Source organism: Melitaea cinxia, chromosome 9 (genome assembly GCF_905220565.1).
Source record: "Melitaea cinxia chromosome 9, ilMelCinx1.1, whole genome shotgun sequence".
Taxonomy (NCBI): domain Eukaryota; kingdom Metazoa; phylum Arthropoda; class Insecta; order Lepidoptera; family Nymphalidae; genus Melitaea; species Melitaea cinxia.
The window spans coordinates 17,199,380-17,271,468 of NC_059402.1; the positions used below are offsets into that span (position 1 = coordinate 17,199,380).

Here is a 72,089-nt window from a genome sequence, read left to right on the forward strand (position 1 = left end):
GGCTCCACGAGCACTTTTGAATCGTCATTTTACAAATTAAAACTTGTGTAAAAGTGATTTTTTTTTGTAACAGTAAAGCTACCGCCGATTAGGCATGTAGATTTTGCAACGAAGATCCGGCAAGAAATCCCCCAGTTACTCTTTTAAAAATAATATAGAAACTGTGTTTTAGTACAGAATTAATAATATCTTGCTTGAATCTTTATCAACTATTTAATCCTGCACCGAATAATACGCTTTATCTATAATTTTTTAAAATAAAAACCTTTAAATTTATCTTGAGACAATTCCGAAATTGTTTGTGGGATTTTTTTTATACATGCGAATACCATAACCCAGAAAAGAAGTCAGGCTCAACCAGATCATGTATCTGGACCGGATCAGGATAGAATAAGGCATGCCAGATCCGGCAAGCTCTATCAGGACCAGGTCTGGTACAGGCAAGGATAGCCTGATGTAAACTATAATCAAGTATAGTAATACTGGATCAGGACCCGGTCCGGTCCAGATAAGGACAGCCTGATGTTAAAATATAATTAAGTATGGTAAGGCATACTGGATCAGGACCCGGTCCTGTCCAGATCAGGATAGTCTGATGTAAAATATTATCAAGTATGGTAAGGCATACTGGATCAGGACCCGGTCCGGTCCAGATCAGGATAGCCTGAAAGAATTTACGTGAAATGAACCTGAATCGAGCTATCAATGTTTTTAAGCACACTTAGCATATATACAGTTATCAGGACACTCTAGCAGGAAGTCCATTTCGACACAGTGGAGCAGTCGTAAGTAGTAAGAAGTAGTTAATTAGTAGTTAATTATTAGAAGTTAATAAATAAAATTTAATTAATAACAATAGTTAATTAATAATATAAAAATAAATAAAAATAATTGATATTTAAAGTAAAAACATAAATAAATAGTACATTGGCAAAAATAAACGGAAATAAATAATGTTAAGTAACATATTTTTATAATATCAATTAGCTTTTTTACGAAACAATTTTTTCAAGAATATACATTCAGATTTCCTGATCTGGACCCGATCAGAAAATCTCATCTTATCCTGATCAGGTCCAAACATATCTTCTGCGTTACATACCTTATCCGGACCAGATCAGGCATGCCCGGTCCGGTCCTTCTAAGGAAGACGAAAAAAATTCTACTCGAGTTACAATTATGTTATTCCTTCTCGTATTTACAATGCGATTATTACTATAATATTTATTTCAAAAAAATGAATATTCTGGTGAATATACATAATATTGTTCCAAATATATTTCGATGCAATTGTTACCTTTTGAAAAATATCCCGGTTGGAGATTCGTGCCCCAAGATCGTAAATCCTGCGAATATCCCTTTTTTGCAAAATAAATAGAGTCTCGATATCTGTAGCGTTACCCCACAGTAACAAACCGTAAGACACAACATAACGGAAATATCTAAAATATATTAAACGTGAAATAGCAACGTCGGTTAGCTGTCGTACTTTTATAACTGCGAATGCCGCGGTGCTGAGTCTACCATTAAAGGATGAAAAATGGAAATTCCACTGAAGTTTTAAGTCCAAATTTATTCCTAAGAAAACTGTAGTATCATTGACAATAAGCCTCTCGTTATCTATTTCAAAATTATAATTTGGACGCTTAACATAAGGCAAGGCAAACACAACGCACTTGGTTTTTTTGGCGTTCGAAACCAAGGTGTTTGTTTAAAACCAATCTTGAATTCGTGACAAAGAACTGTTCACGTCATCATAATTTACTTTTTTTCTGTTACCCTTAAATATAAGCAATGTGTTATCTGCAAATCTATATCTATATCACAAATGTCCTTAACATAAAATGACAGATCATTTACACACACACACACACACACACACACACACACACATACACACACACATATATATATATATATATATATATATATATATATATGTGTGTGTGTGTGTGTGTAAATGGATACCTGTGGAACGCCCATTTTTAGCACAGATCCAGAAGACTTCGTTCTGTTTATTGATACGTGTTTAATTCTATTTGATAGATATGAAGCAATGAAATCAAGAGCTTTACCATTAGCACCCTAATATTATTATTATTATTTACGTGGGGAAAATCCATCATGGATACCCTCCAGTGCGGGGGCGCCAGAGGGTTATGTCAGACTCCTACTGACTAAAAACCACCACGTGTTAGCAGTCATCCGCCTGGGTGGGGCGAGAGGGGTCGCGCTAGCATTCGCCACCTCGCCTCAGCGGTAGGCCCGGACAAAGCTTCTATTTATTTTGCAAAAAAGGGATATTCGCAGGATTAATGATCTTGAGGCACGATTCTCCAACCGAGATGTTTTTCAAAAGGTAACAATTGCGTCGAAATATATTTGGAACAATATTATGTATATTCACCAGAATATTCATTTTTTTGAAATAAATATACTTTTTGATAATTATATGGGATCAATCAATTGGAGTGCTATGAATGATGGGGTGAATATTAATGAAACAGCTAAATATATCTCCTCTAATTTGCTTAGAGTTTTTGACTGTCTTGTCCCCAAAAAAAAGGTTACCATTAAGGAAAAGAGCTACCCTTGGATAACTTATAATATTCGTATAATGATGAAACATCGCGATAAGGCCCATCGGGAAGCACGTTCATCTAAGAGTTCGTCCAAGCTAAACTACTACAAGGAACTTAAGAATCTCGTAGCGCAGGCCATCAACGCCGAAAAAGAAGCCTATTTAAAAAAATATATTTGCTCCAACATACAAAACCCTAGAACCATGTGGAAACACATTAAAGAAAATGTAAACTTTAAAAATACTGATGTGCCCCTTCCTATAAATTTGCGTGATGCGGAGAAGTTAAATAAACATTTTATGAACGTTCCAGGTGATAATGTAGTAGATTCATCATATATAGACTACTATCTTAAAAACAAATATGATTCGTCAAGGACTTTTAGTTTGCATGTTGTGACGGAGGGAGAGGTCGCCACCATTGTTCGGGAATTGCGTTCTAACGCCGTCGGCGTGGATGGCATTTCACTGGATATGCTACTTTTATCTATTCCGTACACACTAAACTCTTTTACCAACTTAGTAAATAGAAGCATCTTATCTTCAACTTTCCCCGAGATGTGGCGTGATGCTGTGGTGCGTCCTATTCCTAAAACTTCCCACCCTTCGGAATTTAAAGATCTACGTCCAATAAGCATATTGTCGTGTCCCTCAAAAATCTTGGAAAAAATTGTCTGCAAGCAACTCACTGAATACGTAGAAAGTAGAAGCATCCTACCCGTAATGCAGTCTGGTTTTAGGAAGCACCACAGCACTACGACCGCTCTTGTGAGTGTGATCGATGACATGCTTCATGCCCAAGATAGCGGAAATGTTACTATTGTTGTATTTCTTGATTTTTCTCGGGCGTTTGATGCTATTAATATTGACTTACTTTTAGCAAAACTCCGATTTTACGGATTGGATGAGTCCACTGTTCTGTGGTTTGCCAGTTATCTACAAGATAGGTACCAAGTTGTAGAAATAAAAACAGAGGAGGGAAATGTGATTTCCTCGCGACGTAGCCCAGTTAAAAGAGGAGTGCCTCAGGGTTCCATACTGGGGCCAATCTTGTTTAGCATTTACTCCGCCGACGTCACTAAGTGCATACAAAATTGTAAATTTCATATTTATGCTGACGACATTCAGATATATTTTTCTTTTCGATCCCATGACGTTGCATCCTCTTTAGGTAAAATTAACGGTGATCTGGATAGGATATTTGACTGGGCCAAGTCAAATGCTTTGGTTTTGAACCCCAATAAAACGAAGTATATGATAATCGGTACGAGAAAGCAGGTACAGAAAGTCCAGGACTTTGATCCACTGATTGCTGTTAATGGCTGCAAAATCGACAGAGTATCAGAAGCTCGTAATTTGGGGCTTCTGATGCATGAAAATCTGCGATTCGAAAAACATGTTTCAAAGTTAGTACGTAATTGTTTTTTCCGTTTGAAAGTTATGTATCGAATTAGGAAGTCACTGAGTGAAGAACTACGCATTAGACTATGTGAAGTTTTGGTCCTCTCTCAGTTTAACTACGTCGATGCCGTTATAGGTCCAAGGCTATTAGAGCGCACGAAAAGATCGATACAACGGGTTCAGAACGCCTGTGCACGTTATTGTTTTCAGATACCGCGGCGGGATCACGTTACTCCTTTTATAAATCGGGCATCTATATTAAAAATGGAAAGTCGTAGGCAGTTACATCTTGCCACAATGCTGTTTGGCATAATTAAACACGGTGTACCTGTCTATTTATTCGAGAGGTTGGAGTGGGCGAGAGACATTAACACCACACATTTTACACGGTCTACTCGCTGCGCACTGTCTATGCCGGTTCACCGCACGGCAGCATTTAGGGGTTGCTTTAAATACGCAGCAACCAAGTGCTGGAACAACCTCCCTCCTCCTCTGCGGGACCTTTGTACTAAAGCAAGCTTCAAGCGTCAATATAAAAAGTATTTATTGGAGGTACAAAAGAAAGATTAGTTCTTTTTTTCTCTGTAGCTGTGAATTTTTTTTTTCTCTCTTTTCTTTTAAATGTTTATGCGAGTATATGTTTATTTAAGTATCTATCTCATTTCTATAATAAGTATTTTATTCTGGAAGCGTTTTCCTTGTGGTGCCAGTATTTCTATAGAACCTAGTAAATCCTATATGTATTCATTTATAATTATGTGTTTATATAATAAGCAAGTATGTTTATGAGTATATATTTATATTTCAATTTTTCAATATAATTATGTAATAGATCGAATAAACGTATTATGCGGTATACTTTTTTGTGTTGTTCATATCGGTTTTTTTTTCCTTTATTAGTATGTATTGTTTTACAATATTTTATATAATCTATAGATTTCTATGTTTATGTATGTATCCATGTGTATGTGTATTTCTATCAGAGTGCCGCCAAAATGAAAATTAATTACAAAACTTAGGGTGGTCCTGAGAACCAGTGTTAGGACTAACAGTCCTAACGTAAACTGAGGTCACACCTTTTTGTGAGGCATGCTGCAAACTTATATAAAAAATGTATTTAGTTAAATACTTTAAATCGATAAGCTTATGTTGTATCTCTTTTTTTTTGTTTTGTTTTACGTTTTACTCTTTGTATTTAGTCCTTGTTGTAAATTATGTACTATTTGTTTTCTTTTTATATAATTTTAACCTGATGCAGTGTGTTTTCACAAATAAATTTATTATTATTATTAAATTTATTATTATTATTAAATATTATAGTAATAATCGCATTGTAAATACGAGAAGGAATAACAAAATTGTAACTCCAACTCGAGTAGAATTTTTTTCGTTTTCCTTAGAAGGACCGGACCGAGCATGCCTGATCTGGTCCGGATAAGGTATGTAACGCAGAAGATATGTTTGGACCTGATCAGGATAAGATGAGATTTTCTGATCGGGTCCAGATCAGGAAATCTCATCTCACCCTGATCAGCTGGTTCTGTCCGGTCCTTTTAAAAAACACGAATGTATATTCTTGAAAAAATTGTCTCATAAAAAAAGCGAATTGATATTATAAAAAATATGTTACTTAACATTATTTATTTCCGTTTATTTTTGCCAATGTACTATTTATTTATGTTTTTACTTTAAATATCAATTATTTTTATTTATTTTTATATTATTAATTAACTATTGTTATTAATTAAATTTTATTTATTAACTTCTAATAATTAAGTACTAATTAACTACTTCTTACTACTTACGACTGCTCCACTGTGTCGAAATGGACTCCCTGCTAGAGTGTCCTGATAACTGTATATATGCTAAGTGCGCTTAAAAACATTGATAGCTCGATTCAGGTTCATTTCACGTAAATTCTTTCAGGCTATCCTGATCTGGACCGGACCGGGTCCTGATCCAGTATGCCTTACCATACTTGATAATATTTTACATCAGACTATCCTGATCTGGACAGGACCGGGTCCTGATCCAGTATGCCTTACCATACTTAATTATATTTTAACATCAGGCTGTCCTTATCTGGAGCGGACCGGGTCCTGATCCAGTATGCCTTACTATACTTGATTATATTTTACATCAAGCTATCCTTGCCTGGACCAGACCTGGTCCTGATAGAGCTTGCCGGATCTGGCATGCCTTATTCTATCCTGATCCGGTCCAGATCCGACATGATCTGGTTGAGGCTGACCTCTTTTCTGGGTTATGGTATTCGCATGTATAAAAAAATCCCACAAGATAAATTTAAAGGTTTTTATTTTAAAAAATTATAGATAAAGCGTATTATTCGGTGCAGGATTAAATAGTTGATAAAGATTCATGCAAGATATTACTAATTCTGTACTAAAACACAGTTTCTATATTATTTTTAAAAGAGTAACTGGGGAATTTCTTGCCGGATCTTCTTTGCAAAATCTACATGCCTAATCGGCGGTAGCTTTACTGTTACAAAAAAAAATCACTTTTACACAAGTTTTAATTTGTAAAATGACGATTCAAAAGTGCTCGTGGAGCCTATTTGTATTAAGTTGTTTTTGATTTTGATTTTTGATTTTAAATAAAAAATAAAAAAAGGTTAAAAACTAAGCGGACTGGAAAAATATGGACTCGAACCGGTCTTCTAGTTTCATGACCGTTAGTGGCGAAATTTAAATTCGTATTTTAATGATATTGTGTTGCTGTAATGTGATAACTTCTAGCAAACCTAAATATATACACAAATAAATAAAGATAAATAACTATTCCTAAAAACTAGGAATTACAATCCTGTGTCGTTTTCAATTCCACCGGACCCTGACGGTACCGCATTCGATTGATCAAACCATAATAACATGTCTCGTGTCACAGAATTAGGTAAGGAAAACTTTTAGTATACTTTTTTTAGCCTTCTTTTTTAAAGACTATTAATTCATAATACAAGGTTCCATATTTTAACTGAGGTAGGGCACAGCAGGAATTTCCTGCTCAAAATCTGGAGCAACCCGACTGGGGTAGTACCTTGACCTTACAGAAGATCACAGCAAAATAATACTGTTTTCAAGCAGTATTGTGTTCCTGTTGGTAAGGTGACCAGAGCTCCTGGAGGGGATTGGGAATTGGGTCGGCAACGCGCTTGCGATGCTTCTGGTGTTGCTGGCTTCAATAAGCTACGGTAATCTATTACCATCAGGTGAGCCTTACGCTTGTTTGCCGACCTACTGACTTAAAAAAAATGTTTATCCTAAAAAATTAATTTTAAAATATCGGGTGCCAGTTTGGTGTAAGGGTTCTATTACTTTTTATCCTCGACTTTTGCATGTGGTGGTTACTTTTGGGGTACTTATTTTGCAAATGATACACTTACTTTTTTGCGAGTACAAAATTTTGTGTTTTTATGAAACAGCAAACTTTGATAGAGTCTTTTAACCTTTAAGATTTTTTACGTTGTACTGTACGTTATGTTCTTTCGCAAGATCGAGTAAGATCAAATTTCGTCCAAATCGGTTCTGTTGTTTAACCATGAAAGCGTAATAAAGCTTATATTCTTAACTTACTCGTGTTACATTGTCGTTATCTTATCAACTTGATTTATCGTAGTATTAATCAAATATAAAACGTCATACGATTATATTGTTTCAATATTTGATTCGCTTGATAAATAATTAAATAAAATAGTAATGTAATAATTATATTATTATTATACTAAAATTGTTGATGGATAACTTTCTAATTTGATACTTAATTTACTAAAAAGGATTGATAAGAATTTATCAAAACAAGGGCTTTTCTTATGACATAAATACTAATCAACCAGGACATTAAAATAACTTTCAATAATAACACGTTAAGATAATTTTAAATTCCAATATTTTGGTAGGAAAATACTTTGAAATAGCACAATGAAATTAACCCTCTTCAGTTTTTTTCGAAACTCATATTGTACAAAAGTATTAGACCCTCTTAAATATCCTAGAAAAACTAATAATCTTACCCTCTATCCTCTTTTTCGAAGATCGGTTTTAGGCACTAACTCGCTGGTTTCATGGCTAAGTAAGATATACAATCACTACAGCAAATAGATCGATATATTTGGCACAACATTTCCACATTTTAGGAGCCAAATCCATAATCTTGCTATCGATTAACCATCTGCTAGTCGCTGTGCCGTATCCGCCGTGTGGTGTCGGCGGAGTAAAATAGCACTTCCCCCTTTCTTACCGTGGGGATCGTAAAAGGCGACCGACGGATAAACCTGGTTCAATATCATCACTGTCCCGGAGAAGGAAAACTTCATTTGAAACCCGGATTGGGGTGTCTGTCAAGCATTCGTGGCATAGCTCTAAAATGCGAAAGACTCCTGCAGCCAAATTGGCTCCACAAGTATCGACTCGTCGTTCCTGTGGGCCAAGCCAGTGAGGTCGAGAGGGTGGCACAAAGCTTAGGCAACTCTGCGTTTTCCTGAAGATTGTACTAGGTGACACAGTGTCTGTCTGACAATGTCTAAATCGTCTGCAATAGACGGACTAACCACCCACCCCACCGTGCCTCGGAGAGCACGTTAAGCCGTCGGTCCCGGTTGTTATCATGTACACCTGATAGCGATCGTTACTCATAGTAGGGAATATATCCGTCAACCCGCATTGGAGCAGCATGGTGGATTAAGCTCTGATCCTTCTCCTACATGGGTAGCTATGGTTCAGCTATTGCTTTTCCACTAACCCTTATTTTTAATCGATCGTTAAGGGAGGGAGTTTTCCCTGAAGAGTGGAAAAAGTGAGAATTGTTTCCGTACACAAAAAAGGTGATAGCATTGATATACAGAATTATCGTCCAATATCGATTCTCTCGTTCTTTGCAAAGCTGTTCGAGAATATATTATATCCGGTAATATCGAACCATTTTTAACGTTTTCTTACAGGTGCACAGCATGGTTTTAGAAGGGGTCTTTCTGTTCAAACCAATTTATCAGTATTTATCTCTGATTTGTCGCGCGCGATTGATGGTGGACAGGAGGTTGATGCAATTTATACTGACTTCAGCAGTGCTTTTGACAAAGTCGATCATGTTTTCCTAATCCAAAATCTGGGTCAGTATGGGATTGAGAGTGCTTTATTAAAATTGTTTGAGTCGTATTTAAACAAGCGGCCCCAAAGTGTTGCTATCAATGGCTTTGAGTCTAGTACATATTTGGCAAATTCCAGTGTACCACAAGGATCACATTTGGGACCACTCTTATTTCTGGTGTTTAAACGATATTACGAGTAAAATAAAACATTGCAAAATTTCTTTGTTCGCTGACGATTTAAAAATTTATAAAACAATAAATAATAAAGTAGATGCAAGTTTAGTTCAGGAAGATCTTAATGCTATTTCCACATGGTGCTATACCAATAACATGACTCTTAATGTTAACAAATGTTTCTTTATCAAATACACAAGAAATAAAAATCGCTTGTTTCAAGCTACTTAATTGGTAATAAATCACTTCAGGAAGTGGCGGAAATTAGAGATTTGGGAGTCATTATTGATAAGAAATTGACATTTAGATCCCACATTAACAAAGTGGTTACGAAAGCGGCTCATTTGCTAGGGTTTATTAGACGTAATACCAACGGTTTCTCTTGGTCTACAAAAATTGTTTTGTACAATGCCTTGGTTTGCAGCCTTCTCGAATATGCTAGTGTTGTTTGGAACCCCACCTATATTGTGCACTCACAGCGCGTAGAAAGTATACAACGTACTTTTACGAGGTATCTTGCTTTTTCTGCCAGTGGCATCTTACACAGACAGCCATACAATCAACGATTGGCTTGGTTTGGGATGATGAGCCTTCGGGATAGGCGCGCACTTCTCGAGCTATGCTTTTTATATAAAATTCTGCATCATGATGTACATTATAGCAACTTGGCTGAGCGCATATCTCTTTCAGTCCCACGTAGGTACCCAAGAAATAAAATCCATAACATCTTTTATATTCCAAAATCAAAAACTCATATGGGAATCCGGCGTCCGTGGTTAAACTGTGTTTGAATTATAATAAAATTGCAAAAGATTTACCAAGCATTGACATATTTGGTGATCATTATAATGCATTTAAAAAGAAACTTATTGCTCATTTTCACAAATAATATAGTTTTTTTTTTCTTCTTTAATATTCTCTTTTGTAAATCTTTTTTATATTCTAGTTTGTAATCCTTTTTTAACCGACTTCCAAAAAAGGAGGAGGTTCTCAATTCGACTGTATTTTTTTTTTTTTTTTTTTATGTATGTTACATCAGAACTTTTGACCAGGTAGACCGATTTCGACAAATTTTGTTTTAATCGAAAGGTGGTGTGTGCCGATTGGTCCCATTTAAATTTATTTGAGATCTAACAACTACTTTTCGAATTATATCTAATAATGCGTTTTTACTTGACGCTTTTTTCGTCGACCTACGTTGTATTATACCACATAACTTTCTACTGGGTGTACCGATTTTGATAATTCTTTTTTTCTTGGAAAGGGGATATCCCTAGTTTGGTACCATGATAAGGAAACCAGGATCTGATGATGGGATCCCAGAGAAATCGAGAGAAACTCTTGAAAATCCGCAATAACTTTTTACTGGGTGTATCGATTTTGATAATTTTTACTTTAATCGAAAGCTGATGTTTATCATGTGGTCACATATAAATTTTATCGAGATCTGATAACTACTTTTTGATTAATCTTTGATAACGCGTATTTACTTGACATTATTTTCGTCACCTTACGTTGTAGGTATTATACCTCATAACTTTTTGCTGGGTGCACCGATTTTGACGTTTCTTATATAAATTAAGCTACCATTCGTCACGTGGTCCCATTCAAATTTAATTGAGATTTGATTCGTAATTTGTGAGTTATATCTAATATTGCGTATTTACTTGACGGTTTTTTCGTCACCCTACGTTGTATTATACGTTATATCTTTTTACTGGGTGCACTGATTTTGATCTTTTTTGTATAAATCAAAAGCTAATACTTGTCATGTCGTCCGTTTTAAATATGATTGAGATATAATGAGCAATTTTTGAGTAATCTTTGATGACACGTATTTACATGACGATGTTAAGACGACTGTGGTAATGTTTAATACTTTGCCACAACGCCATCTATCAAAATGTAATGAAATTACTTCGTTCACTATCGATCAAATTACAATATTCCACTAGAGTAGAGAGTAGCAGTTTATTCGTTATAAATATATTTGAGCTTTTAATTTTTGAGTTATCGCTAATACTGGGTATTTACTTGGCTATTTTACGTCGACCAACGTTATATTAACCTCATTACTATTTTACTGGGTGGACCGATATCGATGATTCTTTTTTTAATCGATAGGTGGTGCTTGTCATGTGGTCCCATTTAAATATAATTGAGATTTGACTCGAACTTTTTGAGCTATATCTGATATGGCGTATTTACTTGACTGTTTTTGGAGTTTTCTCCTTAAGAATCGATTTTCATTTAAGGCCCCGGAATGAAAAAATTGAACAGTAAAATCTACTGAACGAATGACCTTGTTAGAGATGGCGTTCAGACGTTTTGTAATAACGCCATTAGGTTCCGATAGATGGCGTTATTGCATTCATTTATTTACAATTTGATATAGTAATAATATATTTCTTAGACTAGTAAGCCTTTTTGTGCCTATTTAGACAGTTGATCTGAAGGGGTAAACTCCAGTCGTGCATCGGAGCTGTGTGAAAACATGAACATTACATATTTTTAATAAAAAAGACATAAACCGTAATTCAATATAAATCCGCTTCAACTAAAAAACCCGCCGTAATAAGCGATGTCAGCGCTTCGCGCGAATCGACGACGGGCCTTTTATGAAATTTCTGCCTACAATCGCTAACAAAATGTTAGAAATAACAGTAGAACATTATATAATTCTACAATTTTATAATGTCGCGTTATATGGAATACGAACAAAGTATTACTATTTTTTCGTCGATCTACGTTGTATTACTCTTCGATGTAATTGAAGTCGGTTTTTTTTTCGTTTGCGAGCAAACACAATTATTTAAGTAATTAATAGTTTTATTTTGTGTTATGCAAGCAAAAAAAAAATTGAATGTTATGCATGCTAGTTATTGCTATATGTATTAAGGACCTTACTGTATACCTAATGTGCTTATTATAACAATATAAAAATATGTATATTGTTAGTATGCTTAAATAAATAAATAAATACATAGGGAAAGACGCCTATGTCCAGTAGTGGGATATTACAGGCTGAAGCGAGATGGACTAAGGCCAGTGATGAGTCGCTGTGCTTTTTAGATAGATATACGTGATGTAAGTTATGTAGCATTTGTTTAGGCACTGTTTTGGATAACTGATTTATGTTTCTCTACTGAATTGTGTTTAATTATATGCATGTGATGTTTACCTACAGGATTTGTTCACTTAGATTAAACATGATGTATTATCCGTTTTGTAATGAATGTTTTAATGTAATAAGTACTGGTAAACCAATAAACCAAGAAGCAAATAAATAAATACTCACACAACACAACGGTGACAGATAAATAATATCAATTAAAAATTACCAATTGCTGTAACTGACATGACAAGCAAAACATAGTTCGCCATACTTCGTAATAATATAGTTAATGATGAAGTTTATAGTGACCTGACTAGCCCGTTGGCGAAGTTTGTAGTGACCCTGCTTTCTGCTCCGAGGGTTGTGGGTTCAATTCCCACCCCGAGTCTGGGTGTAATATAAATATTTATATATTTATATATGTATTATTTATAAGTATGTTTATCGAAAAAAAAAATATGTAGCTATATACCAGTCGGCTGTTACCTATAACACAAGCATTAAGTTGCTTACTTTAGGAACAAACGACCGCGTGTGTATTGTGTAAATATTTATTATTATTATTATTATTATATATCAAAATGTGTTATTAGTTTTACATAATTCTGTTTGCTTCTGGCCATCTCACTCACCACAGAAACTTAAAGCTACTTGGGAGCAGTGATACGTAGCCGTGATCTTCTATAGGGTTGTGGTACTTACTCAGACGGTCTACTTTATATTTTGTGTTATGGTATTCGTATTTAATTCGCAAACAGTTTTCACTAATTTCCAAAAAGCTCTTAGTAGCAATTTTATACATGAGTAATTTATCGACTATTTTTTGAGTTTAAGGCCGTTAATGTAACTCTTTTATCTTGTTTTGTATTCTAATTTAGATAAAACACTATCACGATATATCCACATTTCGCGATAAGGTGGTATAGACCTACTTTAATCTAAGCTGATATATTTTTAAGCTTATTGTTTTTAAAGTATTTCTTTCAGAGCTAAATACCGATAGCAGCGCCACCTATCGGGTCCAATTAAGATAAAAACTACCCTATCTCCCAAGTTGGACCGAATTACAGATGCATTAAAAATTTGGTAAAAATTGATTCAGTATTTCGGAGTTAAATACATTAAAAATTTTCATTGTTAACGCCCACCCCCGTAACCCTTATTGGGCATGAGTTATCCTAAAATCCGCTCATCGATCATTTCTACATCACATATAGGAGATTCGTACCAAATTTGGAGTCGATAATTTAAAAACGGGAATTTTCCATTGTTCCCCGCAACAATATAATAAGTAATGTGAAATAGCTAGTTAATACCATTTTTACAGTATGTAAATTAAATTAAAATGCGGTCTACGAATAAGATCAATTTAATCATTAATAACTTATGTAAAATGCGCCCTAATATATTATTTTACATGAACTTTATTGAATAGCAATAAAGTTCAAATTGACTCTACATTTTAGTTAGAAAACGTTTGTATGAGAAAAAGAAAAGGGCTGTTTTTAGAGTTTTCCCGGAAATTATTCGAATTTTTCTCGCCTTAAGTTAAACCATCCTTGGACGAACATTTTTAAAAAAGAATTGTTAAAATTGGTCCAGGCGTTGTTGAGTAATGCGCTTACTAACACATTTTGCGATTCATTTTTATATATAAGATTAAAATACTAGCTGACCCCGCAAACGTTATTTTGCCATATATGCTATTAGCCGCCCTTAATCTCCCTCCCTTTTATAACTTAGGAGTATGAAAAATAGATGTTGGCCGATTCTCAGACCTACCCGATATGCACACAAAATTTCATAAAAATCGTTCCACCCGTTTCGGAGGAGTACTTTAACTAACATTGTGACACGAGATTTTTATATATAAGATAATACATTACAATTACGAATTTTAAAAAAAATTGCATCTATTAAAATTAAAAATAAATTCCAAAATAATTATCACAAATTATTTGACTGTTGTAAAATAATAATGCTAAACATGTTAAGATTAAGCTCACCTTATTAGGCGGAGAATTTTTAACGACTCCTTAAAAGTATTTAAGAATTTAGACCACAATTTATAGTATAGTCACCCGACAAAAAGCCTATTATATGTTACTGTTATCGAAAAACGATAACTTTGTACGGTAAAAGAAAATTAATCTCTATAATACCACATCATATAAAAGAACTTCTTTAGATTTACGTGAACCTTTAACAGCAAAAAACATAAAAAGCTACCTATAAAATACTTTAATAATAATACAATAACACCATTTCACAAATTTGAATAAAAATTCAACTGAATTAAATTAAACTGGTGTGCGGTTTGTCGGTATACAGCGTTTAAACCGATTGATGTGTGACGAATATTATGTAATTAATAAATGCTTTGAAATAAAATGATGTAATTCAACATTAAGTCGAATATATTATTTAACTAGTTACCCAGTGATAATGTCGACAATACTGATTGTCGACGATCGGTAAAACTCGAATGAGTTTATGTGGCATCTTATTATTAGTAATTTTATTTTATATTCTGAGATGTACTCGTATCTTAATAAAATAAATAATTCCTCCCAAAAGCTTCTGTGGTTCGGCGATGTCCATTTATAGCCATATATAGGCAGCGCCAGGCCGGTTGACAACGTGAGTGGTGTTCTTCATCTCAGAACGCAAATAATTCTCATTAATGTACTATTTACGTTGTTTTAGATTCGAAAAATGAAGATACAGACTCATATGGTTTAGGACATCGTCATATTCAAGCATTTCTAATATTTATATGTCTTACCGTCGGTTTTATTTCGGGTGGTCATATGGGAGTAACAATCGTTGTGATGTCAGTAGCTGAAAATAATACTGACGAAACACCAGACACAAGTCTATATTGGAAAAGGAGTGAAACGCATGATATCGTTAGATGTTTGGATATATATCAAGTAAGTTCAATCTAGTCACAAATGTTTTTGTTCTATTCAGTATGCTGTTAGGGCGGTGCAGATCTAACAGATCCATTTTGAGTTTTCTAGCTTTCTTTACCGTTGAGAGAATAATTATGAACGTAACAACCTTTCTCATTCCTAATAAATATAACAATTTTTTTTGAATTTTTTTATACCGACGTTTGAGTGTGATATATTTTTGCTAAGCGATTGCCACAGCTTATAGACGCCTGCAACACCAGAAGCATCGCAAACGCGTTGTCGACCCATTCCCCAATCCCCCCAGGAGCTCTGGTCACCTTACTCACCAACGGGAGCACAATACTGATTGATAGCAATAATAAGTTTTTTGCTGTGGTATTCTGTAAGCTCGAGGTACTACTACCCTAGCTGGGATGCTCTAGGGGTCCAGGAATTTCCTGCTGTGTCCTACCTCAGTCATATTTATCTACTTTCTATGACAAGGTGTCTCACTAGGGTAGATTCTTAGACCTAAATAAAATAAAAGGTGTGACATAATACGACTAATCTCGGTGCAGGAATGAAATGTGTTTCTTGCCATATAGAACTTACTTTACCACTTCATGTAAAGGGTCATATTATTAGACATTTTATTGTGGTTTTTCTATATAAACATTATTGTAGATTTTTTTGATCGTTATAACTGTTTATCATATTATTTTTTTTCAGATTTATGATTGACCCAAATCAATACACGAGATTATTCTTGCATAATCTTTCCTTGGATCTGCTCTCATAATGTTTCCTGTCGGTCTCTTGGGACACCGATCTGGTGGAAAGGTTTTGCTTAAATTATCACTGAGTCTAAATGGAGTCACATCGATTGTGACACCTTGGGTGGCAGCATGGGTAAGTATACGTTTTATTTTTACGCGGAAAATTGAAGAACCGCTTATGTTATTATTCTACTTATTTCTTGTTTTGCGTTAAATAATAATTATACTACTATTTTTATTGTCACTTTAAGGACAAACGATTCCATAATTTAATTATTTGAATAATGAAATTGGTTTGTTTTATTGCATATTTACTTTATTTTAGGGTGATTGGATATCATTTGCTGTACTTCGTTTCGTGCAGGGCGGTGCTCAAGCTGGACTTTACCCGAGAATCAATTATTTAATCACAAACTGGTTTCCTGTTAGCGAACGTAACTCTCTCAGCAGCTACATTTATGCGGTTAAAAACACACATATACATATATATATATAGAGAGAGAGAGAGAGAGAGAGAGAGAGAGAGAGAAAATTAAAATTTTACATCTTATTGGGACTAGAAGATTAAAAAAAATATTTAAATAAAAAAAAATAATAATAATGTAGTAAAGAGAAAAATTATAAGAAATGTATTACACAATACTTAAAAAAAGTCAATTTTTTTAAGATTAAAATATCTTTTTTTTAATACATTAACTCGATCGAAGATATATCACTGTTCTGGATACAACGAGAAAGGCTATCAACGATCACTTAAAGGTGATAAAAATTACCAAAATGGTTCTTTGACTGGATATTTTTTTTTTTTTTTGTAGGTTCATGTATTGGAAGCATGTTGGCATTCTCGTTAGCTGGGATTCTTGCGAACAGTACATTGGGATATCCGGGAACGTTTTGGTTTGTCGGAATCATATGTTTATTGGCGTTTTTCTTGATCACCGTCTTCGGAGCCGCTACCCCCAGTGAACATAAATTTGTGTCAGAGAAGGAGAAAAACTATATTGTACGGGATCATGTGGAAGAAGTAGTGCTGGTCAGTACTCTCATTACCTTATGATGTTATAAATAAATATAAAAAAAAAAAAATAGATCTTGACGAAGATATCAAACCTACTTACTACTTAGGAAAGGCTCCAAACCCTTCAATTTATTTTTCTAAACGAGCTAAAAATCAATCGAAAGAAAGACGATTTTTATTACACTAGCATCCAATAGTATATTAATGTCAGTCAATCAGTTCTGGCTTTTGCAGTCCACTTCTGGACATAGGCCTCCCCAATGTTTATATTAATGTGTAGTGCACAAAAAAAGTAGTAATAATCGAATCAAACTATTACGCAATTAAATAAAACCATATCAATATCAATTTATTTATTTCAATGCAAAATTAACTCATGCCCAATTGTGATTTGTGTGTGTGGTGTTAATCTGTAGGTGGTCGAAATTTTATACATTGTAATTTTTTCACAATTTTAAATGTTTATGACTCTATGTAAGTTATTGCTGGTTAAAATATTAAATTAATGAAAAATTACAAAAGAAACGTTGTTTATTATTCCTGCACTTCTTTTAAAAATCCAAAGTTCCATGGAAAAAAATATTTACTTCGATTCCGCTTTGGGCGACTATCACAGCACACGTTGGAAATTCTGTCGCATTTCTGTTTTTCTTTATGCAAGTACCATCGTACATGGTTGGAGTTTGAATTTCAACATAATGGCTGTAAGTATCAACTTTTCTCGTGCTTCATCACGGATACAAAGCTGGCTTAAAGCAGACTTGTGTGTGATTGGTTTAAAAATATATTAATCAGAGTACCTGTACTGTGAGTAATAAGAATAACTGAGGTAAGGTACAGCAGAAAATATGCTGCTCAAAATCTGGAACAGCCCGACTGGGGAAGTACCTCGGCCTAAAATAAGATGACAAATAACAATGATTTTAAGCAGTGTTCTGAAGCTCCTGTGGTGGGTAAGGTGAACAGAGCTACTGGAGGGATTGATGGTGGGGCCAGTAGCGCGCTAGCTGCTCTTGATGTTGCAGATGTCTTTAAGCTACATAAGTGTTTAATTATTTATTTATTTATTTATTTAGTGATAGACGACATTATAAACATTTTTGAATATCATATCACAAATTAACCGCTCCAGCGGGATTCGAACCCGCGTCTCCGACTGACCGTGTCGGCGCTCTAGCCAATTAAGCTATGGAACGATGTACCCGCCAGAGCGAAATTTTTGATATGATGATTTTTATTTTCGGTTTAAGCGACATTATTCCACTCATACATAAAATATGTTTGCTTAAACTTTTACTTTTATTTTACAGAGTGGTATTCTGACAGCACTACCGTACTTGGGTTCATGTTTCTCGGCGTTAGCATTCGGTAATCTGTCCGATTATTTAACTAATAAAAAAATCATCAACATAAAAATGGCGAGAATAATATTTAATTCCATTGGTAAGTTGTGTCGGTAATATAAATACTGTTATACATAACATATCAAGCTGTTACAAAGTGGATTGGCGGACATTTTTTTCTACCATGAGAACGAACGAAGGGTGATCAACAAGGACATATAGAGTTAATTTAATTTACTTTATGTACGAGTACGTATATAATATGTACTTTAAATATTATTATATTTTTTTTTAAATAAATTTTAATTATTATTTAATTTATTAATATTTTCTCTATTGATAGGTTTTGTTCGTTTGAGATAACTACTAGTGTATGTAATTTACCATATGTAATTTTAAATTTACAATAAATAAGTACACTCAGAACAGTAACAAAATTCCTCTCCCTTTTCAGATTCTTGACTATGCCGATACTAGTTATGTTAATTAATTCAAATGAGGAACAATTAAATAAACTTGAGCGCTTACAAAATTTCTGTTTCATATTAAGTTTACATAAATAAGACCACGTCTTAGAACTTGACAAACAGCTCAAGTGACTACCCATCCGACTTCGCAGGAATACTCACATTCTTTTTCTCCTATATTCAATCCTATTTAATCCTCTAACACCTTCCTACCTGACAAAAACGGGTCAAATTTCTGAGTCCTCTCCGCTCTAGTGACAACCTCACCCTAAAGATATATTAATATATTATTATCATTCTTCATCCTTTCACTCTAAATCTTGCACTGTCAAAGCCTGTCGCCTTTGGAATTCGTTGCCGCTATCTATAAAGACGAGCTCAAACATTGAAATCATTTAAGAGATTAACGAAGGCAATGTACTTGTCATCACTTCTTTGTCAGACTTCTTCACTTTAGCTTGTCTTGGTTTTCTGTTGGACATATGTACGCCTCACTTAGTTCACGCCAAATCCTATCCTGCTAAATTATATGAATTAGCCAAATCTTGGCTATCCGCTGTCATAATAATTCGAAAATAATTTTCTGTAGACATTATAGCCATTCAATCGAACAACTTTTTAATATTTAAATTATTTCAAAATATAATCGTTTCTCTTACAGAGTATGTTATACCAGCGATATTTCTAATAGCAGTGGCTTTCACAAACAATAATATTTTAGCCGTTGTCTGCTTTGTCATATATTCGACGGCGAATTCTGGACACCACTTTGGTTGGATGGTAAGAATGAATACGAAATTATAATATCACACATTGTATTTTTTTTAAAGCAACATAAATATAAGTTAAGTTATTGGCCATGAGTCAAATTTATGTCAAGTCATTTTCAAATACAAAAGTATAAGTAAGTACTTTCTTGGTTTGCATTATTTGCGCCACGATCACAGCACTGGCTGTTGCACTGGCGAGTGTCGTCGTTTGAATACCGTTTACGACACATATTTGTTATACCCATCCAGGTTTGATTTTGTATTAAGTTTGTATAATAAATTATACTATTTTCTTTCAGGGAAATTATATTGACTTATCACCAAACTACTGTGGATCCCTGATGTCGATAGGAACCATAATAACCAATATCTTTGGCATTGTCTTACCCATAATAACTTCCTTTGTTGTAACTGATATGGTTCGTAGCTTCTTAGATCTGGCTAAGTTTATGGTTATTTTACGTGTTCTAAAGCCACTAAATGACTAATCGGGAGTTTCGAGCTCTGTTCTTTTATTAGGAGATAAGTTTCACTCACAAATAAGTTACTGATAGGCTAGCAGAGACTTTGTCAGCAGGAGGTAAAACGGCCTGATCCTACCTCTTTCCGACAAAACTTTGGTTTTATAGATAGCAAATAGAAACTTCTGACAGATAAAAGAAAAATTTTCTGGTGAAGCATAAAAAACTACAAATAAAAAAAATTAATATAAATTTTTTACATTTTTTTTTAATTTCAGACAAACCGATACCAGTGGCGCATCTTAATATTATTGATGGCTGGTTGTACTTTTATCAGTAATATAATCTTCGTTATATTCATGTCAGCACATGTTCAACCTTGTAATAAAGGAGATAAAAAGGAAGAAGAGGACGTTGGCAAGAAAGCTTAAAAAGGGTATGTAATACTGACTCATACACAACCAATACATAACAACAAACAATATTTTTTGCGATTTCTGACAAACAAACGGAAGCCCGGAACGAAGTCTACCATCATGTTTACCGTCACACCTTAATAAAAGATAAACTGGCGTCGCTTAGTAATACGTATTTTAATATATATCTTATTAATTTATATTAAAAATATTGATATTGTATTATGTATATTTTGTTACCTATATATAAAATCGTGAAGCAAAAACATTGTACCCATTTTTACAAAATTGTGTGGACAGAGGAGTACGAAATTTAACACAGTTATAGTTTGTATACAGAATGAATACAGAACGCTAATATTTTTCTAACTATAATTTATAATAAAAAAACTCATTAAATAAAAAAAAAAAACATTACCCACACTACCATGTACTCGTATTTGACACACACACGCATACTCCTTTATTTACCATTATTATATATTATTATTATTTATAGTCTTTTGTTTATGATGAATAATGTTACTTATAATTTAAATTAATTATGGTCGAAATTACACTAGTAATAACTGATTATCAAAAATATAAAAGTACAGTTTTACACTTAGACTCTAGGTGGTCGAACTTGCAACCCTGGAGTAGAAAGTTGAGTCATTAACAACAGCGCTAACGGATTTTTGAAACTTTATTTGGTTTGTTCTGAATAACTGAATCCGCATAACTGAGGTAGGGCACAGCAGGAATTTCTTGCTCAAAATATGGAGCAGCCCGACTGGGGTAGTACCTCGACCTTACAGAAGACCACAGCTAAATAATACTGTTCTCAAGCAGTATTGTGTTCCTGTTGGTGAGTAAGGTGACCAGAGCTCCTGGGGGATTGGGGATTGGGTCGGCAACGCGCTTGTGATGCTTCTGGTGTTGCAGGCGTCTATAAGCTACGGTAATCGCTTACCATCAGGTGAGCCGTACGCTTGTTTGCCGACATAGTGATATAAAAATAAAATAAAAAAATAAATAAATAAATGCTTCACAATCAACGGCCCTTAGTAGAATTATCTCCTGTATCGGATCCGGAAACACACACAGTGCGGGGATAAAGTAAAAGGTTCATGGTGGAGTAGTCATGGCCAATAGTGCGGCGCTCAAAGCTCGCATACGTTGACTGAGTAGTATTTATATTCTAACTCATTCGTGCAAGTGTTCCGCGATATTGAAACGCCTACAATACAAAAAAAAATATAATTTCACTTGCATCGTGGTTTCATAAAACAACATAATATTTTTATTTTTATAGTCTACAAAACTATATTCTGCTTGCAATTCCTGCACGATTCGTATATATCGTCACTCTTATATCGTCACTCTTTTGCTAAGCTCTCAATACTTCACATACCTATATGATGTAAAATTTAGATTAAATTTCATCAAATCTCCGTACTCAAACAATATTCCTTTTGTTCCAGATCCCTAAGACGTAAAGCAAGAAAGTTATTGTACAGAACCTGAAAAAGATGTAATGAATTGTCGTTTCGTAGCAAACGAATTTATTTTTGGACTGTACACTCTCTACACCAGTTATGTATATTATATATATTTAAGTAGAACTTTTAATTATAATGTTACTTAGTAAATAAATTATTTTTTAAGTAAAGTTTTCTTTATATTTATTAAAAATATGTGTCTTAATTAAATTTAAAAAGAATTCATTTTAGTAATTAAATACATTCCACAAATTATTTAACTCGTTTTCGAAGAATCGAGCAACCACGCCAACACTTTTGGGCGAGATGGAGTAACTACGTGGCGTTCATGTAAGGACGATTTACGGCTGAATTCCTTAGTGATAAAGGAAGAAAATCTACCTCCTCTGAAATAAAAATTGAGACGAATTCTTGCCGTCCATCCGGGGATTGTTGGAGTTCTTTGTGCTGTTGACATACATGACATGACATGTTACAACGGGAGTAATAAGAAGAGCATTTAACAAAATCTGCCCGTTACCAATAATAGGTTCCAGTTGAAAATTCCCCTCTCAACATTCAGACATGTTGGAACGCCTGTCGGTTTTAAATAGCAATTACTCTCATTACAAAATCTTGTAGTTATTTATTCACTTGGCACTTTTTGATTTACCTTCATATTTTATTTTTTACTACCTTTTGTTAAACTTCGTTCGAGAAAATTTGTTCTATTATTAAAAAATACTTCATACAAACTAGCAGCAAGTTATTTAAATTATTTTTCAGTACTAATAAATTAAACAAATACAACAGATATCATTATCATGAATTTTAGAATGTTATCGATGAAAAAGTTGTTGTTTTCAGAAACATTGACACACATAAGTATGATCGCGTTCTAGGATGGCCAGCTACACATCATTATTGTTTTTTTCTTTTTGGAAAATTTATCCATTTTAGCATTTTAGATGGGGTTTAGCAATGTAAATTGAAATTGAAGTTAAATGCGTGACGGTGACACGACACGGCGACAGTTCACTCCTGAATTTCTTTAGGAGTTAGGGTATGAGGCTCGTGCTAAGAAAAAAATATAGAGAGTGTAATCCTCTGAAACAACTGACAATCAACGCTCAGTAAAGTTGATGCTCAGTGACACCGACAGAGACGTTTTACACAGCTCATAGCTGTTTATCGAACAGATATAATACTATACCAGCATTTACTGTAACGTTAGAATTTGTTTTGATGTTAGTATTTTAATACACTAATATTATTATTTGCGTCTTTGGTGCGACAAAGCCAGCCCTGCGGTCACCAACCCGCCCAGGGCAAAACACATGATTCGCGCTATGTTTGGCGCGAACTTGGGGAGGCCTATATCCAGCAGTGAACTGCGGTAGGCTGAAGTGAATAGATATTATTTGATACACACTTTTTTAAGTATAATTTAAATATGAGATCGTTACGAAAAGTGTGACCGGGCGAGGCGACGGTCGATATAAAGAGAAAGAGTTACGTTTCGTAAAAATAAAGTAATTCCTAATGTGTGGGTAACACAAAAATAAAATCATACATATTAAAAATAGCATGGTGTCGTCTCCTGTCAAAGATTTTCATTGTAATATGAAACTTTGAATAGTTACGGGTCTCTGTAAAGAACTCACTATAGACGGCGTCACGGTTCGCTTAAACCGAATATAAAAATCATCATATCAAAAATTTCGATCTAGCGGGTACATCGTTCCATAGCTTAATTGGCTAGAGCGCCGACACGGTCAGTCGGACGCGCGGGTTCGATCCCCGCTGGAACGGTCAATTTTTGATATGTTATTCAAAAATGTTTAGAATTCCTAATGTGTGGGTAACACAAAAATAAAATCGAACATATTAAAAATAAAGTAGGTAAAAATAAACTGGTCTTGAGCACAATTAGTGTTTTTGTTAAAATTTAAGATACCTAATTTTTTAAAGTTAATTGATATAAAATTAAGATATAAATTTACAAATGTAAGAACATAAAACAATGCTATAGATTCGTAAATGTAAAATACATTAAAATTATACTATGTTGTTTACTACCTTGTTGTATCGAAACTTGATATTTTTGCAGAATTTGAGTATTCAGCTGTGTTGATGACCCACTGAATATGTCAGTCAGCGTGTTGTAGACTGCTTATTAAAATTTATATTTGCAAGTGCCTCGTGTCACGTTTTATTGTTATTTTTGGATAAGTATATTCTGCACCTTTTCAGTGACATAAATAAATTCCTATTGTGTGCGCACAAACAATCGAGTGTTGAGACAAAAAATATATTGAAAAATATACTTTTTTAACACAAATTGTATAAATATTTGATGAGATAAACTGTTTAATTTTTTTTTTTAAAGCTCGTAATTAATAATTAAAAATGTATGAAATTTTGAAAAGAACCACGCGACTACGGACGTGTTGTGATCATTTGTGCCGTCATAATGTTAAAACAATTGCACTATCGTACAGTATCAACGGTTCAAAAGTCAAAGCACTGCATCAGCTGTTTGCATTATTGAATACAAATTAACATTGTGACGTCACGCGAGCTCGGGTTTATTCGGGAACTATCAACGAGTTTTCTATGCTAGATTCAAAATTTTCTTATAAAACTTAAATATGATATTTTCATTAAAAACAAAAAGAAAATCAAAGACCTAATATTGACAAAAGTTAAGTCTTCATAGTTAAGAAACGCTCGTCTGACGTTGATTTGATAAACTTATCGCATTTGTATTATGAATGTTTGTTGTCACAAATCAGACAGTTTAACATGTATATCACAAGACTATGATATTTCTTATTATTCATTAATTTTCCTTAGCTATGTGTGTTCTCTTTGATAATGAGATTGTACATGGATGGTTTTGGGCAGTTCCTAGATTGATAAAGATTTCAATTTGTTTTGTCGATAACAATTGTGTATTGTTATATCTATGTGTTAACAATTCCTACTCCGTATTGCGGTTATCGATTGAGATGTTTAAATGCTGGATGAGTCGTTCATCATATCCTCGTAATTTGCCCTTTAGATGCTGCATGTTCTGGGTTTTTATAAGTTAATTATTGTTGAGGATACTTTTTAGATATAAATATTAGTAGTCTATTGTGTTTATTTGCCTGTAAATGTAGGCAAGTCAATCTCTGGGTCGATTTCTGAAGATGGATTATCGGTATGATCTTGAGATTCAAGATATTCTTGATTGATTTGTATGAATCTTCGTAAGCATAAACCTCATTATCGTACTGGGTATCCGATCCTTGAAGGATATTATCAATTTGTTAATGCAAAGCGTCAATTGTATTCCAGCGCGTTTGTATGTTGCGTAACTCGTCTTCCAGCTCCCATTTGTCCTGGATTTCATCTATTTTTAAACTGCTTACAAGTCGATGAAAGGCTCGGAAGTTTGTTCTTTAAAGTGACATTAATGCGATCGCCTTGCCTCGAGTGTTTTTTCCTCCGATTTTTTGTTCTCATCTTACACCAGGTACATTATTTTATTTATTGTAATATTTAATACAGCCGATAATATAATAGGAAGGTAATGTCTTCCGATATATTACAATTTTGATTAACTTAAATATAATGACTAAGTTAAGGCTGTTTATAATACTGGGTACATTACCTAAGTTTGTAATATACGTAATGATAAGGTGTAATTTTTTTATTGTTTAATATTTTTGCTACCTTAACTTTATTTTATTTTACTTTTTTGTAATGTGCGTGTGTGTGCCTATGTCATCATCATCATCATCATCATTTCAGCCTATCACAGTCCACTGCTGGACATAGGCCTCCACAAGTCTACGCCAAAAATAACGTGAACTCATGTGTTTTACCCATAGTCACCACGCTGGGCAGGCGGGTTGGTGACCGCAGTACTGGCTTTGTCGCACCGAAGACGCTGCTGCCCGTCTTCGGCCTGTGTATTTCAAAGCCAGCAGTTGGATGGTTATCCTACCATCGGTCGGCTTCTTAAGTTCCAAGATGGTTGTGGAACCTTGTTATCCCTTAGTCGCCTCTTACGACACCCACGGGAAGAGAGGGGGTGTGCCTATGTGTGTGAGTATATATTTGTAAGAATGATTGATGCGTACTGATCGCCTATGCATGTGTGAGCATGTTCACCATGTTCACGGTTTTTTCATTATATTTAGTGAGAGAGGGTTATACATTAACCAATCTGTAACCAAATTCAGACCCATCTGAGCGTACTGGAATGTTAGCCGTTTTTTTAATAATCACTCCAGAATGTTGGGAAGTATGTATATGGATATGGGCCTATAGTTATTAACACAGCCTCTATCATCACCCTTATGGACAAGTATAATGAGTGGTTCATATGTATATATCGGAAAAAATACTGGTCTCCATGCATAGGTTATAAATATAAGTTATTAGTGGGATCAGGATCTCGCTATATTTTTTTAGAAGTGGAACTGATATTTAGTCGATACCGATGACCGATGCGACGTGACCTACGACGTGCCGTGGCATCTCGTAGGTCACATCGGTAGATCAAGGAACTAACGAGCTGGGGTAGCAGGAATAGCATTAATTGACAGAGGGGGCACTACTAGTTACTATGTTAGTAGCTTAATTTTTTCCAATACTTGTGAACAATTTATTAACACAGTTGACACAATCTTACGGATTACCGCGTGCAATTAAATCCGTGGATGATATCTTTCTTTTTTTTATCGCTTAATATTATTTACTGTTTCCCAGAACTTTAATATTAGTCTTATGGTGAAATATATTTTTTTCATTTCATATCGATCCGTTCGTGAGGGACCTTCTGTAGGGGTCTAGGCCAGTCTCTATAACTAAAGGGATAGTGCAACCTCGTTGCGTTTTCTCAATTAAACTGGTGGAATCCGCTTCTGGGAAGCCAGCTAACCGATTCGATCACGAGACCGGCGTTTTTTGGGTGCTGTGGCTTGTCTTGTTCTAAGCCACCCCTGCCGTAAGCTTCGTTAGTAATTTTAGTCACAGTTGTAAGGCTGATAGCCAACGTGGCTGCAACACGTTTTACAGTTGCGAGATAGGTATAAGCAGACCACAGTTTTGATTGTCTTGTTCAAAGTAATCATGAAGTTGTAGCACTAATTATCACGATTGTCCTTTAAACACACGTCCTTTCATCATTTTCACGATTGATGTACTCTAACCAATCTAAGAACTCTCAAAAGTTGTACCAAGGAATAAAACAACTCGAGGTATAACAAATGCAAGAGAACACTTAGCGTACTTAAATGCGTGTGACTAGCACGGTCGTTTGTGGCTAGTGACAGACTATGTCAAAATGGCAGCCGGACGAACGGTTGCTGTTGGTATATTTTCATCCTGATAAATATGAAAATAAATACTATAATCGTAAAAATTCCCCCACTCTTCTCATGGGTGTCGTAAGGCGACTAAGAGATAACACAGTTCCACTACCACCTTGGAACTTAGCCGACCGATGAACCGTCCAACTGCTGACTTTGAAATACACAGGCCGAAGACGGGCAGTAGCGTCTTTGGTGTAACAAAGTCAACCCTGTGATCACTTCACTAACAAACTTGCCCAGCGTGATGATTATGGGCAACATACATGAATTCACGACACAATGTCTGGTGGAAGAACTTGGGGAGGCCTATGTCCAGCAGTAGACTGCGACAGGCTGAAGCGATGATGAAGTAATTATATTTTTACTGAAAAAAAAATAGCGATATCGATTATTACGCCCTTTAGGACTTCATTATAACTTGTAAGTCGTCGAGCTAAATTTGGCTTTGAAAGAGGTATCCGATCGGGGTGACGCCAACCTAGTCAAATTTAATGCTTCCAAAATTTATATATATAATATTTTAGTAATTGACAAGTCTGCAATGTTTGTGATATCCTAAATAAATATATTTTTCTTTATTTCAAAACGCATGTGGCTTTTTACCGCTAAACAGTATCTGTACAAGTATCTGTACCGATCACCGATAGTATTGGTATTCTAGGCATAAATGCCTCGTCTAATCTGAACATCGGACAATGCATCGAATCCAAGGCGAAAACTGCTGGTAAATAACTTGGTATCCTCAATAAAGTCAGGCACTACTTCACATCGGAACAGCTTCTTACTCTGTACTCTTAATATGTATTTTGAGCATGATATTTGCTGCTGTACTCCAACTTTTTTTTCATTTTTTTGATACAACTAGGATGGCAAACAATCGTACGGCTCACCTGATAGTAAGCAATTACCGTAGCTTATAGACGTCTGCAACACTAGAAGCATCGCAAGCGCTTTGCCGATCCTTTCCCCAATTCCCCACAGGAGCTCTGGTCACTTTACTCACCAACAGGAACACAACACTGCTTGTAAACAGTATTATTTAGCTGCGATTTTCTGTAAGGTCGAGGTCTCCAGTCAGTTTCCTCCATTTTTGAGCAGGAAATTTCCTGCTGCGACTCAACTGAGGTCTCTACCTCAGTTGAGTCACAGTTGTTACCTTGTTTCTCCTCAATGATTATTTATTTCATAAATTTATTTATTTTTCTGTAGTGTTTTTCTCGTGAGATTTTATGGTTATCGTTAACGTTTTCTGCCCGTCCGGCTGTATCTCAAGAACCGCGATAGCTAGACAGTTGAAATTTTCACAAATTATGTATTTCTGTTGCCGCTATAATAACAAATACTAAAAAGACAATAAAATAAATATTTATGGAGGGCTCCCATATAACAAACGCGATTTTTTTTGGCCCTTTTTTGCTCATCACTTTCTTTTTTGAAACATTCACAAAATACTTAATTGTACGTTTACTTCAATAATAAATAATAAAATTAAAATAAAAAATATATATACTTCTCTCATTCAACAAAAGTGATTTTTAGCCGCTTTTTGCCCGATATGAAAATCAGCACTACTTAAACGCTTGAAATATTCACAAAATATTTAGTTTTATTTTTGTATACCTACTGTTGTTTACCCAGTCAATGGTACGGAACCCGTCGTGCGCGAGTCCGACTCGCACTTGGCCGGCTTTTTGTTTGTTTTCCTTGAGAATAGACAATCATTATTGCAAGACATAGTTAAATGTGTATTATCGAATTGATTATTTTTATCTTTCATTAAGTAGAACACAACATTAATTTCACCGAGTCTTACTGAATAATTTTATTGTTTAATCAACATATTATTTTATCTTATATATAAAATTCTCGTGTCACAATGTTAGTTACAATACTCGGGTAGGTCAGAGAATCGGCCAACATCTATTTTTCATAACCCTAAGTTAAGGGGTGGGGGGGTTAAGGTTGTTAGTAATATATATGACAGAACAAAGTTTGTGGGGTCAGCTAGTATTAAATATATCTTCATACTTGTTTTGATTTAACACAGAATTATTATTACGATTTTTTGATTGTATCAGAAAGTTTGTGAAAACGGTCATATAATTTTATACAAAACTAGTGGTCACCCCGTGGTCGGAATACAAACATAATTAAAAATTTAAATTAAAGAAACCCAAAAAATTATGTAAATAAAGAACCTTTTTAAAAAAAAAAATCAATTTGACTACAGACTGACGGTCAACAAAAAAGTATAATATGCGTGTGTTTCAAATACATGGTAGTGTGTGTGATGTTTTTTTTATTGATTTAATATATTTTTATGCATTAGTAAAATATATATATTAGTATTCTTCAGTCCTTCTCTATATAAACTATAAGTGTACGAAATTTCATACTCCTCCGTCCGCGCAATTTTTTTAAAAAGGGGTACAAATTTTTTGCTTCACGTAATAATATATAGATGACAAAAATGGGTTAATGTTGTTGATTGCAATGATAATATTCTTAAAAATTGTGGATAGTTAGCAAAACGTTTATGCTTATCTAGAATTTTACTGTGCCGTATCGTGTGAAGAACAGCCTATATATATTTTCAAAGAAATCAAATCTACATATATCCTCATATATAGCGTAAGAGTGTCATTTTAGTGGACGCATATGTCCAAGAAGGACCTATTTTGGATATTTTGCGATATAAATTAAAAAAAAAAATATGGTGAATTCTACGAAACAAATATTGACTAAAATAGGATTCAAATCTGAAGAGGAATCAAGTGAGTTTAAACAATTTATTGTATATTAATAAATCTTAATCATTAATTCTCAAATTCAGGATAAAAAATTTTTTGGGTTATTTAAAAAAAATTGTAAAAAACTAATTTTTTATATTCGTAAAACTGAATTTGAAAAGTAATAGTTAACAAGATTTATGTTTTGATTTATTAAATTATTAATAACTTATTTTTTTTTTAATTATAGATTAAATTTGTAAAAAATTCTGTACGAACGTTTCTTTTCGATTGATGCTTATATTGCATGTAAGTTAGAGTTTGTGTGTGGAGAACATCATTTCTTTATTTATTTTTTCATACGACTACGTTGGTAAACAGGTGTGCAAACACCACCTGTGCAAACACAAACTGTGTAATATCTTCGAAAATCTTCATTTAAATAATATACTTTAAAGAGCCATATAGATCAATATTAAATCAACAATGTATTTAAGGTATTTAATTAGATAAGGATTAATGCTGTATTGGTTAAAATCGCTTTGAAAATCAGCTATTATTTGTCGTAAAAAGTAAATGATAAAAAAATGTTATTGTGGGATATCCATAAGAGATAGACATATACCATAGCGGAGTTTTCTGTAGACCCTTTCAATGTGTACAATACTTAGTACATTATTTTAGTAAATCTCGTAGGGTTCAGGCTGCGTTTGCAATGTAAGCGGAAAAAATGTAATTATTTACGACATCACATTAGAAACGTCAAAAATAACAGTATTTCTCCACTATTTAATGGATGTTATTATACATATAAACCTTCCTCTTCAATCATTCTATCTATTAAAAAAACCGCATCAAAATCCGTTGCGTAGTTTTAACGATTTAAGCCATACATAGGGACATAGGGACAGAGAAAGCGACTTAGTTTTATAGTATGTGATTGATATTGTATATATAAATATACAACAAAACTAACATTAAAGTCGATAAATGACTATTAGATTTTGAATTAACGCTATTTATCTTTTGTTTATTTTAAATATTGATTATCTTAATCGGCACCCAACTCAAGGATCGCCGTTAGAGTAGTTTTTCACTTGAGTGAGTTGAATTCTATATTGAAATCAAGACTCACCTCAATTTATCACTTAATTCAAGAATCAGTCTCGACGTGTGCAAAGACTCAGCGTAAAATTTTCAAGTCTGCTGACGACAATGTTTGTACAAATCTTTAGGATTTTGAATAAGAACTTTAATTTGTTGATTTAAAAAACACTAACAAAGCATAAGATACATATACAGCATTAGTCCAAGCGTTACCTTAAATTAAGGGCAAACTATATCAACTAAATTCACAATGCTTTAACTTAGGATATTGCTTACAACACGGTCGCTGTTCTTTACACTGACTGATTCAACTTGTAACACCCTATTGCTGGACATTGGCCTCTTTTTCCATATAGTAGAAGAATCAGAGCTTAATCCACTACGCAGCTCTACTGGGGGTCGGCGGATTATGTAGCACTTGTTACTGATGCTAGAAACATTGAATGTGATTATGATTTTGACATTAATTAAGAAGATGCGGTGAACTCTTTAATAGTGAAATTAGTTTCGTCAACATTTTTTGTGTGTTGCTAATATGAATGTTAGTGCTTAACATGTGTGTCTATAAATATGAGTGGGTTAAGTGAAACATCAAAAAATTGGACAAACGCGATTTGAAAAGGGTTCGTACCACCTTTTATTATAAATAAGTGATCGTATTAATAATTTTCTATTTTAAATTCTAAACATTAATCCTTTTTATAATATATCAGTAAATTTAAACTTTTTAACAAAATAACTTTAAAAAAAAACCTTTTTTTAACCTCACTAAGTTCTTAAACTAATGCCAGCGAATCAGCAACCCAAACGGGCACACACGTGATGCACACATCTCTGCAAGTGGTCGTGCGTAGAGCGCATTTCTCGAATATTAAATGTTTATCGCTGCAATTTCGATTACAACACGTGCCTTCATGTGTGTGAGTCACGCTCGGCTTTTCATGGCCGCCACGCAACGCAATTAATTAATTTGTTTGTTTGCGCTGACTAAAACTTACTTAGGTATACTTTTATTAGTCTAGAGACTTAGTTCTTGCTTTTCAGTTTTTTCGGAAGTTTTTTTTCTTTGTTATTAATATTTTATTTTATAATTTATTGTGGCTATAATCTACTAATTACTACATGCTTAGTTGTTGATTACTTTTAAAAAAAGCTATATTATATTTATATATCTATATATTTTATTTAAGCTATTAACTGTGATTAAATCATAAAAGTATTTTGAAAAATTTAATAATGAGAAAAAATACACAACTCAGCATTAAAATCTCTGAAGAATAAGTCATCCCAATTTCTTACCGTTTGGGTAGAATTTTTTTTCCAAATTTATATGGGACTAACTTCGAACTATATATAGGTAACCCTATCTAAAAAAAAGTGTGCTTTTTATCAGTTAAAAAAGAGCATATTAGGTTTTTTTTTTTATTTTAGCATTTATAATTTAGAATTGTATGAGTATGATGCAGGAAAATAGTAACTGCATATAACTTTGTCTAGCAATATGTTCAGTATATTTTCGATTGATATGACTCAGATTTTTTTTTATTTTCTTCTAAGCATTTGATGATGTTTGATTAGGTTTTCTTATTATGTTACCACATGTAAACACATGAGTTCATGCCATTCCCGACTAGAAAAAAGGTCAGCCTCAACCAGATCATGTATCTGGACCAGATCAGGATAGAATGAGGCATGCCAGATCCGGCAAGCTCTATCAGGACCAGGTCTGGTCCAGACAAGGATAGCCTGATGTAAAATATAATCAAGTATGGTAAGGCATACTGGATTAGGACCCGGTCCGGTCCAGATAAGGACAACCTATAGTAAAATATAATCAAGTATGGTAAGGCATACTGGGTCAGGACCCGTTCCTGTCCAGATCAGGTAGCCTGATGTAAAATATAATCAAGTATGGTAAGGCATACTGGATCAGGACCCGGTCCGGTCCAGACCAGGATAGCCTAAAAGAAATTACGCGAACTAAGCCTGAATCGCGCTATTAATGTTTTTAAACGCACTTAGTATATATACAGTTATCAGGACAGTCTAGCAGGGAGTCCATTTCTACACAATGGAGCAGTCGTGAGTAATAGGAAATAGTTAATTAGTAGTTAGTTATTACAAGTTAATAAATAAAATTTAATTAATAATAATAAATAATTAATGAAATAAAAATAAATAAAAATAATTAATACTTAAAGTAAAAACATAAATAAATAATAACGGAAATAAATATCATAATAATTATGTTAAGTAACATAATATCAATTCTCTTTTTTTTTTTAAACAATTTTTTCAAGAATATACATTCGTGTTTTTTAAAAGGACCGGACCGAACCGGCTGATCAGGATGAGATGAGATTTCCTGATCGGGTCCAGATCAGGATCCGATCAGGAAATCTCATCTCATCCTGATCAGGTCCAGACAAATCATCTGCGTTACATGTCTTATCTAGTCCTGATCAGGCATGCCTGGTCCGGTCCTTATAAGGAAGACGAAAAAATTTCTACTCGGGTTTTTGGCGTGAATTTGTGGAGGCCTATGTCCAGTAGTGGACTGCGAAAGGCTGCTGTGATCATGATGATGATGATTATGTTATCAGTACCTTGATAACCGAGCTTGCTTTTTTGGGAAAATTGTGTTTTTGGAAATTATATTCTAATACGAATTACAAACTGATGAAATATGTAAAATATTTTTCGATCTTAAACACATAATAATAAAAAAAATGTAAATAACTGATCGGACATCGGACTGTGTACATTAAGACATGTTATTATATAAGATAAAAATAAATAAAAATTGTATTATAATATATGATAAATTCTAGCAAACCTAAATAAACAATCAAATAAATAAATAAAAATAAACATTTCCTTAAAACTAGGAATTACAATCCCGTGTCGTTTTCAGTCCGACCGGATCCGGACGCTTCTTGATTGGATTGATCAAATCGTAATAACCTATTATTCAATCCAATATAAATTTACCGTTAATGAAGTGAAAAGAAAAAACACGCAAGTATACGTGTCACAGAATTAGGTTGAACTGAAAAAAATTTTATACTTTTTATTTTGCCTTTTTTCACGACTACTAATTCTATTTTATGTTACTGTTTCATAAATAAGTATTAGATAAATATCATATGACCTGAAAATGGATTAAGAACGCATTATAAGAGTACATAACTACCCAGACTGATAAAGAAAATGCTTGATTAATTTTACAAATTAGATACTTAGATTAGATAGATTGTGACAGCAAGTAATAACAAAACAATTTATTATCATTTGTTCTCTAAAAAAAGTCTTAAAATTCGTTACACTTGATCAATTGTAAAAAGAAAAAGTACGTTTAAATGGATCAAGTTATTATGACATGTTCTGATTGCCTTGTTAACGAATCTGAAGTGGTTTAATAAATGATTATTTAACCGACTTCAAAAAAGGAGGAGGTTACTCAATTCGACCGTAATTTTATATATATATATATATATATATATATATATTTATGTATGTTCGGGGATAACTAGGCAAGGAGATATCCTTAATTTGGTATCATGATAAGTAAACCAGGATCTGATGATGGGATCCCAGAGAAATCGAGGGAAACTCTCAAAAATCCACATAACTTTTTACTGGGTGTACCGATTTTGATGATTTTTAATTTAATCGAAAGCTGATGTTTATCATGTGGTCGCATTTAAATTTAATCGCGATCTAATTACAACCTTTGGAGTAATCTTTGATAATGCGTATTTACTTGACTATTTTTTCGTCTACCTACGTTATATTACTTGTCGATATAATTGAAGTCGATTTTTCTTCGTTTGCCTGCAAACACAATTATTTAACTTAGTTATATATATGTTCTTTTTTGACCAATCAGAAAATTAGTAATAACTATTTGTAAGCTGGTGTCTACACCTTTATGCTCCTCCCGTACTTCAACAAATAATAATCACAGTAAGAACAATACAATCTTATAAAATTTCTAACTGTGCCCGTGACTTCATCCTCGTGAAATCCTTTGGATAGTATTTTTTGGATATATATTTTGGTTTATTTGGGACATCAGAATAGCTTTAAACATTCACATAAACCTTACACATTTCCATGCAAACTTTCATCTTCTATTCCCTATTGTTATTTTCCACCCTTGAGGGTAAAACTCTTACAAACTTTGAATGTCATATTTATTTATATCTAATCAACAGCCTAACTGGTAATTTCAAGCTTCTAGCTCTAAAAATGACGATATTTTTATACAACTTTCTATCCCTTTATGAAAAAAATTGACTCTCCTAATTGTGATACATGTGGAACTAAAGAAGATTTATATCACTTGTTGATGAAATGTGTCAAATTGCAGACTCAGAGACAAGTATTGTTTAAGAATTTAAAACTTTGTTCGTTCGATGTTGGGGCGGTGCAAAGTATTCTATCGGATCCCTTATCAGAATCTGCTAGAATGATTTTTGATTTTTATAAATTATCCCTTGTTGATTTATGTTAGTAGATTTTAGTAGGTATTTTTGTCTTAGTTTTTTTCTGTGCGTCTTGCCATTATTTTGTAAAAGTTACAATGGGACTCGCGTGTCCTTGTAGGACAAAAGCCCCTAAAATCAATAAAAGAATTTAAAAAAAAAAAACCTTTCAACCATTTACACTCCTTTTTTCGCATTAAAAAGTAACCTATGTCCTTTCTCAGACTCTAGACTATCTGTGTACCAAATTTCATTTAAATCGGTTCAATAGCTTAACGTGAAAACGTGACAGATAGACAGACAGACAGATTACTTTCGAATTTATAATATTAATATGGATTAAAAGCATAAATTTAAATTATAACAGTATTTTTTGTGTAACTACCCTGCAAAACAGATTCCGGTATTAAACGATTAAACAACAAGCGTACCTAATTCCGACACAAAATCCAATATTTTAATAACTGTCAGAATTATAAATGTGCTAACAAGTGTAACTAACGCTATATAATAACGTGACGCTATGTGGAGATGAAAATATGTCTATTAAACCTATATTAAATCGTCAAGTATCTTATATCCAAATACTTAAAGCCTTAGAATAAAACATTGATTCAACCCACAGGTTTCAACCCCACAGGTTTCAACCCATTCATTTCAAGCAGTGAAATTGTAATTACCCAAGTTTGATCTAAACGTAAAAATGTTTTGATTAGGGTTATTTTAAAATTTTTACCTTAAAAAATATATTTTAAAATATCGGGTGCAAGTTTGGTGTAAGAACTCTATTACTTTTTACCCTCGACTTTCGCATGAGATGGTTACTTTTTGGTACTTATTTGGCAAATGATACACTTACTTACTTTCGGGTACAAAGTTTTTTGATTTTGTAAAATAGCAAACATTAATAGACGCTTTCAACCTTTTCAATTTTTTTTTTTTGATCATATACTCGTATGTATGAGTAATAATTAATCATATATGAGTAATAATGAATGATTAAAAAGTAATAGCCTTAAACTAAAAAATATTGCTGATAAATTATCGGCTATTTTTTAGTTTAAGGCTATTGTTGTAACTCTTTTATCTTGTTTTGTATTCTAATTTAGATAAAACATTATCACGATATAAGGAAAATTTCGCGATAAGGTGGTATAGACCTAATTAAATCTAAGCAGATATATGTTTAAGCTTCTTGTTTTTAAAGTGGCAGTCTGCGTGTCCTTAACATATTTAATCTATTATATTTTCTGCTGTAATTATCTAATTGCTCATTTGTAAAAGGGTCAAAAGATAAATACACCAAAACTAAAGTATATGTGTATGTCCTTATATTTATTTTATAAAGTAAAACATAATTTATGATATATCTTGATATTTTGTCAGTTGTATTAAAATAAAAGCTGACCAGGACTAAAAATACCAGTGCAGGAAAATCCAAGACTGCATACCTCCACGCACTCCTTTAAAACTATCGTTTGCAGCGTATATCAGCAGGGTCCGTATTTTTTATTTTGTGAGAGCAAAGCATAGTCTCCTCCCTCTCCTCCTCCTTATTTGATCGAATTTTTTATTTGGCAAGGAAAACCGTAACACGAAAATAACCCAACTCTATTTTATCTTATATATAAAATTCTCGTGTCACAATGTTAGTTACCGTACTCCCCCGTAACAGCTGGACCGATTTTTATGAAATTTTGTGTGCATCTGGGTAGATCTGAGAATCGGCCAACATCTATTTTTAAAACCTCTAAGTTATAAGGGGCTGAGGGTTAACGGCGGTTAATAGCATATATGGCAAAACAACGTTAGCGGGGTCAGCTAGTATTTATATATGTATTACAAACATGTATATAGAGTTCAGACCAGACTAATTGAAAATTCCTCCCAAATGCTTCTATGTTTCGGCGATGTCTATTTATAGCTATATTAGGCAACGCCAGGACGGTTGACAACGTGAGTAGTGTTCTACATCTCAGAACGCAAATAATTCTCATAACTGTACTGTTTACGTTGTTTTAGATTCAAAAAATGAAGATACAGACTCATATGGCTTAGGACATCGTCATATTCAAGCATTTCTAATATTTATATGTCTCACCGTCGGTATTATTGCGGGTGGCCATATGGGAGTAACAATCGTTGCGATGTCGGTAGCTGAAAATACTACTGACAAAACACTAGACACGACGCACGAAATCGATAGATATTTGGATATATATCAAGTAAGTTCAATCTAGTTACAAATTTTCTTCTATTCTATTCAGTAAGCTGTTAGTTCAGTCTAGATCTAACAGGTCCATTTTGAGTCTTCTAGCTATGGTTCTTAACCGTTGAAGATAAGAGAATAACTATATATGTAACAACCTTTCTCATTTCTATTAAATATGATGAATCCTTTTGGATTTTTTATACCGGCGACTGGGTTGGCGCAACGGTCACAGCCATGGATTGTACCTGTTGCGTGGGCAGTTGCGGGTTCGATCCCCGCACATGACAAACATTTGTATTGGCCATACAGGTGTTTGGCCGTGGTCTGGATGTTTGTGCAGTCCTTGTGGGTCTCCCTACCGTGCCTCGGAGAGCACGTTAAGCCGTCGGTCCCGGTTGTTATCATGTACACCTGATAGCGATCGTTACTCATAGTAGGAAATATATCCGCCAACCCGCATTTGAGCAGCATGGTTGATTAAGCTTTGATTCTCCTCCTACATGGGGAAAGAGGCCTATGCCCAGTAGTGGAATATTACAGGCTAAAGCGTTATACCGGCGACTGAATGCAATGTATTTATGTACTTTCCTTGATCAGGTGTCTCACTAGGATAGATTGAGACCTAAATAGAAACAAGTATTAAATCCTTACATATGAAATTGGCGTTTTGTTGTACTGGCCACTTTGATCTCAAATATTTCCTCTTCGGTGAAGAATTCCAAATTCAAATTTATACAGCTATTTATTTACTCATGCATTTGTGTTTCAAAAACCGTATTTCATTTGTTCTTTCCTCTTTTGTTTTTCATCTTTGCGTCACTTAGTTTACAAAATGGAAAACTTGAAATATCGTATTATCTACGAGAACTAGTTCCACCGTTTCCACATGCCACCAGTACTGCAGAAACGGTTCGAAGGGTTAATGATGTGTATGGCTGCGGTCTTGCAAAAGAAAACATAGTGCGTTTTTTGTTCTAACGATTTAAAATTGAATCAAAATAAATCACGTAAATGATAATCGTAAGCACTCGTTGTAATGGCTGAACCCATGCGAGCTAGCCAGATCCTGCCTCAAGCTAAAATTGACTCAAAAAAACCGAAGCTACTCAATCGCTCTAGGCCACTGCTGCTTCAGGACAACGCTAGACCACACACTGTACAACAGACGGTTACCAAATTTCAAGCTTCAATTGGAATCTCTAAGACATCACCCGTGCTTCACGGACCTTTTTCCAACTGATTACCATTTTTTCTCGAAATTGGGATAACTTCTTGCAAGGGGCAAAAGTCAACTCCGACGGGGCAGTCCAAACAGTCTTCAAACATTTTATTGATTCACGTCCGAATGTTTTTTTTAGTAAAAGTATTAATGGCAAAAGTGCATAGATAGCATTGCTACATACTTTGATTAATTAAAAAAAAATCGGCTTTACATTCCGACCACACAAAACGCCAATTTCATATGTAATGACCTAATACATACATACAAGGTGTGACATAATACGACTAATCTCGGTGTAGGAATGAAATGTTTCTTGCCATATAGAACTTACTTTATCACTTCTTGTAAAGGGTCATATTATTTGAAATTTTATTGTTGTTTTTCTATATAAACATTCTTGTACATTTTTTTTATTGTTATAACTGTTTATCATGTCATTTTTTGTTCAGATTTATGACTGGCCAAAATCAATACACGAGATTATTCTTGCATTATCTTACCTTGGATCTGCTCTCATGATGTTTCCTATCGGTATCTTGGGACACCGATTTGGTGGAAAGTTTCTGCTTCAAATAACACTGGGTCTAAATGGAGTCATATCGATTGTGGCACCTTGGGTGGCAGCATGGGTACGTATAAATTTTTTTTATGCGTATATTTGAAGAACCGTTTATGTTATCATTCTACTTATTTCTTTTTTTGCGGTAAATAATTATTATAATAATATTTTTATCCTCACTTTAAGACAAACAATTCCATTATTTAATTTCAATAATGAAGTTAGTTTGTTTCATTGCATATTTACTTTATTTTAGGGTGATTGGATATCATTTGCCGTACTTCGTTTCTTACAAGGCGCTGCTCTAGCTGGACTTTACCCAGGAGTCTATTATTTAATCACAAATTGGTTCCCTATTAGTGAACGTAACTCTCTCAGCGGCTACATTTATGCGGGTAATAACAAATATATATTTGAAAGATCATCATCATCAGATCATTGGCCTTAGTCCGTCTATTGCAGACGATTTAAACAGTGTCAGACAGACACTGCGACGCCTAGGACACTCTTCAGGAAAACGCAGAGTTTCCTAAGCTTTGCGCCACCCTCTCGACCTCACTGGCTAGGCCCACAGGAACGACGAGTCGATACGTGTGGAGCCAATTTGGCTGCAGGAGTCTTTCGCATTTTAGAGCTATGCCACGAATACGTGAAGGTAGGGCACAGCAGGAATTTCCTGCTCAAAATATGGAGCAGCCCGACTGGGGTAGTACCTCGACCTTACAGAAGATCACAACAAAATAATACTGTTTTCAAGCAGTATTGTGTTCCCGTTGGTGAGTAAGGTGACCAGAGCTCCTGGGGGATTGGGGATTGGGTCGACAACGCGCTTGCGATGCTTCTGGTGTTGCAGGCGTCTATAAGCTACGGTAATCGCTTACCATCAGGTGAGCCGTACGCTTGTTTGCCGACCTAGTGACATTAAAAAAAAAAAAACGGAGACGCCATTCCGGGTTTCAAATGAAGTTTTCCTTCTCCAGGACCCTGATGATTTTGAGCCAGGTTTATCCCTCGGTCGCCTTTTACGATCCCCACGGTAAGAAAGGGGGAAGTGCTACTCTTATTCTACTCCGACGACACCACACGGCAAATTTAAAAGATAAAAAAATAATTATTTAAATTAAAAAAAATAGCAATAACGTACTAAAAAGAAAAATTAAAAGAAGTGTATTACAAAATACTTTAAAAAAGCAATTTTTTACGATTAAAATATCTTTTTTTAAATACATTAACTCGATCGAAGATGATCGCTTTAGAAAGTATCACTGTTCTGGAAGGCTATTAACGGTCAAAGATGACAGATAAAAATTACCAAAATCATTCTTTGACTAGATTATTTGTGTTTTTTTTTAGGTTCAGGTATTGGAAGCATATTGGCGTTCTCTTTAGCTGGTATTCTGGCGGACAGCGCATTGGGATACCCGGGAATGTTTTGGTTTGTCGGAATCGTATGCTTATTTGCGTTTTTCTTGATCACCGTCTTCGGAGCTGCTACCCCGAGTGAACATAAATTTGTGTCAGAGAAGGAAAAGAAATATATAGTACGGGATCATGTGAAAGAAGTGGTAACGGTTAGTACTCTTATTTACTTGTGATATTATAAAAAAATACACAATCTTGAGAAAGATATCAAACTTCTTACTACTTGGGAAAGGCTGCACTCCTTCTCTTTGTCTTTCTCAACAAGCTAAAACTCAAACGAATAAAAAAACGACTTTAATATTACATTACCCTAATGCTAGTCAGTGAGTCAATCATTCAGTCAGTCAGTCAGTTCTGCCTATTGCAGTCCACAGCTGTACATAATGACAAGTGTGATTCGTGTATACATGTGGTGTTAGCCTGTAGGTGGTTGACATTTTATACATGATACTTTTTTCAGAATTTAAACTGTTTATGAATATATGTATATAAATGCATGTTAAGCAAACAAATGAATGAAAAAATACAAAAGAAACGTTGTTTATTATTTCTGTATTTTTTTTCAGAAACCCAAACTTCCATGGAAAAAAATATTTACTTCGATTCCTCTATGGGCGACTGTCATAGCACACGTGGGAAATTCTATTGCATTTGTGTTTTTCTATTTGCAAGTACCATCGTACATGGTTGGAGTATTAAATTTCGACATAATGGCTGTAAGTGTTAACTTTTCTCGTGCTTCAACACTTGGGTGTGATTGGCTTAAAATATATTAATCGCAGTACCTATACTGTGAGCCATAAGAATAACTGAGTAGGGCACAGCAAAAAATATCCTGCTCAAAATCTGGAGCAGCCCGACTGGGGAAGTACCTCTAACCTAACCTAACAGAATTGTTGTGTTCCTGTGGTGAATAAGGTGAACAGAGCTATTAGAGTGATCTGTGGACTGTTAGAGGGATCTGTGGAAATGTCAGTAACGCGCTAGCGTTGCTCCTGATGTTGCAGATGTCTATAAGATGCACACACATACACACACACACACACACACACATCAGCCTATCGCAGTCCATTGCTAGACATAGGCCTCCACAAGTTCGCGACAAAAATGACGTGAACTCATGTGTTTTCCCTATACTCACCACGCTAGGCAGGTGGGTTGGTGACCGCAGGGCTAGCTTTGTCGCACCAAAAACGTTGCTGCCCATCTTCGGTCCGTGTATTTCATAGCCAGCAGTTGGATAGTACTATAAACTACATAAGTGCTTAGTTAGTTATTTATTTATTTTTATTTATTTATTTAGTGATAGGTGATATTATTACAATTATACATAAAATATGTTGTCAGTTCCTTTAAACTTTAATTTTTTACAGAGTGGTATTCTGGCAGCACTACCGCAGTTGGGTTCATGTATCTCGGCGTTAGCATTCGGTAATCTGTCCGATTTTTTAACTAATAGAAAAATCATAAGCATGAGAATGGCGAGAATAACGTTTAATTCTATTGGTAAGTTGTGTCAGTAAAATAAATAGAGTTAGACCATATCTCACTAAGCTATTACACAGTGGATTGGTGGACATTGTCCCTACCATAAGCAGCGATCGAGTTCAGATGTCTTTGGTAACAACCGGGACCGACGGCTTCACGGAGTCTCCGAGGAACGAAGGGTGACCAACAAGGACATACACATATTGAGTTTATTTAATTTATTTCATCATTACAGCCTATACAGTCCACTGCTGGACATAGGCCTCCACAAGTTTACGCCAAAAATAGCGTGAACTCATGTGTGTTGCCCATAGTCACCACGCTGGGCAGGCGAGTTGGTGAGCGCAGTACTGGCTTTGTCGCACCAAAGACGCTGCTGCCCGTCTTCGGCCTGTGTATTTCAAAGCCAGCAGTTGGATGGTTATCCCGCCACCGGTCGACTTTTTAAGTTCCAAGGTGGTAGTGGAACTGTGTTATCCCTTAGTCGCATCTTACGACACCCACGGGAAGAGAGGGGGTGGCTATATTCTTTAGTACCGTAGCCACACAGTAATTTATTTACGTTAAAGTTAAAGTTTAATTTATTTACGAGTACTGTATATAATATGTACTTTAAATAATTAATTTTCATATTTAATAAATTGATTTATTAATATATTCTCTATTGATGATATATAACTATTAGTGATAAGACCGCCTTTGCATTTTTTTTTTAAGTTGAACAAATGTTATTTACCGTATGTAATTTGAAATGTACAATAAACAAACACACTCATAACAGTAACAAAATTAATATCACCATTATCACTATTATTACGTACTTACATATATCGTGCGAATACAAATATTTGCAATTGAAATTTGAATCCTTGACTGCCTAATGGTTCAAGTACACGAGGACAGCTTATACAGTTAATGTTATGACTTTACTGAAATAACGTAACAACCAGACTTTTCTTACGCCTCCCCTAGTTCACGTCAAATCGCATCCCGCCAAATCAGATCAATTTACCAAATCCTGGTTACCCGCTGACATAATAATTTCAAAAAAAAATTCGGGAGACATTATAGCCATTTACCACTACTTTTTAATATTTAAATTATTTCAAAATGTAATCGTTTCTCTTACAGCGTGTGTTATACCAGCGATATGTCTAATAACAGTGGCATTCACAAACAGTAGCATTTTAGCCGTTGTCTGCTTTGTCATCTTTTCGACGGCGAATACTGCTCACCACTTTGGTTGGATGGTAAGAATGAATTCGAAATTATTAATCAATAAAAAATAAATAAAAATGTTTATTACTCGAACAATAAATGTCCATAATTGTTAGCAAAAATAAAAGATGAAAGCTTAATAACTAATGTTAGTACTTATTAACTAAACGTGACCTCGTAATGTCACACAAATGCCTGAGTAGCGGATAGTCCCCGCTTTCGGCGACGACCCTTAAGACTGCCGCGCACTCGCCTTAAAAGTGAGCTAGCTTTTTTGCGTAGAATAGCCAGGAAACTGTCGACCCTGCGTGCGCGAACATACTAGAGCAGCACCGCGGCAGCCCCAACAATGCCCTAAAGGCGTTATTGTACTGTACACGCAAGGCCACGCAAGACCTCTGAGTATAGCTGACCCATAGACTGCTCGTTTTAAAAGAAGTGCAGTAAGCTTTAAAAAGCGTGATCTTAACTGGTGTTGAGTAACGAGCAAATATAAGGGGCCAACATGTTCGCCCTGATCGACAACGCCCTGCGTTCTCGCTCAATATCAACATTGTCCTTAAGGTCTTCTGTGACATTGTGATCTAGGTACTTAAATTGGTGTACTCTAACAAGATGTGCCCCGTTTAGCTTTATTGAGGGTATATTTTCCGGTAAATATTATATCCGGTTATTTAATGAAACAGCTTTTTTTTCGGATTTTAACGCGGTTTATTATTAACTTTTGATTCCCAATGGGAATTACCATTCCCGATTCGCGTAAATATTAGAAAACAATATATATCCGGTTATATTAATATCGGCCAAGTATTGGCCATTAGTGAAATTTTATATAATGACATTTCCAGTTTCAAAAATATTTCCTTGGTTTCAGTTGTTGGTACCAAGATCACAGCTCTGGCTGTTGCAACGTTGCTCGAATAACGTTTACGACACATATTTGTTACACCCATCCAGGATTTCCTTTTTTGTTAAGTTTGTATGATAAATTATACTATTTACTTTCAGGGAAATTATATGGACTTGTCGCCAAATTATAGCGGATCCTTGATGTCGATAGGAAACATGTTAACCAACATTTTTGGCATCGTCTTACCCATAATAACTTCCTTTGTTGTAACTGATATGGTACGTAGCTTTTTAGCCTTGGGCTAAATTTATGGTTATTTTACGTGTTCTAATGCCACTAACTGACTAATCTGGAGTTTCGAGCTCTGTACCTTTATTAAGAGATAAGTTTCACTCACAAATAGGTTGTATATATATGGATAGGCCTACAGAGACTTTATCAGCTGGAGGTAAAACAGGCTGTACTTCTGATCCTACTCCTTTCCTACAAAAAATTGGTTTTATATGTAGCAAAGAATCCGCGTTGACGTAACAGTTACAGCATTAGGTTTGTGGCTGGCGCGCTGATTGCAGGTTCAATCCCCGCACATGACAAACATTTGTATTGGCTATACAGATGTTTGCCGTGCTCTGGGTGTTTGTGCAGAGCTTGTTGGTCTCCCAACCGTACCTCGGAGAGCACGTTAAGCCATCAGTCCCGGTTGTTATCATGTACACCTGATAGCGATCGTTACTCATAGTAGGGAGAATATCCCCCAACCTGCATTGGAGCAACGGTGATGGATTAAGCTCTGATCTTTCACGGGGAAATAAACTCTCCTGGTGAAGCATAAAACGGACGGAACACATTATCAGTTAGATAGTATAACATAACAAAAGATTTATAGATGTGTACATTGAAGAAACTTTTTAATTTTATTTCAGAAAAACCGATACCAGTGGCGCATCTTAATATTATTGATGGCTGGTTGTTCTTTTGTTAGTAATATCATCTTCGTTATGTTCATGTCAGCTGACATTCAACCTTGGAATAAAGGAGACGAAGAGAAAGAAGAGGACGTTGGCAAGAAAGCTTAAAAAAGGTATGCTATAATACCGACTCCTTTGGCATAAAAAATAGCTTTAATGGGCATCAGCACAGCAGTTCAGAGCCATCTTGAATACGCATCTCAAGTTTGGAATCCGACTTACAAAACATACATTGACCGCTTAGAAAGGGTTCAAAAGAGGTTTCTAAGGCATATTCAATGGCGATCAAATTGTTACCTACCTGCGTATATTTCTCGATGCCGAAACTTTCATTTCCATTGGTTGAACGAAGAAGGATTGCAGATCTGACATTCTTGTTATCAATCTTTAATGGACCATTAGATACCCCTGAATTGCTGAACAAGTTCGGGTTTCGCGTACCTTTTGCATGTTTTCGTAAATTTAACGTACTGGATATACCCCACGTCAAAAGCACATACAGGTGGAGCTCATATATTGTGAGAGTGAGTCGTTCTTTCAACACCGTAAGCCAGGAATCGACTTAGGTATTTTCCACACTAGTATTCTAAAATTAAAGAAAAAATTGTGTGATAGTTTTTTTTGTTTTTGTCTAATCAATATATATCGTGATTACAAAATGATATACTTACTTAATCACATACGTTATAATATATAACAGCTTTTAATTAGGTACTAAACTATTGTATATAAGCGAAAACTTTTAATTGGCCTTATCACTGCCGTAATTTCATGTTGTATGTGTTTTACTAGCTGTAAGTTTTCTAAAGTGTAAAATAAAAAAAAAATAAAAAAAAAAAAATTAAATAATGCGTGATCAAACAGCAACCCTAAATTTTGACATTTCTGACAAACAAACAAAAGTGTGGACCACAGTCCTACCATCCTGTTTTCCATCAAACCCTTAAGAAACGTATGAACGGGCGTCGTTTGGTAAAACGTACTTTAATAAAAACCTTATTATGTATTCTTGTCAAGCAGAATTAATAACCAACCAATAAACCATGTATATTTTGAAATCACTCATCATCATCAACATCACATCAGCCTATCGCAGTCCACTGCTTGACATAAACCTCCATAAGTTCGCGCCAAAAATGGCGTATCCCCGGCCTGTGTATTTGAAAGCCAGCATTAGGATAGTTATCCCGCCATCGGTCGGCTTTTTAAAATCCATGGTGGTAGTGGAACTGAATTTTTAAAATTTATAACGCAGTCCATTATTTAAAAGCATTTGATAAAACTAGAGATAGCGATCAAGGAGATAACCACAGTACAAAACTATATTCTGCTTGCAATCCTGCACAATTCGTAAAGAGCTACATGCTCTTTTTTCAATTCTCAATACTCCACATACCTATATGATGTAAAATGTAAATTAAAATTAATCAAATCTCCGTACTTAAGCAACGTTTCTTTTTTTCCAGATCTCTAAGACGTAAAGCAAGAAACTTATCGTACAGAATCTGAAAAAGATGTGATGAAATGTCATTTCTCAACAAATGATTTTTTTTTCGGACTGTACACTCTCTACACCAGTTATGTATATTATATATATTTAAGTAGAACTTTTAATTATAATGTTATTTAGTAAATAAAGTATTTTGTAAGCGAAGTTTTGTTTATATTTTTTCAAGATTTTATTATAATTAAACAACTTTTTCGGATTTTATCGCGGTTTATTAGGTTTTTAAATAACAAAAATTTCGAAACAGTTTTTTTTTTTTTAATCAAATTTAAGGGCAAGAGCGATTTTGTAGCTCTTGTTAGGAGACTTACGCCGATTTGCACAAAACAAAATTAAAATTTAAGTAGAGATTAAACTAATTTAATCGCAAGAATTGGAGCGCCTTTCAGTTTTTTGTATGTAATTGTATGAAATTCTTGTGATTAAATTAGTTTAATCTCTACTTAAATTTTAATTTTGTTTCCTGCAACTCAGCGTTTGATTAATTATTACAGATACATTACTTAAGTTCTCTTATCCATTCACTTATATAACATTAGGGACAAGTCTGAGTCCGAAAAAGTTGTCATTATAATGAGTTGTCATTAAATTCGCGTACCTAAACATTAGAACAAAATACAAGATTTTATCTTTAAGTGAATTATATTATTCGAAGATTAAGATAAAATCCAACATTGACTTAATATTCTTATTTCGATTCAACAAAAAATAATTGAGTTGTAATATGATGCTCTTATAATATACACACGTTTCCACGCCACCTCTGACGTAGTGTATTTAGCGCGTTGTCTTAAGGTTACACTAGCGTAGAAATTAAGGGACTGGGTTTCATTTTATAGTGATACTTATTTATATTTTATATTTTAAATGTAAATTAAAATCATCGATTAAAAAATATATTTATTTATATTACAACTACAGAGATATGTATTATGTATACTTCACTTCACACACTTCACTTCAGCCTATCACAATCCACCGCTGGACCGCGGCGGCACCGTTTAGGCCTCTACAAGTTCTCGCCAAAAATGGCGAGAACTCATGTGTTTTGCCCATAGTCACTAAGCTGGGCAGGTGGGTTGGTGACCGCTGGGCTGGCTTTGTCACACCGAAAACGCTGTTGCCCGTCTTCGGTCTGTGTATTTCAAAGCCAGCAGTTGGATGGTTATACCGCTGCCGATCGGCTTTTAAAGTTCCAAGGTGGTAGTAGAACTATGTTATCCCCTATCCCTTAGTCGCCTCTTACAAAACCCACAGGAAGAGAGGAGGAGGCTATATCATTTACTGCCGTAGCCACACAGAGATTATGACGCGTCATGCGTCACGTATACATAATTATACATAATCTGCTATTATGTTGGAGTCGTTCCTGTTGCGGAGATAGAAACGTCAACGGGAGTAATAAGGAAAGCATTTAACAAAATCTGCCCGTTAGCAATAATAGGTTCCAGTTGAAAGCTCCCCTCTCAACGCCCAGGGACATGTTGGAGCGCCTTTCGGTTTTGAAGAGCAATTACTCTCATTACAAAAATGTCTTAATATTTATTCACTTGCCACTTTTTGATTTTCTTTCATATATTATTTTTTTAACCGACTTCATAAATTAATTTCTTAATTTTCATTTTTTTTTTAATTTTTTTTTAATTTTTTAAATTATTTGAATTCTGAATTTTTGAATTTTTTGATTTTTGATTTTACTTTTACTTTATTTAATTTTATTTTTACTTATTGATTTTTCAATTTTATTTTGTTTTGTTTTTTTATTCTACATGTTGTTTTGTTGTACTAACCCAATATGGACTTTAAATCTAGTCTGAAATAAAGTATACTAATAACAACAATATTTCAACTAATACTTTACCAAAATTTATGACGACTGGTACCACATTCCTGTTATACAAATCGGGATGTACCGCTGATCCTAAAAACTACCGCCCTATAACTTGCTTACCCACCATCTATAAGCTACTTACATCTGTTCTCGTCGCAAAAATTACAAAACATATTACTACAAATAATATTTTGGCTACGACTCAGAACGGATGTAAGTCTGGTAGTCGCGGTACCAAGGAACTTCTCCTCATAGACATGACCATATGCCAACAGGTACGTCGAAACCGGAAAAATCTGGCTGCCGCTTGGATTGACTACAAGAAAGCGTATGATTCAGTGCCTCATACATGGCTTATAAAAGTAATGGAGCTATACAAAATTGATGCTGCTTTGCGCTCTTTTCTGAGTACGTGTATGAGGCAGTGGAACACTTTTTTACGTCATCCGGGTGCGGTTGATGTTTCAGGATCGACTGAACCGATAAGGATTATGCGGGGTATCTTTCAAGGTGATAGTTTGAGTCCATTGTGGTTTTGTCTAGCCTTGAACCCTTTAAGCACTTTATTAGAGGATTCAAGGTTGGGCTTTCACCTTCGTAGAGGAAGCAAAGCAATCTCTCACCTACTTTATATGGATGATTTGAAGCTTTTCGCATCCAAACTACCAGACTTATACAAGTTGTTAAAAATAACAGAAACCTTTAGCACTTGTATAAGAATGGAGTTTGGTGTGGATAAATGCGCTGTCATCCATGTAGAAAGAGGTAGAATTGTATCATCAGAAAATTTAGAACTTAACAACTCTTTGTCTTTTAGATCTCTCAACGAAGGTGAAACCTATAAATATCTCGGAATGTCAGAGGCATTGGGCATTGATGACGGAGCCATGAAACAACTGGTAAAGGAACGATTCTTTGGCCGGCTGAAGAAAGTTCTCAATAGCTTTCTTTCGGGCGGTAACAAGGTGCGTGCCTTTAACAGTTGGGTTATGCCCTTAATCGTCTATACCTTTGGCATTTTGAGATGGACTCAAACGGAATTAGATACCCTTGATCGCCAAGTCCGTAAACTGTTAACAACGTACCGAATACACCATCCTCGATCGTCTGTGATGAGATTATACATCCCACGAAAATGTGGGGGTCGTGGCTTTTTAAACGCTAAAAATCTCCACAATCGTGAGGTGTATAATCTCAGAGAGTACTTTTTAAATATGAAGAGCGATATGCACATGGACGTTGTTGCAGTTGATAGGCGCTTTACTCCGCTGTCGTTAGGCAAAGAGAAATGGCGTAAGCCTATAGTAATGCGTACCGTTGACCGCGTGGCCGTATGGAAGAGCAAGGAATTACATGGCCGGTTCTACAAAGTTCTGACAGACCCAGATGTAGACCAGCCCAGCTCTATATCCTGGTTACAACACGGGAACCTCTTCGGAGAAACCGAAGGTTTTGTCTGTGCAATTATGGACGAAGTTATTAAGACGAATAACTACCGGAAACATATCATGAAAGACGGAACTCCAGACATATGCCGAGCTTGCCATAAGCCTGGAGAATCCATTAGACATGTTGTTTCCGGTTGTAGTCATCTTGCTAACGGTGAGTACTTGCACAGACATAACCAAGTAGCCAGGATTATACACCAACAACTTGCTATTCGTTACGGCCTTGTTGAAAATGAGTTGCCTTATTATAGGTATAGCCCAACGCCATTTCTTGAGAATGGTCGTGCATTGCTCTACTGGGATCGATCTATTGTCACTGACAGGTTTATTGCAGCCAATAAACCTGATATAGTGCTAGTAGACCGATCAGCGCGCCGAGCAATTATTGTTGACATTACAGTTCCACATGACGATAATCTCGTAAAGGCCGAAAAAGAAAAATTAAGTAAATATTTAGACCTTGCCCACGAGATTACCGGCATGTGGAATGTAGACTCAACAATAATTGTTCCTATTGTTGTATCGGTTAATGGTCTATTAGCGAAGAGTTTCGACCAACACCTTAAGAAACTCTCACTTGACTGTTGGATCAAGGGTCGGATTCAAAAGGCAGTGTTGCTTGAAACGGCCCGCATTGTGAGGAGGTTCCTCAGCCTGGAACCTTAACTACCGGTGGCCTGGGCCCCAAACCTGCCATCGGAGGACTACTATTTTTATATTTTTAAATATTTTTATTTGTCTTTTTTATAAATATATTTAAAAATGTAATCATAAGAAAATATATTGAATAAAAGAAATAATAATAATAATTTATTTCAGACGTATGTCCATATTTTTGTTAGTTACATTTTTTTTTCCTTAACTATGTTAGTTTCAATAATTGTGACAAAACAAATTATACTAAATCAAAAATCCAATCAAACAACACTAAAATTAGAATCATCATCAATTAACTAAAATTCAATAATTACCGAAATTTAAATCATCACCGAATTCAATACTAAAATTCAATCAATATTATACAATATTTAAAATTAAAAACTAAAACAAATGCTAAAATTCAACCAAAATTACAATATTTAACATTAAAAACAGAATCAATACAACTACAAGATATGTATGTTCGGGGATAACTTCGTCGTTTATGAACCGATTTTGATAATTCTTTTTTTGTAGGAAAAGACCTGGTGGATACCATGATCAGGAAACGTGGATCCGATGGTGCGATTCCAGAGAAATCGGGTGTACCGATTTTGATGATTTTGAATTTAATCAAAAGCGTATGCTTATAATGTTGTCACATTTAAATTCCATCGAGATCTGATGACAACTTTTGGAGTGATCTTTGATAATGCGTATTTACTTGACTATTTTTTGTCTACCTACGTTGTATTACTTATCGATATAATTGAAGTCGGTTTTTTTTTCGTTTGCCTGCAAACACAATTATTATTATCTTTTTTTAAACGTCGTTTGAGATAGTTTGTTCCTTTATTAAAAATACTTCATACAAATTATCAGCAAGTTATATTAATATTTGTTTTCCTAATTAATCCTTTATTATCTATAATTTTAACAAATACACCCTATATATCATATATTTCAGATTGATATCGATGAAAAAGTTGTAGTTTTCAGAAACATTAACACACATAAGTATGATAGCGTTCGAAGACTTATCTATTTTAGATGGGTTTTAGCAATGAAAATTGATATTGAAGTTAAATGCGTGACGTTGATACGACACGGTGACAGGTTACTCCTTAAGGAACGGTATGAAGCTCGTAGTAAGAAAAAAATATGGAGAGTGTAATCCTCTGAAACAACTGACAATAACGCTCAGTAAAGCTGATGCTCAGTGACACCGACAGAGACGTTTTACACAGCTCATAGCTGTTTATCTAACAGATATAATACTATACCAGCATTTACTGTAACCTTACAATTTAATTTTTTGATGTTAGAGTTTTAATGCACTTATATTTGATACACACTTTTTTGAAGTAAAATTTCTTTTCGCATGTTATACTTGGGGAGCTATCTGGTGAAATACGTGATGAGAGCGTTACGAAAAGTGTGACCGGGTGAGGCGAACGGAGGTCGATATAAAGAGAGAGAGTTACGTTTCGTAATAATAAAGTAGGAGCTAAAGCAGTTTTTACTTCAGTCGTGTGGTCTAAAGCACACTCGTGTTTTTGATTAAATTTAAGATAACTAATTACTTAATATTAATTTATATAAAATTAAGGTAAAAGTTAACAATAATTGTAAAAAATAAAACTATGCTATAGGGTTTTTCAAGGTAACGCTTCAGCCTGTAATATCCCACTACTGGGCATAGGCCTCTTTCCCCGTGTAGGAGAAGGATGAGACCTTAATCCACCACGCTACTCCAATGCGGGTTGGCAGATATATTCCCTACTATGAGTAACAATCGCTATCTAGTGTGCACGATAACAACCGGAACCGACGACTTAAGAGGAAAGGGTACCGGAGAGACTTTTCAAAAATAGGTATTTGAATAAAATGTTTCTGTCGCGCTGCATGCCGCTACCGCGCCCCGCGCCATCTCCGCTCCGTTTTTTCTATGTGTGACTGTCGTGTTGTTAGTGTGCGTGCGCCGGCTATTCAGCTATTAATTGTTGACGATATTTTAGAATTCGCATCTTTCGTTTGTGATTGACTACGAGTACATATAGCGCATAGTGCTATTTTTCTGAATTTGGCTTGTTTTATTGAATTTGTTCTGCATCGTATTGCTGTGACTCGGCTTACTATTATTGGATTTCGTAAACTACTTATTATTACGTTTTATTATTTTGACTTGGATACTCTTTGTGACTTGATACATTACTATATTTTTGTGGGTAATTATCGAAATACTTAGGTACTTTATTTATGAATTAGGTATGTAATTACATGGTTGAGGTGTGTGTAAGAATGGGTATTGAGATACATACATAATTATAGTGTATACATGTAGTATATAGTATAAGTGTAAGTATAGTACCTATATATATGTAATGTAGTACATACATAGTATAAAACGTTTGTCTTAGTACCTATATCATTTGTAATGTCTCATGTTTGTCGCAGTTATTAATACATAGATACCTATAGGTTATATGTATTAATTAACATATAATTGCGGCGATATAACAATGGTTAAAAATAATATTATATTTAAAAAAAAAAACAAGAAAAGCCGCCTGCGTGAAGAACAACTATTATAAAGTCAACTGAATAGGCTGGAACAAGATAAAAATTCAATAACTACACAAAGATAGCTAAATAAATCACAACAATTTCACACATTATACCTATACTGTACACTTACAAAAATCATGAAGGCGGCTTTTGCAATTATTATTTTATTTATGTTTTTTTAGTTAGGCAAATTACTTAATCGATTCAATTTTTTTAAAGAGTGGTTGATTAACATGACATAATATAACAATACACTTTATTGTACACCGACAGAAAATAATAATACGTAACAGATTGATTTTTAACCGACTTCCAAAAAAGGAGGAGGTTCTTAATTCGACTGTATTTTTTTGTATATATGTTACTTCAGAACTTTTGACGGGGTGGACCGATTTCGACTTGCTCGCAAACGAAAAAAAAACCGACTTCAATTACATCGACATGTAATACGAAAAAGGTAGACGAAAATATAGTCAAGTAAATACGCGTTTTTAAAGATAGCTCAAAAAGTTGTTATCAGATGTCGATGAAATTTAAATATGACTACACGATAAACACGAGCTTTCGATTAAATTAAAAATCATCAAAATCGGTACACCCAGTAAAAAGTTATGCGGTATAATACAACGTAGGTCGACAAAAAAATAGTCAAGTAAAAACGTATTATTAGATATAACTCGAAAAGTTGTTGTTAGATCTCAAATAAATTTAAGTGGGACCAAATGACACACACCACCTTTCGATGAAATTTTTTTTTGTTGAAATCGGTCCACTCAGTCAAAAGTTCTGAAGTAACATACATTAAAAAATTCAGTTGAATTGAGAACTTCCTCCTTTTTTAGAAGTCGGTAAAAAAATAGAAACCAATTTTACACGTCTATAGAATTCCTAAGTCGAGAAGTTTGAACAGTGAAAGATTTAGTATAAAAGAAAGACGAGTGAGAGGGAAATTCAAGAAGTAAGCTTTCCTCATAACGAAGACTGCGTTCATGGGAATCATTAAGAAATTCAAATGGTCGCTTTAGATAAGGAGGTACAACAGGGTTAAAAAGAATAGTGTAAAGTAAGTTGAGAATATGCGTATTCCTGCAGAAGGGAATTGGGTGCCACTCAGGGCGTAACTTCTGCCGTATCAGCCGTATCCCCTAAGGTGTGTAAGCAAAAATTAGTAAAATGTTATCAACAATGTCACTTAATCTTGTGCTTCCTGGAAAAAAGATTTTAAAAAAATGCCATACATACCTATAGAATTTTCACTTTAGAAATGACTGAAGTCTGAAAAGCAATCTCCTTTTCTCCGAGTTAAGCGTGCGCCCAATAGTTGATAACATTTTGTATCGTTTATTTCGGGATTCAGTTAATCATTATGAACAATTAATTTTGGTTTTTTATATAAGAATGGGGCACACAAGCAGACGAAGCAATGTGATATATAACGGTTACCGTCGCCCATGGCCTAGAAAAAGATGTAGACACTCGAACTCGCTTGAAAGCCCCCAAATTTTAGCAAGGTCATTCCACAGTTTGAATGTACGCGGAAAGAATGCGCACGAAGCTCGCAAATTGGTTGTTAACCACTGGTGGACAATTAGTACCACTAGACTTCTTGACGTCGAAAGAATGCAGAACACGACAAACGACACTGCTCATAGTGCACATTACGTATCGCGTGCTCGCACCGTGGAATGCTCGATGGTGCTTTCCCCTCATCATCAAGAGTTGAATTCGACGCGAGAAGAGTGCAAAGAATTTTCGCTTACTTTTTCGCATAATGTGCCAGAAAGCCTTCAGGTTCGCGCAATGATGGAAGTGTAGACTAAAAATAGTTACCTTCGACAGCTTTTGTAAGAGACAAAAGGCACGGGTTCCATTTGGAAAGCCCAAAAGTCTTTCGCCAATTCTACTAGTGTTTGAACTTTGCCCTAGCGATTTACTACCTGTAAGACCTGGAGAAAGCGTTGAATCTCTTCTTCAGGCTATGCGCCTGTGAATCCCCCGCATATAGATGCGGGAGATTCCTAGGAATTCACTAATAGTATTAGCCTTACAGGCTGAAGCGAACGATCCCCCGCATCTATTGTTGCAGGTCAAGGCTGATAACTCTCCAGCTAGGAACTACAAGCTCTTTAAATTAGCTTAAAATCTGAAATTTAAAACATTCATTCCATTGAGAAACTCATGGAATTATTGCTGATAAAAGTTAATAGCCTTATATCCAGTTTTCCGGAGGTTTAACTTGATGTTTTTCAAAACTAAAACTGATAAAAAATTACCTAAGGACTTCGATGGAACAGGAACAGCTACAGCAGACTACACTCACCATTGTCTATTTTAGGAGGAAGTAATAACTTATAATCAATAAATATTTATTTTAATTCAATGCAAGCATTTTTTTGTGAGAAATCTTTACCCATCATGTGCCTGCCCACCCCCCCACTAATTTTGATACAGGGCCCCAAGGTTCCCGGGGTTCCAAGGAATGCTACGCCAGTGGTGCCACTTGAGTTTTTTACGCAATTCAGAAATATGATTCTATTTGCGAAGACCAAATACGAATCGCAAAGGTACATAGATTCGACCAAATTTAATAATCTGCTCCTCAGTAATGTCAAGAAAACAACTAAGCAATTTTTTACCGATGAAAAAAAACAGAGGAGGTTCTAAAGTCGCCACCGACCTATATTTATTTATGTTTGACCATGCATAACTTTTTACAGAGTATTCCGAAATTGATAAAAAAAATATATTGGAAAGAGTAAACCCCGAAATTGTTTTTCGCCTAGGAGGCGAGGAAGAAGCGCGGCTCGCAGCTTGCTTGGCATAGGCATGGGAAAGAGCAGAGTTCTAATTTTTTAAACTTTCTTATTGTATTTTTTATTAGTATTACGGTAATAATAATCATAATATACTTTTTTGAAATCCTTGTATTGAGCCCTTTAATTTGATACCAAAAACAAACAACACAGTTATTTACCATAATTATCATTGTTATTTGTTAGCGAACCCTTCGTTAGCCCAGGTTTGCACAGTGTTACAATAAAAAACGCATATACAAATACGGTTCTATTGTAGTTATGAAAAGAGAAATTATTTAATTTTGTTAATACGAATTTTAGAAAATATCGACTAAAAATTACATCACTAGTGTATCGATATAATTATCGACTATGAGGCATCACTTCGCTGGCGTATATACGTATTGCTTTGACTCTTCCCTCCCCCAGACCTATCCCCCAAAAAGCAAGAAAGGGACAACTGCAGCTCTGACCGTTTTAGGTAGATAATTTTTGACCAAAACAGTGTTTCGTAGTCGACTGTTTTCTCCTCAGAACATGGCAATTTTTTTTTAAATTTTTTTTAGAAAATAAAAGAAGACTTCGGCTATGCCCCTATGTTCTCATTTTTTTTTAAATATGCATATGTTTTTTTTAATGAGTGTTTGACAATGTACAAAAAATTATGCAATATTTCGAGTTTTTGAAGTCTCCTAATTCCTAAGATAATAAGAATATGAAAAAAATCAAAACATAGGGGCATGGTCATGGCAGCAAAGAGTTCTATGTCACAAAAATATTTGATCTAGTGTCATTATCCAGGGAGAAAACAGTCGACTACGTTTGTATGGAGAAAGAGCCGGTACCCTTTCCTCTTAACGTGCTCTCCGAGGCACGGTGGGAGATCCACAAGGACTGCAGAAACATCCAGACCACGGCAAACACCTGTATGACCAATACAAGTCAAGGTAAAATACAATAAAATTATACTATGTTGTTTACTACCTTGTTGTATCGAAACTTGATATTTTTGCAGAATTTGAGTGTTCAGCTGTGTTGATGACCCACTGAATATGTCAGTCAGCGTGTTGTAGACTGCTTATTAAAGTTTATATTTGCATGTGCCTCGTGTCACTTTTTATTATTATTTTTGTATAAGTATATTCTGCACCTTTTCAGTGACATACATAAATTCCTATTGTAGGCGTACGAACAATCGGGCTTAGAATTAAAAAAAAAAATATATTTTTTTTAATGTATTTTGAAACTAACACAAATTGTAAAACAATTTGATTCGAAAAACTGTTTAAATTTATTTTAAGTTAATAATTAACAACTCAAAATTTATGAAATTTTAAAAAGAACCACATGACTACGAACGTGCTATGATTATTTGTGACGTCAGAATGTTAAAACGATTTCACGGTCGTACAGAGTCAACGGCTCAAAAGTCAACGCACTGCATCAGCTGTATGCTACAGTGAATAGAAATTAACATAATGACGTCATGCGATTTCGGGTTTATTCGGGAATTATCAACGTGTTCTCAATGCTAGATTCAAGTTTATTTTTAATTACATGTAACTTTTAAATTACGGCAAAAAAAAAGCCTGAAAATGGTATTGTTATGAAACTTAAATATGATCTTTCCATTTATACGCTATACGCCTCAGCCTGTAATGTCCCACTTTTGGTCATAGGCCTCCCCATATAGGAGGAGGATCAGAGCTTAATCCACCACGCTGCTCCAATGCGAGTTGGTGGCTATATCCCTATAATGAGTGACAGTACATGATAACAACCGGGACTGACGACTTAACTCTCCAAGGCATAGTGGGGATACCACAAGGACTGCACCAACACCCACGAACCAACTGCGTTTGCGCCAACGCTGAAAAGAAGCTCTAAAAAGTTTTGTTATAAGTTTTATGATCATTTGTTTATTTTAACAATGAATTTCATTATTTTAACATTGTATTAAATTTATTTAACAATGATATTATTAAAATTTTATAAGTAATATTTGTCTCCTCAGCACTGTCATAAATATTAACGAATGGTTTAACCTCTTGAGCCTTGTAGTTTTTGTGAAGTTTTGTATTATTTTCTTTAATTAAGGCCCAATCTTTCCCTAATAATTCTACTTGTTTCTATAGTATGTACTTTACAGTTAGCCTATCCTTCGGACTCTTTTTACAGTTAAGGAACCCTTTTTGGATAACATTTTTAATGAATATGTTTGAAAAAGTATCTACAAGCATTTGAATATATGTATATTGATGAACCTTCCATGTCTTACACAATGAACTTAGATAGTCAATATAAATTACTTCGATAGGAATAGCATACAATTCACCATTCAGTTTTTCGTAACCACCTTTAGTGTAAGCACACTCTTATTTTTTATATAACTAGGTTGGCAACCAAGTTGGCTCACCTGGTGGTAAGCGACTACCTTAGCTTATAGACGTCTGCAACACCAGAACTGTCGCAAGCGCGTTGTCGACCTAAATTCTCCAGGAGTTCAGGCCACATTACTCACCAACAAGTGTTCTTACACAACATAGCTTGAAAGCAGTATTATTTAGCTGTGATCTTCTGAAGATCAATGTACTACCCCAGTTGGTCTACTCCAATTCTTAGGCAGAAAATTTTATCAGTAATCCAGCAGAAATATGTGAACATTTTAACAAGTTCTTCTGTACCATTGGCGAAACACTGGCTAGCGAAATACCTACTACTAGTGTTTATAGGTACCAAACTAGCATACCATAGCAAACAAAGCTGTTTCAGCTATCGCCAACGTCAACTGATGAAATCAATAAGATAGTAGATAGCCTTAACTGTAATACGGCAGCTGGCATAGACGGGATAAACACTAAAGTTATCAAAAGCATTAAAACATTAATCCTTTCCAATCTTACCAATTGTATAAATAACTGTCTGGAACGTGGCATCTTTCCTGAAAATCTAAAAATGTCCAGAGTTATTCCTATTTTTAAGTCAGGTAGTAAAAATGACCCTGGAAATTATCGCCCTATATCAGTTCTTCCTGTTATCTCTAAAATTTTTGAAAGAATTATATATAATCGTTTGGAAATATACTTAAATTCTAACAATATGATATCACATAATCAGTATGGTTTTCGAAAAAAATCAAATACACTCTCGGCTACAATAGACTTAATTAAAAAACTTAAAGTAAATATAGACCAAAGGAAAATAGCTTTAGGTATATTTATAGACTTAAAAAAGGCATTTGACACCGTAAGCCATGAACTACTTTTAGAAAAAATTACAAATTTAGGAATAACTGGTAATGCATATAGTTTACTCAGATCTTACCTATTAAACCGTAGGCAGGTGGTTAAAATTGTAAATTATGTGAGTAAACCAAAACCCAAGTTACATTTGGCGTCCCTCAGGGATCAATATTGGACCACATGTTATTCCTAATATACATAAACAGCATAAATGACGTGGGTTTAAAAGGCAACGTAACTTTGTACGCTGATGAAACATGCCTTTTTTACTTTGGCAGCTCAATACATACAATTATAACAGATGCACAAAATGACTTAAATTTACTTAATAAATGGTTTCAATACAATCTTCTTACTTTGAATACTTTAAAAACGAAATATATTATATTTAAAGCTAAAAATAAAAACATTCCCAACTATCAACCCCTTAAAATAAATAACGCAGAAATTAATAGAAGTGACCAGGAACGATACTTGGGACTCACACTGGACACAACACGAGGTCACTTCGACATCAAAATTGGAGTTGCCAAGCACGACGAAGACTGGCTCGAGAATATCAAGCAGAAAAAACTGCGCTATGCCTCATCTCCTACTCTAACGGATTCGCGATTTGAGTGCAATCGATGTGGCAAGAAATGCCGGGCGGCAATAGGGCTCTATAGCCATCAACGACGATGTGGGGATCCTACCAACACACTAGCGCTGCAACAATCATCTGCAACAGATGCTGTGGCCAATGAATCCACAAAAAGTTCGCTACCTCATTTATAACGCACTTGTTAAACCCCACATTGATTATTTGGTTGAAATCTGGGGCGCAGCAGCATAATCCAATTTAAATTTAATACAAAGAGCTCAAAATAAATTATTAAAGGTACTATTTAATTATAATTATTTAACGCCTACGAAAAAATGTATACGAGAAAACTAAATTATTGAATGTTACCCAAATTTACACGTACAATACTTGTTTATTAATAAGAAAAATTTTAACGAAAAATATACATACACAAATAAATTTCACTAAAAAAATGCAAGTACAAAAAATTCTCTTGAGGAGCGCGAATAACCTTATATGTCGAGCACCAAGAACGAACTACGGTGCAAAAAATATCTTGTTTCAAGGCGTGAAATTATATAATAAAATTCCAAATGATGTAAAGAACTCACAATCATTACAAACATATAAAAAACGTTTAAAACATTATATAATAAACAATTGCTGAATAAAATAAAACTATTATAAATATAAAATATTTATAATAATATATAAAATAACAAATAACTTAAGTGCCCTGAAGTGCCATGCCACTTCTGGTCTGTGTTTGATCTATGTATATTCCACGCATTCGATCGCTGTGTAAACTGATTGTTGAATTTCTACCCACTTTAGTTTTATTTTTTCTTTTGTGTTGGACTCGCAGTAATACTATGTTATAAACTATAAATTGTTTATATAGTTGAATTTCTCATGTAATTGAATTTGTTGTAATTCTTTATGAGAATAAAGTTTCTATAACCATAAAATTTCAAGTTGTACCCAACCTCAGTTACTTACAACAATAATTACAACATATTTTTTAATGAAACGAGTTATCTTCGGAAACCAACAATCTACTAAGCTTTAGACTAGGAAAAACCGAATTGTGAAGTTTTTGGGGGTGGAGAGCGGAGGGTAAAGGGGAAGCTATACAAGGTATCACTGCCACACTTCGAAACCCCAAGGTTATGGAGATATCCATGGTTAAAGTTTTGAGATTAGAGGAAGAATTTAAAGCTATTATAATATCTTTGAGCTCCGCGTCTAACTTCACCTTAGCTCCGCCGCTGCGGGCTGTGCAATCCATGCACCGTTTCGCAACTTTATAAGTTATTTTCGAACAGGAGTACGTAAAAACGATCTCGACTCCAAGATCAACAAACGATATAACTTGCGGTAACCATGCTTAATTCCGTAACTTTCACATGTTATATTCACATTTCGCTATTGAAATTAACATTTCAGATGTTATGTTATTGTTTTCACACGGTTTTTTAACAAACGATACAACTGATATTTATTTGTTTAATGACTGACTAAACCGCTTATAGGCATAATTCCGTTTATCGACACAGTTTTGTTACAAAAAAAAATAATCCTAACCTATCTAATTTAAAAATTACACCGTTTATCGACACAGTTTTGTTACAAAAAAAAATAACCCTAACCTATCTAATTTAAAAACTACACCGTTTATCGACATAGTTTTGTTACAAAAAAAAAATAACCCTAACCTATTTAATTTGAAAATTACACTGTTTATTGACATAGTTTTGTTACAAAAAAAAAATAACCCTAACCTATCTAATTTAAAAATTACACCGTTAATCGACGTAATTTTATAACAGGAAATAAATAAAAATAAAATATATTTAATTAAAAAACATAAAATGAAACAAGGTTGTATGGTCTTAGACCTTTTTTTTTTTTATACATAGATAGGCTGGCGTTTGACCGCTATTTCACCTGATGATAAGTGAAAATGCGGTCTAAGATGGAGCACGCTTACCTAGAAGTAACCTATTCACTCGCGACTTAAAGATCCCCAGGTCATAGCTTTCAGGAAACACAGACGCTGGTAGAGAGTTCCATTCTTTGGCCGTACGGATCAAGAATGTACTAGCGAATCGCTTAGTGCGTATAGGGGGAATGTCAACCATATAAGGGTGACGTAACGCAGAGCGTCTGGTTGTACGATGATGGAAGGGGGAGGGGGGAATCAGGTCATGGAGTTCTTGCGCACACTCTCCGAAGTGTATCCGATAAAAAACCGACAGGCCGGCCACCCTACGCCGATGATGTAAGCTTTGCAGCTTTGTGGCGACCAGTGCATCGTCACCGATGAGCCTCCTGGCTCGTCTCTCAATTGATTCAAGAAGCTCCAGCTGGTACTTGGCTGAGCCATCCCAAAGATGAGAGCAGTACTCCATGCATGATCGAACTTGTGCTTGATATAAATTCAGAAGGTGTTCCGGAGTGAAGTACTGTCTTACCTTCGAGAGGACGCCCAGTTTTTTGGCAGCTGTTTGAGCTTTTGCCTCTATGTGCGAGCCAAAATTGAGGGTGGATGTTAGAGTAACGTCAAGAAGCTCCAGGTGGCCGGATATGGGCACGGGCACACCTCGGAAAGAGGGAGTCAGTTGGAAAGAACTCCGTTTTGCCGAGAAGAGACACGCCTGGGTCTTAGAGGCGTTGAACTTGACCAGATTTGCGTCACCCCAATCAGAGACGGCTTTAAGGGACAAGTTCAGACGCTGAATCATGGCTTCCCTCAGCGACTGGATCTCAGACCCACTCGCTCGTGCGTCGGACACGTAACGCCCGACAACGGTGCTGTCATCTGCATACCCAAAGGTCCCGGGTTTGAGCAGGTCGTTGATGTGCAGCAAGAATAGCGTTGCCGAGAGTACAGACCCCTGAGGGACCCCGGCATTGATGACCAAACGATCGGACTCGCAACCGTTTATAACCACGCGAATTGATCGATCCCTCAGGAAGTCAGATATCCAAACACAGAGAGAAGCGGGTAGGCCGTATGAGGGAAGTTTGCTAATAAGGCCATCGTGCCAGACCCTGTCAAATGCCTTCGAGATGTCGAGCGAGACCGCTATGGCTTCCCCGTGTTTCTCGATAGCCTCACTCCAAGTGTGTGTGGCATACGCGAGAAGATCACCCATGGACCGCTTGCGGCGATAACCGAACTGTCGGTCGCTAAGAAGATCGTTCTCCTCAAGGTGTGCCAGAAGCCGATTATTCAGTATACGTTCCATACTCTTACAGAGTATGGACGTTATGGAAATAAAAGACCTTTGCCTTTACAGTTATTTAAACAAAAACAATGAATTTATGCTTACATTGCTTTGGAGCAAAACGATAAGTGGCTTGTCATTTTTTATTAAAACATCTATCTCTCAGTTGTTAAACATTAGTTGTATCGTTTGTTAAAAAACCGTGTAAAAAACGTTAAATTAACATGTGAAATGTTAAAATCATGTGCGTAATGTGAAAATAACACGTGAAAACTACAGAACGGAGCATGAGTAACGTAAGTTGTATCGTTTGTAGATCTTGGAGTCGAGATCGTTTTTACGTACTCCTGTTTAAAAATATCTTATGAAATGTGAAAAAAACGCTTGTGAAATTTGAAAATAACGTGTGAAAGCTACGAAATTCTTCTTCTAACCTCAAAACTTTAACCATGGATATCTCCATAACCGTGGGGTTTAGAAGTGTGACAGTGGTACCAGGAGTAGCGTTCCCCACTCTCCCCCCTCGCTTCTCCCCACGATCCCGAAATATGGTTTTTCCTAATCTAAAGCTTTACCCAACAACCAATTTTAATCAATTCTTCGCACCGTTTAATACTTACTTAGCCAATTTAATCGCGAAATATTTGTATAAATTTCCACTAACAAATAATATGGAATACACCAATAATCTATTGCTAGCCTGTATAATCAGTAACAGTTTTACGATAATTCGTAACTTTTTATCTTACATTTGTACCAGTCATCGATGACTATCATATTTATATTAACACTAGGATTAAAAGATTGGAACGTATCGATATTTATCGGGGCTGCTATATCGGACGATATGTTACGACTCAGAGCATCGACATCTTTCATATGATTTCTAGGTCTATACTCGATCTTAATATCAAGCTTCTGAATCGTAAGCTACCAACGAGCTATGCGAGGAACTAAGGCTTTCTTTTTTAGAGAAGGATCTCACGGTGGAGCAATCAGTGACTACTTTGATCGAATGTCCCAGTATATAGTTTAAAAAATGTTCTAAGGAATCTACAACAAATGTTTCTAATTCTGTTTTTTATTATTTAAACTCATTTTACAAAAAAAAAAATTACAGTACTACACTCCAAAAATCGCAGAGATTTGTCCGGAGTGTAAATGCCACATCTAATCCATTCAACAAGTGAGGAGTCAAATATTCCGTGGTCCTTTCGCCATATACGTTATCTGTTGCAGTTGTTGTTATAAGTTTTTGTTTTGTTATTTGTCGTGTATTAATGTTATGGTGAATTTTGTGCTGTATGTCCATATAATAATAAAAATAATAATAATAATAATAAATTTATTTGTGAAAACACACTGCATCAGGTTAAAATTATATAAAAAGAAAACACATAGTACATAATTTACAACAAGGACTAAATACAAAGAGTAAAACGTAAAACAAAACAAAAAAAAGAGATACAACATAAGCTTATCGATTTAAAGTATTTAACTAAATACATTTTTTATATAAGTTTGCAGCATGCCTCACAAAAAGGTGTGACCTCAGTTTACGTTAGGACTGTTAGTCCTAACACTGGTTTTCAGGACCACCCTAAGTTTTGTAATTAATTTTCATTTTGGCGGCACTCTGATAGAAATACACATACACATGGATACATACATAAACATAGAAATCTATAGATTATATAAAATATTGTAAAACAATACATACTAATAAAGGAAAAAAAAAAAACGCGATATGAACAACACAAAAAAGTATACCGCATAATACGTTTATTCGATCTATTACATAATTATATTGAATAAATTGAAATATAAATATACTAGCTGTGCCCGCGGCTTCGCCCGCGCTTAAATCAGTAAGTCACAAAGTTTTCCTGGCGAACTTCCAGTGAAACTCAAAATCTCATCAAAATCGGCTTAGTCGTTCCGTAAACCTTCCTCTTGAAGCCCTCTCTCCATTGGTAAAACCGCATGAAAAGCCGTTCAGTAAATTTTGGAGGGAATCGATCACATACATTTTTGGGGACTTATTGTTATAATACACTAAATGTTGCCCGCGACTACGTTCGCGTGGTTATGAAGATATGCATTACTATCAAGATGTTTAAGCAAATTATTTTTTTATTTCAGTCACTTGAAATACTTATCACGCTAAGTAATTTTTTAAAAGGCCCAAGTTAGTATAATTTATTAGTTATTTTTATAAAACCTCTCTATACACCACAGTTTTAGTTTTATTTTTAGGCTGCAGTATAAATAACCTAGCAGGCGAAATTATAGCTGCTGTATATGTTTCATACAAACTATCGACCCCAATCAAACGCCCTTAGCAGTGGAATATCAAAAAATCCGTTCTTAGCGGACGTTTACTAACTATAATCTACCTCCCTGCTAAATTTCATCTTTGTCCATCCTGGATGGATGAACCATCCAGCGGTTTTTGAGTTCTCGTGATGAGTGAGTCAGTGACCTTTCTCTTTTATATATATAGATTACGATGCATTATTTGGACTCATTTTCACCATCTATAGAGCATACATTTTAAATTTCGTCTCTTACTTTAAAAACATAGGCCTTTCATACAAACTTCCGACCCCCATTTTATCTTTTACGTCCTATGCAAAACCTACTTGCCAAATTTCAAGTATGTAAGTGTTATAGTTTCGGAGTGAGTCAATCTACCATCCCCCGTGTTAACCCCAAAAAGGAGTTGATTTCTAAAGATACATTGTTTGGACACCTCCTCACCATCTATAGAGCATACATTTTAAACTTCAAGTCGTTTACTTCAAAAACATAGGACTTTCATACAAAATTCCAACTCCCGTTTTATCCCCTTAGGGGTCGAGTTTCGTAAAATCCGTTCTTAGCGGGTGTTTACGCCCTATAAGAAACCAACCTGCCAAATGTCAAATTTGTAGCTGTTATAGTTTCGGAGATTTCGTGATGAGTGAGTCAACCTACCATCCCCCGTTTCAACCCCAAAAGGGAGGTTATTTTTAAAGATACATTATTTGTACACTTTCTCATCATCTATAGAGCATACATTTTAAATTTCAAGTCTCTTACTTCAAAAACATAGGACTTTCATACAAACTTCCAACCCCCGTTTTACCCCTTTAAGCGTCGAGTTTCGTAAAATCAGTTCTTAGTAGATTTCTACGCCTTATAAGAAACCTACCTGTCAAATATCAAATTTGTAGCTCTTATAGTTTCGGAGATTTCGTGATGAATGAGTCAATCTACCATCCCCTGTTTTAACCCCAAAAGAGAATTTATTTCTAAAGATACATTATTTGGATACCTCTTCACCATCTATAGAGTATACATTTTAAATTTCAAGTAGCTTACTTCAAAAACATAGGACTTTCATACAAACTTCCAACCCCCGTTTTACTCCCTTAGGGGTCGAGTTTCGTAAAATCCGTTCTTAACGGATGTCTACGATCTATAAAGAGTCTACCTGCTAAATTTCAAGTTTGTAAGTGTTATAGTTTTGGAGATTTCGTGATCAGTGAGTCAACCTACGAACCCTCGTTTTAACCCCAAAAAGGAGTTGATTTCTAAATATACATTATTTGAACACCTCCTCACCATCTATAGAGCATACACTTTAAATTTCAAGTCTCTTACTTCAAAAACGTAGGACTTTCGTACAAACTTCCAACCCCGTTTTATCCCCTTAGGGGTCGAGTTTCGTAAAATTTGTTCTTAGCGGATGTTTACGCTCTATAAGGAACCTACCTATCAAACGTCAAATTTGTAGCTGTTATAGTTTCGGAGATTTCGAGGTGAGTGAGTAAACCTACCATCCCCCGTTTTAACCCCAAAAGGGAGTTGATTTCTAAAGATAGATTATTCGGACCCCTTCTCTTTATCTATAAGGCATACATTTTAAATTTCAAGTCTCTTACTTCAAAATCATGGGACTTTCATACAAACTTCCAACCCCCGTTTTATCCCCTTAGGGGTTGAATTTCGTAAAATCTGTTCTTAGCGGATGTTTACACTCTATAAGGAGCCTTCCTGCCAAATTTCAAGTTTGTAGGTGTTATAGTTTCGGAGATTTCGTGATGAGTGAGTCAACCTACCATCCCCCGATTCAACCCCAAAAGGGAGTTGATTTCTAAAGATATATTATTTGAACACCTTCTCATCATCTATAGAGCATACATTTTAAATTTCAAGTCTCTTACTTCAAAATCATAGGACGTTCATACAAACTTGCAACCCCCATTTCACCCCCTTAGGGGTCGAGTTTCGTAAAATCCGTTCTTATCGGATGCCTACGTCTTATAAGGAGCTTACCTGCCAAATTTCAAGTTTGTAGGTGTTATAGTTTCGGAAATTTCGTGATGAATGACCTTTCGCGTTTATATATATTATAGATAGATTATAGATTAAGTTAACAATAAATTAAAATGGTATCAGAAATCATGTGGTAATATCAGACAGTTATGTGGTCATTTAGTACTTTATAAAAATTACTTTAAAAGGTGTTAACGTTGTTAATTGTAATGATAATATCATAAAAATTTTCGGATGGCTATGCTTATCTATATTTATTGTACTGTATCGTATAAGTAACATTTTCGAAGAAGTCAAATCTACATAATATGTAAATGTCATTTACAACTGACGCGTGAGCTTTTGGGACCCGTTTTAGATATTTAGCGAAATAAATTAAGAAAAAAAAATGGTGAATTCTGTGCCACAAATATTTAATGAAACAGGACGAAAATCTAAAGAGGAATTTGGTGAGTTTAAGCGATTTATTGTATAACAATATTTTTTTTTAATTCTCATTTATTAAAATACCCCAATTTTAAATTATTCAAATATAAAATTTATATATAATAATTTATTGACATTTATTTTTAATTATTAATGTAACGCTTTTTTGGGTAGCAAAAAAATAATTGAAAAAAAAATAACTTTCGTAGAACTGAATTTGAAAACTATAGTTAATATGATTTAAGTTTTGATATACTTAATTATTTTTTTTTATAAAAGATTTATTAAATTTAATAATCTGTAACATTAAATAAATGATTATTTACCATTGATGCATTCATTTGTAAATTTAGAATTTGTGTGTGAAAGAACATAGCGACATAGCATAGCGATTCAACGGGGAAATGCTGCCAGCATTCTTGGCACCATTGCACGCGGATTGTACCATAACTATTTGGAAATATTTAATTCTCAATTACAAATTATTTTATTGATTTATAACATACCAAAAAATTATAGACCGTATTGCAAGTACGTGATACGATTACTCTCACTAATGATTGATTCAGCTTGTAACATTCCACTGCTGAGCATTGGCCTCTTTTTTAATGTAGGAGATGAATCGAAGCTTTAATCCACCACGCTGCTTCATTGCGGGTTGGCAGGTTATGTAGCACTTGTTACTATGTTACACACATTGCTTGTGATTATGTTTTTGAAATCGATCGCGATGATGTGGTGAACTATTTAACAAGGAAATTAGTTTGCCAATATGAATGTTAGTTTTTTTACGTGTGTGTATCAATATAAGTGGGTTAAAAAATTGAAAAAACGCGAATTGAGACGAGTTCGTGCCACTTTTTAGTATGAAAAAGTACATATAATTTTACTGATTACTTTCTATCTTAAATTCGAAGTATTTAAAGTATTTTTTTTAAATAAAATATGAGTAAAAAAAAATAACACTAAAATTAAACCAAAAACCAAAAAACGTAAAAACAAAAAATACTAAACCTTTATCATTTAACCTTACTAAGTTCTTAAACTAATGTAAGTTTGAGTATAGCGTATAGTGTTCTCGAAGTTAATGTTTAAATGTTTATTGTTGGAGATTTATTAACACTAGTGGTCGCCTAGTTGTTGAAATTCGAACATAATTAATTTAAATTATAAATTTGTACATTATTAAGGTTTTGATGTCAAAGACTATATTTCTATAATTAATAGGTACCTGGGTGACCGAGCTTAGCTCGGTATTTTTAGTAAATCGTGTTTCTTGGAAATCATTACTTATAAAATATGAATAATATTTTTTTTACCGACAATGATAAAAAATATAAATAAATATAAAAAAATCAAAAATAAAAAAAATATTAAAAAATAATAATGATAAAATATGAATAATATTTTTCAATTTTACATACACTATTAAATAAAATATAACGAGTGCAATTAGAAAAAAAAAGAAAAAAATAATAATCGATCGAGGATTGAACCATGGTCTTTTCGATCGCGACCGGTCGATTTCCCACCTGAGCTATTACAACTTTACTCACAGTTGCGAAATTTACCTTCGTATTCTAATGATATTTTTTCACTGTCTAAAAACTGGGATAAAACGACATTTCCTAATAATAAATCCTAGCTAGATTTATTTATCTCCCCCGAAATTCCTTCCATACTAAATTTCATGAAAATCGTAGGAGCCGTTTCCGAGATTCAGATTATATACATACTAGCGGCCCGCTCCGGCTTCGTACGGTTATAAAATATATAGCCTATGTCATTCACTGAAAAAATGATTAAAATCGATCCAGTAGTTTTGATTTATTCATTACTGCCCGCGCATAAAATAAACGCGTCCGATCGCTGCTAAATTCAAAGTGCTACAGGGAGAGCCGCGGCCTCGGACGCGCTATTTATAGGCACACTCCCGCAGCTCCGGCCGGCCGGAAGCGCCGAAAACGCTACGTACCGAAATTTTTAAATCTGTAATATCTTCGAAATCGATCGCACCGAACAACCGAGCAAGCTCCAGGGAGCCCAGCGTGACCCGGCAACTATCCTACGGGTCCGCCGGACTGCACCGACACCGAGTCAAAGCTCCAGGGAGCCAGCACAGCCCGGCCCACACGCAACTGGTCTGCCGGATTGCACCAGCAACCGAGCAAGCTCCAGGGAGCCAGTACAACCCAGCCAGCATACCGCGCCTTAGCGCTACAGGGCGGGCGAGCGAACCCGCCCACCCCGTCCACCGTGTGGGGGGAAGGAAAAAACCCGACCCCCACGTCTCCGCGCCGTCTCAGCGCCACACACACAGCTGCACCTCCGTGCCAACACACCTGTGCTCACAGGTCCACTCTGATGACCAGAGCGGTACCCGGAGCGCATCGTCTGGTTTTGGTCCGCGGGGGTCCGAAGACCCCTACCACCCGCGGCGGTTAAGCCGCGAGTGGCCTCCCCCTATCCGCCACCCGGGGGATGCGCCCAGTAGAAGTCCAGCAACTCTTCCCCTTGGAGCCTAGGTCCCAGACCTCAGTCTGAGGCCTAGGCTCCAAAGGCCTGGGATGATAAGTGACCACAGTTAACCTCCACCTACGTGTTAGAAATAATTCGAACCCTCAGTGTAGTTTAAATTAATATTAGATTAATCAAAATGTGTTTCGGTCCATAGTGTAGATTTACAATAATTTCGGGTTGTGTTAAACTCGTTCGTTTAATCCATAAAAGGAAGATAAAGTTGTTTGTTCATTCAAATTTGTATTAGGCTTAAAATTGTGTTTCCTTGTATTAAATTACTTTCTACATTAGTCTAATTTAATTTAGTTCTCCAATCCAATCTGATCGCTAACTTTTTTTAAAATATATGTAAGCTTTGTGTTGACATTGACACCGACATTGACTTTTGAGTATGTACCTATCAGTTAAGCTACAAGAGGGAGCCACCAGTGGGGAGAATGTAAAAGCGTATTTTTTCTTTGGTCCAAATCAAATAGTTAGAATTAATTAGATTACAGATGTTTTCTTTATAATGTCTTTAAAACGTGGTTGTTTGTGAATTTGCTTCAATTCAAAGTGTAAAGAACTATTTAAGTTTTTATAATAACAATTGTAAAGCATGAACATCTAATTGTCGATTCTTTGTTTTAGGTTAGTACCTACCTAATTATTTTTGCTTGTGATAATTGTTATGTAAAACCTATCTGGTTTTAATAAATAAATCTTTGTTTTAGATGAATCAAAATTGTGTTATGCTTTAACAAAAATATAACTCATTGGTCTTATATATATATTTCTGTGATTTAGTTCGTTGCGTTAAGAAATAATTAATTTTCTCTTATTCTATGTTTTTTTTTTTAATTTAATTACATTTACGTATATTTATTACATTTTTTTTTAACGCACGACACTAACTTATACATTCTTTTATTTATGAGGGTAGTAATGCTTGGAGGGCTTTAATTTAGGAGGGTACTTTTTTAATTTTATACAAAAGAGGTATATTTTTGTTGAAGCAATAATGATGAGGGTAGGTTACTTGTCCACGGTTAGATTGTCCACGGTTGTCACTGTTCTCGTATTTTGATTTGCTTTATAATGTGTCAAAAGTGCAAAATACCTATCATCAGTGCGAATACAGACTGGACTATATGTAGTGCTCGGTGAATAAACTTAATGAACTGTGTAATAGTGGAATGTTACGTCATTGAAAGTGACTTTAAAAATAAGTTGTAAGGCTAGCTCAGTGCAAAATACTACTGTCTTTTGTGTTAAAATAAAGATAGAAATCGAACAAAACTGTATGTATATATTACAAACTATATATGCTATATAATATATACCTAGTCCAGCCATAAGTTCTGATGTAAATAAAAATGCATTTTTTTTTAAAACGAAGTAATGTAATATT

At 34.8% G+C, this 72,089-nt stretch overlaps 1 protein-coding gene and 1 long non-coding RNA gene across 2 annotated transcripts; both read left to right on the plus strand.

Moving 5' to 3' along the window:
- Nucleotides 1–27,321: 27,321 nt before the first annotated feature.
- Nucleotides 27,322–42,610, plus strand: LOC123656204 (putative inorganic phosphate cotransporter). The gene is made up of 8 exons (XM_045591908.1): nucleotides 27,322–27,349; nucleotides 27,963–28,073; nucleotides 37,695–37,897; nucleotides 39,556–39,735; nucleotides 39,922–40,060; nucleotides 41,019–41,236; nucleotides 41,654–41,803; nucleotides 42,461–42,610. The coding sequence occupies exons 1-8, from the start codon at nucleotides 27,322–27,324 to the stop codon at nucleotides 42,608–42,610; spliced, it is 1,179 nt and encodes a 392-aa protein (XP_045447864.1).
- A 1,132-nt stretch (nucleotides 42,611–43,742) lies between these two features.
- Nucleotides 43,743–47,261, plus strand: LOC123656417. Its single transcript, XR_006743534.1, has 4 exons — nucleotides 43,743–43,825; nucleotides 44,802–44,921; nucleotides 45,567–45,724; nucleotides 47,078–47,261. It is a non-coding gene; the product is annotated as an uncharacterized LOC123656417 (long non-coding RNA).
- The last annotated feature ends 24,828 nt before the right edge of the window (nucleotides 47,262–72,089 follow it).

Excerpts from the sequence above, each read along its gene's own strand:
- LOC123656204 (XM_045591908.1), top strand. The coding sequence starts at position 27,322 with ATGGCAGCCGGACGAACGGTTGCTGTTG. Across the intron at positions 28,074-37,694 it reads ATCCAAGGCGAAAACTGCTG|ATTCAAAAAATGAAGATACA; the intron begins GTAAATAACTTG and ends ACGTTGTTTTAG. Across the intron at positions 41,237-41,653 it reads ATGTGAAAGAAGTGGTAACG|AAACCCAAACTTCCATGGAA; the intron begins GTTAGTACTCTT and ends ATTTTTTTTCAG.